Below are 72,089 nucleotides of genomic sequence, written 5' to 3'. Positions count from 1 at the left end.
AGGACAGCGAGCCCCAAGCACCCCCCCTTGACCCAACACCCACAGAGCCAGCAGCCCACCAGCGCAGCCACCCCGGGATCCAGCCCCGGGGCAGCCGCCTCCCCCCGCCCGCCCCCAGCCATACACAGGGGGAACAGGAGTGTAAGAGGTCCCCAATACCCTCTCCCTCCCCACTCCTGACTGTTTATGTAGTGTGTGTTGTGTGCAATTAAAATTGAGGGGCAGTGACCGCAATGAGCCGGGAGCCGGGCTGTGACGAAGCCGTCTCGTCACTGACAGCTGTCCCTACTGAGTCCATAAACGCGCACACAGACACACACACACACACACACATACATACTCACCTGTTCAGTTCCCCGGGGACAAACTCCCGCCAAAGTCCGACAGTCGTATTACAGCAGTAAACCACACAGGAATACAGTCTGCCTCACGTAGCGACTTATTAAGGGTGCACACTTAATATTTTGCTAGGCTTATTGATTATATGGCGTTTGCTGGTCACTTACCGTCCTCTTCCTGTCACTGCTGTGGCTTTGGTCAAAACCGAGGTCATATCCAATCCACTGTTAAGTAGCCGACCTGGCCGACATCCGGAAGTGACGTCACGACCATGTGATCACTCCGGTTCGCGCCAAACATTTTTATTTTTAAACCATTTATTACTTTGCTGTTTCTGATACTGTGATTAATAGGTATATTCGAAACGAATGTGTAGAATTTGTGTTATTTTTGTAATTATTTTATTTATGTGGAAACATAACAAGAACTGAACTAAAGTGATTTATTTGTAGAAATTAAGGATTATTGAGAAAAAGGGGAGGGGCTTAGAGTATTTAAAGGGAAGCCTGAGAAGAAGGGGGCACTCATTGAGTTGCATTGCTGGCAACTGGAAGGACTGTTCAGAGACAGAAGGTTGGATTATTTTTGGCTGGCCTAGAGAGAGACAAAAGTCATATGTTTGTTATTTTTCTTTTTTTTCCATTCTTTTGTAAATATGTAAATATAATTGCACTGGAGTTTTTGGACATTTCTCGCACTGCTGAGCACAGTTTGGGAGCCACGGGCACAATAAATCCACCACAAACTGACAAACGACTTGCCTGTTTTATTGGTTGGCGAAGAACCCCACCACACGGGCCATCTAAGTGGCCCCGCCCGACATGCACCCCAGGTGTTGTTTGTGTGTTGTGTTTCTTGTGTTTTGGTGTCTTGGTGCAATTAAAACTGAGAGGCGATTCGCCACGGGGTGCATCCAAGGAGACCACTGAATGGTCTCCTCCATTCCACCCCACATGGCTCCAAACCGCCCAACTCCCTATGTGTGTGTGTGTGAGAGAGAGAGACAGAGAGAGCGGGACGTAAGAGGTGTCCGGGGATGTCCGGGGATGAAGCAAACTTCCCTCTGGATGATGAGCTTCTAGTGGCATTAGGCACCCCCGCTCCCCAGGAGGCCCCCCAGGGCAAGACAGGCCAGGAGAGGCCACCCCCCACAATCGGGCCATTCAGGGACCACAGCCAGTGAGTCGTCACCAACCCTAGAAAGTACCCACCCTCCCACACCCCTAAAGGGGAATGAGAGGATGGGGACAGCGGCAGACCCACGCCCCCCCCTTCCCCCCACAAGTGCACTTAACCCCGCACACACATGCACACACCTATTTCCTTGCACACTCCTGCTCATCCTAACTCATATATGCCCTCTCAGCCCCACCCACACAATATAAACACTCACACAGCATCCAACCCTCCCACTCTCACTCCCCAGACACACCCCCACTCATCCTAACACATGCATACACACGCACACAAATATACCCCCACTCCACACAAAACATCCAAAGTACAGACACACACACACAACATACAAGCATTCCTGTCTCACACCCCAGCACCTCCCCCTATAATCCCCCGAATCCCACACAGCCCTCCTTCAAACCCCTACACCCCCCCTGCCCCCGGGCCATACCCTGGGTCCCTGGGCGTCAACCAGACACCAGGGCATGCACCAACCCACACCACGGCAGCACATCCCGGCAGGCCCAGACCCCTGGCACATACGGACCCCACCACCCCGGAGGGAGGAGGACCACCCCCGGACACCAGAGCCCAGAACCCCCCACCCAGCCCGCCCCGGAATAGCCCGGCCGCCCGGCCCAGGACCGACGCCCACCAACCCAGGCGCCACTAGTGGCCTCACCCCCCGCCACGAGGCGACTTCAACCGCTGGCCCCCACAGCCCCCGACGGGGCCAGACCCAGAGCCACCCCCATCGCAGAGCAGCCCTGTCCCGCACCACGGGCAACCACAAAGAACCCGCAACCACCAGTCACTCCTGGCCATTTCCCAAACCCCCATAGCAACAAGGTCACAGCCCTCCACCTACACTAAGTGATGGAACTAAGCACAGGGGACCAGAGGGAATGAGATTCAGCCAAATAGTTCTTTGAGGAGGCAGACATTGTCTCACTACTGATGTGGTCAACTAAGAGATTCCTAAACTGCTGAATACACAGATTATTTTTGTTTTTCCAGTTCACAAGGATAGTTTTCTTTGCGATGCATAATGCTGTGCGTATCATGTGTGCAGAGTTAATTGCCATATTAATGTCACCCAAGTCACCTAGTAGACATAGTGCGGGGATTGTAGGAATATTACATTTAAACCATGTTGACATGTCCACACATACCTGAAGCCAGAACCTGCGGACAGGTGTGCAGGACCACAAGGCATGGAGATAGTTGTCAGGTGTGTTTTCATTGCAGTGTGTGCAGATGTTTGATTGTGACAGACCCATCCTGAACATCCTTTGTCCTGTATAATGAGTTCTATGCAGAATTTTGAATTGTATTAATTGCATATTTGAATTCTTAGTCATTTTAAAGGTGTTTAAACATATTTGTGACCATTTATCTTTATTAAAGTTACTGGATAAGTCACCCTCCCATTTTGAAGTTGGAAGACAGATTGAATCTTCTAGTTTGGATAATAGTCTATATGTTTTTGATAATAGCTTTGGGGCATTGCGATTCATGAATTCTGCCACCCTAATAGGTAGCTGTAAGTTTAATTGATTAATGGTATATTTTTTACATATAATAGATTTAAGCTGGCGATATTCTAAAAAATGTTTTGCTACTGATTCCATATTGTGAAGTGAGCATATTACAATGACAAGAAATTTCCATTTTCTATTAATGTTCTACTGTTTTATTCCTTTATTTTTCCATTGAGTGAAATTAATCAGCTTTTTTGTTTGCAGGATGTCAGGGTTTGTTCCAGAGGGGTGTAAACTACATGGAAAAGTGAGGATTTGGTTATTTTTAGAAAATCCCACCCACTAAAGAGGAACTGATATTGATGCTTTTAAAACAACTGATGTGTTTTGATGGTTGAGCTGATGAATGGCAGGTCAGAGATAAACAGATCCTCACACAATGCTTTCTCTACATCTAACCATGATTCATCCAGACTGCTAGGTTTAAGCCATTTGGAGATATACTGCAGCTTGTTAGCTAAGAAAACATGATTAAAGTTTGGTAGCTCCAATCCGCCTCTATCTTTAGTCTGTTGTAAAGTTTTTAAGACTGATACGTGATGGCTTATTTTCCATAAAATTTAGATATATGTGAGGTCCAGTGACTTAAACCAGGTGGAGGATGGTTTGGTGGGTATCATTGAAAAACAGGTAGTTTACTTTAGATAGAACCATCATTTTAAACTGTGGCAACCCTCCCCATGAGTGATATGGGTAAGTGCCTCCACCATTAGGGATCATCCTCTATTGCTTTAAGTAGCTGGACATAATTTAGCTTTGTTAGTTCTGATAACCTGGGGGAAATGTTTATGCCTAGATATCGAATGTTTCCAGACTGTATTGTAGTATTGGGTATGTTTTGTAGGTCACAGTTGATGGGCATAATAATAGTCTTAGACCAGTTAATAGAGTAGTCAGATATTGATGAGAATGTGTTAATTTGTGATTGTCTGGGGGAGAGATGTCTGTGAGTTCTGGAGGAAAAGTAATACGTCATCAGCATAAAGACTTATCTTGTGTTCTATATTTTTGGCATGGATTCCTTTAATCTCTTTATTTTGTCTTATGGCAGCAGCTAGGGGTTCAATAAAAATAGCAAAGAGTGATGGAGAAAGCGGGCAGCCCTGTCTGGTGCCTCTCTGCAAACAGAAGCTTGGAGAGGTTTGATCATTGGTCTTCAACACATGCATTTGGGTTGTTATATAATATTTTTATCCAGTCTATGCAAAGATGACCCCAAACCCACATTTTGTTTAACGTTGCAAATAAAAATTTCCAGTTTACTCCGTCAAATGCTTTTTCTGCGTCTAAAGAAATGACTGTGGATTCCAGATTATGTAGAGTAGAATAATCTATGATGTTAATTAATCTACGCATGTTAGTAGAGGAATGTCTACCTTTAATAAAGCCTGTTTGGTCAGGATGTATTATTAGAGGGGTTATTTTTTCTATTCTTTTGGCCAAAGCTTTGCTAATTATTTTGAGATCTACATTTATTAATGAAATTGGACGGTAACTGGATGGAAGTGTCGGGTCTTTACCTGGTTTTAATAGTAGAGTAATATTGGCTAGGTTCATATTTGAAGGTATTTTTTGTTTTTCCCTTATTTCTAATATATTGTATAAAGTGGGTGCCAGCATTGTCCAGAATTCTTTGTAGAATTCTGCTGGGTAACCATCTGGACCTGGAGCTTTATTGTTGGGCATATGCTGGAGAGCTTCTTGGAGTTCGCCGACTGAAAGGGGGGAATCCAAGACCATTTTATTTTCATGTTTTAATTTTGGAAGATTGATGTTACTAAGAAATTTAGCAATATTGTCATCTGTTGTAGTTAGTTGTGATGTATATTCTGTTTGATAGAATTCTTTGAAAGTGTTATTTATCTTGTCAGGGTCGTGGCTGATGTTTCCTTCTGGATCTCTGACAGAGGAGATGGTTGTTTTCTCCTTGTTTGTTTTTAACTGATTAGCCAGGAACCTTCCAGATTTGTTGCCATGCTCAAAATTCTCCAAGCGAAGTCTTTGCACTAAGAATTGCTTCTTTTTAGTAGCTGTTATTGACTCAGTAGCCGTTAATGTCTCAATAGCTATTACTGTCTATGTAGCTATTATTGACTCAGTAGCCGTTACTCAGTAGCTTTTATTGTCCTAGTAGCTATTTTTGGCTTAGCAGTCTTTAATAACTCATTAGCTATTAATGACTCAGTAGCTATTATTGACTCAATAGCTGTTAATGACTCAGTAGCTATTAATCACTCAGTAGTTATTATTGTCTCAGTAGCTATTATAGACTTAGCAGTCATTAATATCTCATTAAAGGCAAAGGCGAATTTATTTGTATAGCACATTTCATATACAAGACCATTCAAAGTGCTTTACATAAATCATTACAACAGGGTGCAGAAAGCAATACAAGTGCATTAAAAATAAATAAATAAATAAATAAAGATTAAAAGAAATGCAATTAATGAATAGAATATAGAATAGAATAGAATAGAATAGAAATACTTTATTAATCCCTTCAGAGAGCCCTCAGGGAAATTTGGGTACCAGTAGCAATACAACACCAACAGTAAAGCAGGACAAGCACAAGACACAATATATACAGGTACAAAGTAAAATAGAGGCAAATAGAATGCAATAAATATAACAATAATAACAATAAGATAAGTTAAATAAAACAATATAAACAAGCACTGCACACAGTAGAGGTGGTACAGATTCCCAGTTCACTATTGCACGTATAAGTTATAGCAACTGTTTGTATGGGTTATTGTGCATGTGTTGTATCAGGCGGACTGCACACCTCCCTCTCCCCCCTCTTTCTCCCCCTCCTGCCTAATGCAGAGTTGTACAGTTTGATGGCTCGGGGGACAAAGGAGTCTCTGATTCGGTTGGTCCTACTCTTGGGGAGGAGCAGCCTGTTACTGGTCAGGCTTCTCTGTGCACTGATGACAGTGTGCAGAGGGTGACTGGCATCATTCACAATAGCCAGTAGTTTTTTTAATGATCTCCTCTCTGCCACTGTCACCAGGGAGTCCAGCTTCATGCCAACCACAGAGCCCGCCCGCCTGATGAGTTTTTCCAGCCTGTTAGCACACCTTTTTGTCATGTTACCCCCCCAGCAGACAACAGCATAAAAAAGCGTACTAGCTACCACAGACTGATAGAACATCCACAGGAGTTTCCTGCAGATATTAAAAGATCTCAGTCTTTGCAGGAAGTACAGACGGCTTTGGCCCTTCTTGTACAGGTGATCTGTACAGCATGTCCAGTCCAGCTTGTTATCCAGCCACAACCCGAGGTACCTGTAGTTGTCTACAATCTCCACTTTATCGTCCCTGATGGTCACTGGACGTGGTTGTGGGCTGGACTTCCTGAAGTCAATAACTAGAAGAGGAGGGGGGCCAGCACCGTCCCCTGGGGTACTCCTGTGCTGCTAATAACAGTGTCAGATGTGATGTCCTTTAGCCTGACGTACTGCAGTCTCTCTGTGAGGTAGTTACCAATCCAGGACACCAAGCAGGGGTCCACCTGCATCTCCCTCAGTTTGTCCAGAAGCATCAGGGGCTGGATTGTGTTGAAGGCACTTGAAAAATCCAAGAAGGGGATCCTTACTGGGGTACTGGGCCTGTTGCACTTGGGGCTTGAGGAGATTGAGGATGAGCCGCTCCATCGTCTTCATCAGCTGGGATGTAAGTGCCACCGGTCTGTAATCGTTCAGCTTACCAGGATGTTTTTTCTTTGGAACTGGAACAATACAGGATGTTTTCCACAGGGTAGGCACTTTCCCCAGCTGTAGACTGTGGTTGAAGACATGCTGGAGTGGTTCCCCCAGTTCAGCAGCACAGGTCCTAACCAGACGAGGAGGCACTTTGTCAGGGCCTGCTGCTTTCCATGGGTGGAGCTACCTCAGTTCTCCCCTCACCTGTTCTGCTGTTATGTGTGGAGGGTGTTGAGATGGGGGGAGGGGTAAAGGTTGGCAGGGGGGCTGCACAGGGAATGAAGTCAGGGAGGATGTGTACTGCAGTGGGGGAGGGGGGACAGTGGGCTGGTCAAAGCGTTTAAAGAAGATGTTCAGCCTGTTTGCTTCTTCCACTGTCCCCCCCCGCTGTTATGGCCTTTGATCTGAAGCCTGTGATGGTGTTGACACCATCCCAGACCTCCTTCATACAGCTCTCACTCAGTTTATCCTCCACCTTCCTTCTGTAGGTGTCCCTCGCCACCTTCAGGCATTGTTTCACCTCCCGCTGTGCTGATTGCATTGCTTCCCTGTCATGGTTCATGAAAGCCACCTTCTTCCTGTTGAGGGCAGCTTTGACATCTTGTGTTATCCAAGGTTTGTTATTTGGATAACAACGGACAGTCTTATTGGGGGAGACTACGTCCAGCGAGAAGTTGATGTAGTCCGTCAGACAGTGAGTCTGCTCCTCTATGTCCTCACCATGTTGTCTCAGCAGTACATCCCAATCAGTGATGTCAAAGCAGTCTCTCAGAGCATCCTCTGCCTCAGGTGACCACTTCCTGATTGAGCGTGTGGTTTTAGACATCCTTTTGACCAGGGGGGTGTACTGTGGCTGAAGGTATACCAGGTTGTGGTCAGACTTTCCAAGTGGGGGGAGGGGGGTGGCTCTGTAGGCATCCTTCACATTGGAGTACAGCAGGTCTGTTGTTCTGTTGTTCCTTGTGGGACAGTCTACAGCCTGGTAGAAGGAGGCCAAGGTAGAGTCCAGGGAAGCATGATTAAAATCCCCAGATATGACCGTAAACACCTCGGGGTGCTTTGTCTGCAGCCTTGCTGTTACTGTGTGTATCTTCTCACAGGCAGCTGATGCATCCGCGCTGGGTGGGATGTAAACACAGAGCACGATCACGTGACTAAGCTCCCTCGGCAAGTAATATGGCCGCAGACTAACGGCTAACAGTTCCAAGTCATGGCAACACAGTTCCTTTTTCACTGAGACATGTCCTGGGCAACACTAACGTTTGTTCACATATATGATGAGCCCCCCACCTCTGCTCTTACCGCAGGCGTTCATGTCTCTGTCAGCTCTCACAGCAGTGAAACCCGGTAGATCCACGTTACCATCCGGTATCGCATCAGTGAGCCATGTCTCTGTGAAGATGTATAAGCTGCACTCGCGATGATTTCGTTGATTGTTCAGTGCCAACAGCTCGTCCATCTTGTTAGGTAGTGAGTTAATGTTCCCCATTAGTACAGAGGGGATCACTGGCTTAAAATGTCGTCGAGCAGCCTTTATCTTAGATCCTGACTTGCATACCTCTGTACTTCCTCCTCAGCTCTGTGGGTACGTTGTGCTGCATTCCGACTCAGTAGCCGTTAATGACTCAGTAGCTATTACTGACTCAATAGCTGTTAATTACTGTGGCTGTTTTTGACTCAATAGCCATTAATCATTCAGTAGTTATCATTGTCTCAGTAGCTATTATTGACTTAGCAGTCATTATTAACTCATTAGCTATTATTGACTCAGTAGCTGTTAATGACTCAGCAGCTTATAGTGACTCAGTAGTAACTTGTGTAACATTTTCTGTTTACTGGCCAAAATCTGCATGTGTTACCACTAGTGTATTATGATTTCCGCTAAGGGGTTAGGTTTAGGGCAGTGCCATGAAACTACAGCTGTTGGCAAGGGACAAGTAGCACCAACTTTGCGTGTTCCCTGTGCACCAGCACACAGTGAGGTAGGAGAAGATAAATGAAAGGATTACTACCTCGGCAAGTTGGGAAATCTGTTAAATTGTTATTCACAAAAATGCAGCAGCACATTTATGGTTTCACCATTCGCCAAAAAAAGCAAAAAAGGGGACTTAAAATAAAGCATGACCACACCTTACAAAAAGTAAAAACATGGGGTTAGTCTTCCCTGGTGGAAGGAGCTCATGAAGGAGAGAGATTTTTAAGAGATCACTGAAGTTGCAGCTTTCTCCTCAACGCTGCTACCTAAATGAGCCAAAAGCTAACTTTTTTCATTCTGTTGTTGGATAGTGTTGCTCATTACCATGGTTACCATGAGCAGTATAACAGTAGTTTCTGCTAAAATACACTAGCCACGTTGGTGCAGAAGTGCATGTTTACGTGGTTTCGGTCGCTTTCACAGTAAATGCCAGCTTTCAGGTGTAGTAAAGCCAAACCAAAAGCCAGTGGGAAGGCTTTATAAGCTGGTTTTACTGTGACAAAAAGCCAGTGGGAAGGCTTTATAAGCTGGTTTTACTGTGACAAAAGCCGGTGCCGTCGAGGCCAGTTTCCCCATTGAGATCTATTCCCTCTGTAAGAACCATTCTTCCTTCTAAACACAGAGGAACCATATCTGGCAATGAATGAACAAGATGTTTTCCTCCTGACTAGAGGGAAATTCTTCCGTTGAGTGTGTTAAGTTTGAAATACAGTACCTGTGTTACTGGTTAATACTTCTGTATTAGTTTCAAGGTGGTTCCACATGTGTATGGTGGCGTGAATAAAGTCAACGTTCAATTTTAGAAGGGAGTTTTTTTGTGTGTAACAGCGTGAACACTTTAAAAACTATTGGATAACATGCTTCCAGAGGTGTTGTCAAGGCTTTTTCAGATGTGGCGGCTTCCGTTGTTGCAATACATGTTTGAGAAAGTGAGAAGCTAGAATTCGCTATACGTTGCAATAAACGATTTCAACGTTAGATGGCAATAATTCTTACACGTCCCTTTAACGTTATCGCAACACAACATGTGATTGTCTTCATGACTTCCAGTCCACAAACACATCAATATCTTTTCTTATTCAACGGTTTAAGGTTTTTTTATTTTAAATCCACCAGCTGTGTTGAAGTCCTGAAAGCTTTGAATTCTTCTGTTCACAAAGAAGCATGAGCCTGAATAACGTTCAAACGGGCTCGTCTGTCGTTGCTGTCTTAGCTGTGCTCAGCCGCAGGATGAAGAGCAGAAAATGAAGGTCAGGCATCTAATTTATGTTTTAATTAACTTATTAACCAAACGACTCTTTGTAATTCCAAGAGAATGACTTTGACGACGGCATCAGAGTGAAAAGCAGCTGTAACACCAGCAGTCCAATGACTCTGTACAGTGTAATGTCATTAAAATATTACAATAGCTATTTCTGGTGTTTTAAAGCAGATATGAACATTTATCTGTCAAATGTCAGAAGATTTTAACATAAAATGGCTACAAGAATTGTGGAATCTGCTGCCTACCAATGTGCAAATAAAAGAAAAAACACATTAATACCAACCATACCAAGTAAAGAATACTACAGAGAAAAAACACCTCCCTGACATTCAGAATGATCAGATGCTCAAATAAGACCTTCACCCACTGGACTTCACTGGCATCCCATCCCCATGACAACCCACATTACTGCAATTTTCTCATGTATAACCCCAAAGGGAAGGGAAGGGGCATCTTTGCTGCCATGCACACAGGAACTGTGTCATCATTCCCACACTTTAGATCAGAACATATTGTTCTGTGGTTTTCTTCCTGTTTGAGGCTCAGAAAGCAGCAGAACCTTACCATATGACATAGAATTCATCCTCCAAACAGATTAATCATTTTAGTCATGAACGAATTTATGGCCGGACCCAAAGGATGGAGATTAGTCCTCTGCTGACTGATCAAGACCTGGGGCCTCATTTATAAAACTGTGCATGGCAAAGCAAACTACGGGTGGCGAATCAACTCTAAAGCGGGTGCAGGTGAGGGAGCGCCTTGCCTCGCCCACATGGTGGCTATAAATGGTCAGGTAAACGCCTGTAATAAATATTCATCACATCTTTTCCATGATGGCTTGGGAGGGGAAAAGAGGGAAGAAGCGGAATTTTTCAGGGTGTGAGACAGAGATCCTGATAAACCACTTTGGAAAAGGTAAAAATGTTTAACTGGTGGACACGGCGTGGACGTTACTGGTGTCAGAAAGACAGAATAGTGGCAGCAGGTGGAGACGCTGTCATCACAGTGTCAAAAGGGAAGAGGCATCAGAACGTCCGGCTGGATATCTCAGTCTAGGTCCACACACTGCAGGACATACAGGGTGTGCAGAATTATTAGGCAAGTTGTATTTTTGAGGATTAATTTTATTATAGAACAACAACTATGTTCGCAATGAACACAAAAGACTCATAAATATCAAAGCTGAATATTTTTGGAAGTTGGAGTGGGGATTTTTTAGTTTTAGTATCTTAGGAGGATATCTGTGTGTGCAGGTGACTATTACTGTGCATAATTATTAGGCAACTTAACAAAAACCAAACATATACCCATTTCACTTATTTATTTTCACCAGGGAAACCAATATAACAACTCAAAATTTACAAATATACATTTCTGGCATTCAAAAACAAAACAAAAACAAATCAGTGACCAATATAACCACCTTTCTTTGCGAGGACACTCAAAAGCCTGCCATCCATAGATTCTGTCAGTGTCTTGATCTGTTCACGATCAACATTGCGTGCAGCAGCAACCACAGCCTCCCAGACCCTGTTCAGAGAGGTGTACTGTTTTCCCTCCCTGTAGATCTCACATTTGATGAGGGACCACAGGTTCTCTATGGGGTTAAGATCAGGTGAACAAGGAGGCCATGTCATTATTTTTTCTTCTTTTAGACCTTTTCTGGCCAGCCACGCAGTGGAGTACTTGGATGCGTGTGATGGAGCATTGTCCTGCATGAAAATCATGTTTTTCTTGAACGATGCTGACTTCTTCCTGTACCACTGCTTGAAGAAGGTGTCTTCCAGAAACTGGCAGTAGGTCTGGGAGTTGAGCTTGACTCCATCCTCAACCCGAAAAGGTCCCACAAGCTCATCTTTGATGATACCAGCCCATACCAGTACCCCACCTCCACCTTGCTGGCGTCTGAGTCGGAGTGGAGCTTTCTGCCCTGTACTGATCCAGCCACGGGCCCATCCATCTGGCCCATCAAGACTCACTCTCATTTCATCAGTCCATAAAACCTTAGAAAAATCAGTCTTATGATCTTTCTTGGCCCAGTCTTGACGTTTTATCTTGTGTGTCTTGTTCAGTGGTGGTCGTTTTTCAGCCTTCCTTACCTTGGCCATGTCCCTGAGTATTGCACACCTTGTGCTTCTTGGCACTCCAGTGATGTTGCAGCTCTGAAATATGGCAAAACTGGTGGCCAATGGCATCTTGGCAGCTTCACGCTTGATTTTCCTCAGTTCATGGGCAGTTGTTTTGCGCCTTGTTTTTTCAACAAGCTTCTTGCGACCCTGTTGACTATTTTGAATGAAACGCTTGATTGTTCGATGATCACGCCTCAAAAGCTTGGCAATTTTAAGAGTGCTGCATCCCTCTGCAAGACATCTCACTATTTTTGACTTTTCAGAGTCCGTCAAATCTCTCTTCTGACCCATTTTGCCAAAGGAATGGAAGTTGCCTAATAATTATGCACACCTGATATAGGGTGTTGATGTCATTAGACCACACCCCTTCTCATTACAGAGATGCACATCACCTGATATGCTTAATTGGTAGTAGGCTTTCAAGCCTGTATGGGTTGGAGTAGAACAACATGCATAAAGAGGATGATGTATCCAAAATACTCATTTGCCTAATAATTCTGCACACACTGTAATGCTCAATTTGGATTTTCTTTGTGAAATCCGTTTGTTTTGTTATTTGTTTTTTTTTTTGTTTGTTTGTTTTTGTTTAGTTTTTTTTTGTTTTGTTTTGTTTTTTGTTTTTTTGAGTCCGTTCACATTTCCAATTAAATGCGACTTGTTTGTGATCTCCTGTATGAACCTCATGCGCACCAAGTGTCCCGCATGCATGGAAGACGTGACAGTGGGTGTGTGTGTGACGTCTTCGTGTTTGCGGAAGTAAACACGGACAGTAACAGCGGAGCGTATGTTGCAATTTTAAAGTTATTGTCCAACCATAGCCAGCACATTTTCAATGGCCTCATTTTAGGGAGGAGATTACAAAAGAGGAGAGCCAGATTTTTGGCCATGGCATTTTGTGGAGCAGTGGCGGCAACGTCTGTACAGAGAAACGTGGGTACGGAGTCACAGCCAGGAGTGGTGGAGAGTGATGCTTGCGCCTTTACAGATAAGAGTTTATAAAAAATGGCATGTATGACGTGTAGGTCGGATTAATGCAACTTTGCCGCTCAGACTGGCTGGGCGGAGACTCCACCCAGCAGCAGCCGTGTCCTCAAAGGAAGTCCTGCAGCTTCAGAGGGAACCGTCACCGCTATTAACCAGGTGGACAAGAAGCTGCAGGAAATGGAGACAGTCTTGACGGAAATTGGGACAACAATTATAAAAGGATTGTGTAAGAATAAGTAAATAAATAAAGGAAATCCACCTCTTGTGTTTTTCATACGTGTTCCATCACTTCTAGACCTCCAGTCTGTCCCACTCTGCTGGATCTCAGAATAAATGACCACAAAGCTTCCTTTTTCTCTTTTACTGACTGGTAAATGTTGACTGCAGACTCTCCACCTCATCATCTCCTGATTTTATTCTGGATCTGGGGGTCGTCACCATTTCTCGCCGTTTTTCCCAGATTTTGTGCACTTGCCAGGGTCAGAGTTGCCGTGGAGGTAGAAACCTTCTCTCCGCCAAGTTGGTTTTTATAAATCCCAAAAGCTGACTATGTCTGGTGAAATGAGGCCCCAGAAAGGCAGCCGAAGCAAGACTACTGTACAAATTGACTTCTGAAAGCTAACTACTATATAAAGCAATGTACACCATGCATGTCAATCATTTCAAAAGTGGATATCACAAACACATGATCCACCATTGCTTTTCAGAACGCTGCCTTTTGACAATCAGATGCCTCCCCAGGAGAAAGTTCTCCCTTATTCAGAAAGAGTCGCTCACAGTTTGGAGTTATAAACTAATTTAGAGGTAAATCTTTAAGAAATTTGTCTTCCTGCAGGTGCTCCTGATGATTGTCTGCTGTGTTTTCCTACAGAAACCATCAATGTTTTCTGGTTCTTTACAGGTAGCAGCTGGTTATCTTCATTTATTTGGTTGTAGTTCTTTTCGTTGATATTGTTTCATAAAACAGTCATTGAAAAGGTTTAAAATATAATAATAGTTAAAGCTGCAAGCAGCAATGAAGGAGCCCCTCACACTTCCGACCTATTGCCCCGCTGCATCACCCAGCAACCTCTCTCCCGCAATGCGCCTGCTCTCAGCCCGCAGCAGTACGCGCACTCATCCAGGGATTTTCTGCTTTAGTGGTCGTCCTCCTCCTCTCAGGATCACACTGGATCTCACTGGGTCCAAGTGATGACATCCAGAAGATTGTTCCCGACCATGTTTTGCTCAAATTGTGTGAAATAAATACAAAGAGAAGCATGATTTCAACACCTGCAGAATATAACGTGACCACTAGGTGGTGCTAAAGTCGTTGTCAATGTACAACCAGGTTCAGATTTTCAACCATGAGTTTATGAAGGATGATATTAATGAGTTTGAATTGGTTTTACAGGTATTAAAGGGTTAAAATGATGGGACTTCCTGTTGCAACATCTGGACATGAAGAGCGTTTTTTTGTTTGTCCTAGAATGTTATATTAATATGCTGAATTTCATCCATGTCAGTCCAAAGCGAGTGGTTGCTAATCATAGGGGGCACATCTACCAGAGCCATATTTCTAGCATAAGTAAATCTGATCAGGAGTACATTGTGTCAGTTACACATACTTCCTGTTTCATGGTGTCGGACACTATTTGCCATGGTTGTTGTAAAGGTGCTAAGCCTATTGCTTAAAGTGCCTGGAGTATTGCTAATAGGAACTTTCCTGACGCGTCGTCGTCGCTGTTGTACTCATGCACAAAATCCAATTCCAAGCCACCTTTTGTTTGTTTTGTTCTTTTATTACTAAAAGTGCTCAATAAGTCCATAAATTGCGGGGCTCACTGCTCTTTCCCAATGCACGAGTGTGGCTTATCCATACAGCAACGTGTTTCATTTTCTGTCCAACATCAGGTGTAAGAATTGAGTGAACAATCAATGAACAGTGAACAGTCAAAAACTGTGTTCACCTTCCCACCAGCAACAACCGTCACCTGCAGAAAGGTTCCCACTTAAATAAGCAGCGCCATAGATTACCCAATGCTGCCACCTAGTGCCCAAACAAATACAAGTGCTTAAAATGGCTCCTACACACCGGCCCCTAATTGTTAATGGGATATAGACATGACAATTCAAAATGAAAAAATAAGGAGCCACATAATCATTAACATGAATACGAGTGATAATCATAATGTCCAAATATCTAGACCACAAATGATTTACTGATTATCAGACTCGTGTAATAAACAGAGCTTAGTGACAGGTCTCTCAACAAGTCTTGTCTTTTGTTTGTAGACGCACTGAGCTGTACCAGCCCGTCTTTGTCAGCATGTGCCTTGATCACTCTTCAAGGGGCCATGATCCCTGAGGTGGCAGATGGGTCCATTATAATCACAATGTCTCCAGGGTTTAGATTGTTTTTTCCTATGACTCCATTTCTGCCTTTCTTGCAGCAATATCCTGTTTGTTCTATCGGGAGTTTTGTAGGCTTTTTTCTGACAAGCCATTCTCGAAAGTAGGCTCTTAATCTTAAGAAACCATGCCACAGCTACTTTTAGCTTCCTCCAGTCGGAGAAGTAGGGGATAAGATGATCTGTGGCATTAGAAGAACTTTCTGTGGTGACCACATTCACCACAACTTCTCTTTTCACCTCCAAGTCATCAGCTTCCAGTGGAGCGTCAGCTATATTGGCTGTCCAGTTCTCCTCTGGCTTATGAATCTTGGACCCTTTATCCACCTGCAGTCGTTATGGAAGCCTGTGGCTCTCATGCCTCTTGATGCATTCGTCAGCAAGGTATCCTTAGGATTGACATATCGCCATTGATGAATACTGGTTGCTTCTTACAGCTGCTATCCTGTTTTGCTACGAACGTGTGGAGACTTTATCCTCATTCTTGATGTACCTTGGTTACTGTTGTGCTGTCAGTCCAAAAGACAGACTCCTGTAGTGCGATCCTCAACTCCCTTTTTAGCATCAGATCGACATGTACTGCCAGGACTGCTGCAGTTAATTCCAGTCGGGGTATGGTCACAGGCTTTAATGGGTGTTACTCTGGCCTTTCCCACCAAGAATGCAACATGGATGTCTCCTTTCTTGTTTTTTAATCTGAGATATGTAGCTGTCCCATATCCCAGCTGGTTAGCGTCTGAGAAGTGATGAAGCTGTGCATACAGAATGTTTCCAAATCCTTGTGGTTTAACACACCTCTCAACTTTGAACTTGGATAAGGAACTCAGTTCCCTTAACCGTCTGATCCATTGTTGACCTAGTAGGCTTTGCTTCGCTATGTAAAAGTTATTAGGCAGTGACACATTGTCCTTCTTAAAGGGTAATTTCGGGCTGTAATAATGATCCTTTAGTATCACAGAACCTCCAATAGATTCCAGAAACCTTTCACCCTCCTGTGACAGCCCCTTTTCTTCGGTCGCCCTTTCTGTGAAGTCATGGTTATACTGCTCGCTTAGCATCCTCTCCAATCTGCATACAGAAATTCTGTTAACTGTAGCTGTGATGCGCTCTTCCTTCAAGCTGCATCCGTCATTCTGTAATGGACCATTAACAACCCATCCAAGCGTCGTCCTAATAGCATATGGTCCTTTTCCATGGCTGTTAATAATCTCCCAGGGTTCCATCAGCTTGTGCGCATTGCTCCCAATTAGCAAGTCCACTGAAGCGGGGGAGTTTTGACCTTTGACAGACATGGCCACTTGTCCAAATTCCTTTTTGTCACAATGTTATCATAATTTACTGGCATCTTCTTCTGAGTAAGTGTTTCTGGAAGTTCATAGAAAGTGTTATGATTTATTGCAGATACTTCCAATCCTTAAACTGTAAATGTCGGTACCACGCTTTCCTGTCCCATGGTTTGCAAAAGAAACTGAGTTTTCCTTCCAGCCAGGTTAAGCTTTCTCATGAGATATTCTGTGCAAAATGTAGCTGAGCTGCCAGGATCTAGGAATGCATATGTCTAAATTACCTCGTCTCCTTTAGATGCCTTAACCTTGACGGGCAGAATTGGCAGTAGGCAGCGGTAGTTTCCGGCACCTGTATGACCACAAGCTGCAGGAGTTGCAGTTAGCTGCGCTGCTCTAGATTCTTTACCACACTCTTCGTCTTGATTTGCAGATGCTTTCTGATCAATGTGAAGTGCAGTTGGATGACTTTTACCACAGATCCTGCAGATCAAGCGCTTCTCACGTTTCCGACTAATATGTCCGGTATACAAACAGCCGAAGCACAAGTTCTTGTTCTTCAGAAAATCCATCTTGTCTCTGTGTTTCTGTTCTGTAAACTGTTGACACTGTTCCAATAAATGATTCTGTGTGCAGAATGAACAAGCTGTCGATTGTGGAGTAGATCTTGAGCTGCTGATGCTTTCTATTGTTTTCGCGGGTGCAATAGTCGTAGCAAAGCTTTTTCCTCCTCTTCCAGGTCCTGAATATGGTTTTGGTTTGGAAGTATTCTTTAGGCTATTTATTCCAGATGAGACGTGTTGAATGTTTCCATATATCGGGTCTGATAAGATTCTGACGTGTCTTTCGATAAATTTCACCAAGTCTTTGAACGAAGCTCTGTTTTGTGTTCGTTTCATGATGTCATATGCTGTAGTTCTCCACTGTTCCCTGAGTTTGTATGGTAATTTTGCCATAATACTCCTTATATTACTTGGCATGTCTAGTTCTTGCATATACTCCAAATCTTCCATAACATTACAGCAGCTGCGTAAGAAGAGTGCATAAGCTTGTAAATTGTGAACATCTTCAGTTTTTATTTCAGACCAAAGCTTTCTCCATATATGCCACAGCAATCCTGTATTTGTTGCCAAAGTTCCTCTGAAGAAGTTGCTTTGCCTTGTCATAGCCGAATTCAGGTGTCATGTGCATACAACTACGCACGAGCTCTCTTGGCTGACCTCGGGTAAATTGTTCCAAGTAGTACAGGCAGTCCTGTTTACTGGTTTTCTCCTCCACTCCCTGTTCAAATGCTTTTAAGAAGGTTAAGTATTGTTGAGGGTCTCCATCGAAGAAAGGAATTTCTCTTGACGGTAATGATGACAATTGATTTTGTTTTACTAATGCAGATGTTATTTCATTTTGAGTGTGCATCACTTTGATGATATCCCTATGTTGATGTTGATCCATCTGGGTCCAAGAAGATTTCATGGCCGCCACTGAAGTCTCCAATTTCCTCTCTTTTAGTCCTGCTGCATTCTGCTGACTATCCTGTGTAGGTGCGCCATATAAGGGTAAGCTATTGGCAGGTAGAGAGAATTGTCTTTGTGTCTTACTCCAACATGCTGAGTCTGGCTCCTTTGCAGTTGAATCCTTCCTCATTCCAGGTGTTTGTTGTGGTATTCCCTTTTCCAGGTACGAATTCATAGCGTTAGATGTTTTAGATGTCCTGGAGAGGCTTTTTGTGTCGAAGGTTTGCAAGACAGCGAGTTTAGCTGCAGACTCCGCTATCAGAGCCTCCACTTCTTGTTGCTCCTTTCTCCTTTTTAATTGTAGTTCCTTCTCCTCCAGGGTGTGTTTCTCCTTTAATGACGCCATGCGAGCAAGCCCTTTCTGCTTCTGCTACAGTTCTAGCAGAGGAAGCAGTACTAACTTTGCTTCCAGTCCTGCTTCTGCACTTGGCAGCAGCGTTTGAAACACTGTCATCTGGGTTAATACCATCATCACATATAGTGTCTTCAACCTCTGTTGCCACATTTTGTTCAACACATGAAACCCATTTTTGTACCTCTGAGATGAACTCATTATGAAACATTGTTTTTGCCTTAAACCATAGATCATGTTTTTCCTGCTGATCAGTTGGCAGCATTTCCATCACAGAATCATGAATATATTTTACCTCAGTACATATTCGCACAAAGTCATTAAAAGCACAAACAACTGTTGTTTTATTTTGTTTGTCCACCATAAGCTCTTGAATATGTTTTTTCAAATTACTCGCCTTTTGTAATTTGAATTTTCTGTCACCCTGTAAGCGTTCAACTCTTTCAGCAAATGCTTTAGCAGTTAGCTTAACCACACGCTTCTGTCGCACTTCGACGCCATCCACAAGGTCATTTGAACTGGCTGACGGGCCACCGCCATCAGTGGACCTGTCAACAGTTTCATGTACCTCCATTTTTCAGTCAAAAGTTTATTATGGATGTTGAAGTACTTTCCAAAAGTCTATCCTGCATCGGTTACCATGCCGTGGAGTTTGTGCTATGTACTTCCAAATCATTGTGAAGTCCTTTTAGTGTGTAGTGTAGCACTACACATACCTGATAAGTGCCTTACGTGTGTTCGGCTTTCCTTGCAATCCTTTAGAAATCCGCAGCTATGCCAAGCTGATGTGCAGATTTCTTAATCCAACCACCGTGCCTCCTGTGATCGACGGACGTCGTCTTTTTATGCTCCTGGAATCCGCACCTCCAATGTAGCATGATCCACCCTCCTGATTCCAAAATGTAATCCAGCTGATGTCGGATCCAAGCCGTAGCTCCTTGTTGGCGGATAATCCATCCCGCAACGTGGTGTTCCTTCGTCGCCGACGCTGCTGCGAGTAATCCAACTTTCGGCGTCCTCGATATCCACACAGTTTTTGACTTAGTGTAAAGGTGCTAAGCCTATTGCTTAAAGTGCCTGGAGTATTGCTAATAGGAACTTTCCTGACGCGTCGTCGTCGCTGTTGTACTCATGCACACAATCCAATTCCAAGCCATCATTTGTTTGTTTTGTTCTTTTATTACTAAAAGTGCTCAATAAGTCCATAAATTGCGGGGCTCACTGCTCTTTCCCAATGCACGAGTGTGGCTTATCCATACAGCAACGTGTTTCATTTTCTGTCCAACATCAGGTGTAAGAATTGAGTGAACAATCAATGAACAGTGAACAGTCAAAAACTGTGTTCACCTTCCCACCAGCAACAACCGTCACCTGCAGAAAGGTTCCCACTTAAATAAGCAGCGCCATAGATTACCCAATGCTGCCACCTAGTGCCCAAACAAATACAAGTGCTTAAAATGGCTCCTACAGTTGTGTTGGTGAAGGGACTTGACTTTTTTTTACTGTAGTATCATGACAGGGTTTGTCCTGATCTGAAGCACTTTAAAGCACTTTTAAAGACACATGCCTTCTGAATGTCCTGAGTCATTTTGGTGGCAGTTCGATGAAATCTCTAGGAAGAGATAGATTTTAAGTAACATCACAAAAAAGCCAAAAGGACGACTTTGACCCAAAATGGCCGACTTCCTGTTGGTTTTAGGCCGTTGGATTTTTTATTTGCCCAAGCATTTAGAATATGTGTAGTGAATTTCATAAAGATTGATGACATGTAGTGGTGGGGCATCATAAATAGGTGGCGTTCTCGTTCAATTTCGACCAAACACTCCAGAGCGCCACAAAATAAGTAAATTTACGCATTCCTTTGGGGGGGTACACAGTTTGGTGAGTTTTCGAGTATGGTCAGGCCCCCAAAAATGTGATAATAATAATAATCAGAAAACAAAAAAAAACGCTACAATTACAACAGGCCTTCGCACTGCCTTCGGTACTCAGGCCTAAAAATACACATCTGGTTGTTTTCATTTGGACTGAAGTTAACTGGAAGATTTAACAAAAAAATAGAATAATATTTTTTTTTATTGTAGTTGTTGGGAGAGGATTTTTGTCTAGTACCTTGAAAGGGTAGTACATTATAAATCTGACCCATAAAAAGGGGGGGGAGACCAATTCATCCATAATCTTTCCACTTATCTGGCGTTGGGTCACGGAGGGGCAGCTGCCTAAGCAGAGAAGCCCAGACCTCCCTCTCCCTGGCCACTTCTTCCAGCTCATCTGGGGGGGATCCTGTGGCCAGCTCAAAGACGTAGTAGCCCCCCATCCCTACTGTACATGGTGTTGATGGAGCACTGCTTCCCTATCCTGAGCTGCTGGATGGTGACCAGAATATCCTCAAAGTCGTCTGTAGGTCGTTCTCTATGGCCTCTCTGAACTCCTCCCATGCACAAGTTTTTCCAAAGCAACCGCCAAAGCTACCATCAGCTGCCTCCAGTCCCACAGGCCAAAACAACCCGATAGGGCTCCTTCTTCAGCTTGACGGCATCCCTCGCTGCCAACACTGTTTATTAATGGGTTTGACTGGTCCATAAAACTCTGCAGAAAATGAGCCAACTTACTCTGGACCAGCCCAATAAAATTTTCAATCAGCACTCATCTGTTAGTGGTAAAATGCTAACAGATAACGGCGAACACTCTGGCACAGCAGATCTAAAACTTTGTTCTTTTTTGTCATCCTGAACTAAATCACCTGCGACCCTGAACTGGACTATCGAAAATGAATAAATGAACTAAATCGTCTTATTGAAAGTTAGAACATTATTTTTTAACCATCACTGTTTTTGGTAAATGGTAAATGGTCCATATTTTATATAGCACCTTTACTGTACCCGGAATGATCCATGAACCACGACCCATCAGGATCGGTTCGGTGAACAGGGACACCTCGACATGCGCTTGACAGCTGGAGGATCGAATTGGCAAGCATCAGGCTACAAGACGACCACTCTACCCACTGAGCCATGCCGCTCCATGTGTTATAGCAGGGAAATGTCTCAAGCCCACAGGACCTGGTTTAAATCCACCAGCAAGCAGGCCAACATGACAGGTTCCCTGTAGCCCTGATCGGTATTCAGATAAACACTTCTTGATGTTTGTTCCTTTGTTATGTTTTGGGTCCCATCCATGACCCATCTTCCAGGCTGTGGCTGAAGCCAGATGGTTCTCAGTGTGGTTAAGTCTTAGCAGAGAAACATCCAAACATGATGAAGCAGTTTTCACACAGATACAATATGTGATGAATCCAACACTGGCATCAGGTATGACTTGCTGTTTCATACCTTACCTTGAGGTGTGACCTTAGAGTTCATGTTGCATTATTGGTTTTCATGAAACATTGCATCACAAATCACACTACATGGTTTTGTTGCATTTTTGTCCTTGAATGTAGATGCTGTGTATCGTTCCTTCCAAGCCTGGGGACTGAATTGGTAGAGGACAACAGTTTTAACTAGGACTCACCCCCAGCCCCACCTCTATCTGGATCTGTCCCAGGGTCAGGCTTTCTATTTCATATAAAAGTCCTGCCACGTGGCCTGCTGACCCTGGATGTTCTGCAGCCTCAGAGATACCAACCCCTGAAATTAAGCAGCCTGCCCTCCTCTCCTCCTCCCTCACTCATCCTCTTCACTCCGGCCTCTTCTTTTATCCATCTCATGTCTTTCTTTCTGCTTCTCTCTCTATCAATTCCTCCACCCCGTTATTCCTTCGCTTGTCCTTATTTGCTTCTTCCTCAGTCCTCCCATCTGTTCCACTGCAGATGATTCATCTAAATAAACATTTTGGTGTTTCATCCCATGCAGAGTAAAATTGAGATCAGGAAATTTAATGGACAATTAACCTGTGGCTGCTGACGGAGGATATCTCATCCTGGAGCAAATGTATTGACACAAGTATGAAGTTGCATCGATTACAGCAGCACTGTGACAACTAATGCATGCAGCAGTGTCTCAACTAGGATGGAGTATACCAATAGCCAATGTCAGGTAGGATAGTCCGCCAGCTTACTGATACGCTAAAACTCATGGTCTCCTCCGGACACTTGTGGGGGGCACAAATACATCATGCAGTTTATCTTTCCTGAGGTCCACATAGTCAACCAACAGCACCCATAATAAAAACTGTTCATATTCTCTAAAACAAAAAGGAAATGACTCGTCTTCCTGTTTGTCTCCTTTAATAAAATGTAAACCAGACTAGATTTTTCCAGGATGATTTCCTTTCATTCTGAACCTCAATAATAAAGTGATAACATACTGTACCCATATAATAGCAGCCACTTTATCAGCTCCACCTGTTCTGCTTCCTCTTTACACTAATAGCCAGCCAGCCAATCACACGGCGCAGGTAGTCATGTAGACTGGTGAAGACGACCTGCTGAAGTTCAACCTGAGCATCAGGATGAGGAGGAAAGGTAATTTAAGAGACTTTGAACGTGGCATGGTTGTTGGTCTCAGTATTTTACTGGGATTTCCACCCACAACCATCTCCAGAGGTTTCCAGAGATGGTCTGAAGAAGAGAAACATCCAGAGCAGCAGTTTGTCTGGACCAGGATGCAGCAGAAGACACACCGGGTGCCTCCTGCCAGCTAAGAACAGGAAACTGAGGCTACAATTCACACACACTCACCACACTGGGCAATAGAAGATTGGGGGGGGTTAGAGTCTGCTTTTTGTTCAGAAACTCTTAACCTTAAAACATAACTGTGGTAAATCAGGTCTAGAGGAACATGGAGCAGTAGGCAGACTTGGACTGCTTGTTTTCTGGGAAATGAGTTACGTGAACAGAAAGCTTTCGCGGCCCGTCCACTCAGAGGACGTTACAGTGACTTAAACTACCAGAATATAGCAGAGACCTGAAGGGAGCAGACACATTCATGAAAAAGATATGGATGAGATCTGCTGGGTCAGTGAACATTGCCAAGTAATAAATTATTAATTACCCTGATTTCCTGCTTTGTTCTGAGGATGGATTGGAATGTTCATTTTGTAGCCAAAAGTTCTGTTTTTTAACCATAACAACCATCTATAACCTGACAGTTATCTTCCCAAACCTATCCCTGCAAACCTTACTCAGCTCAACTTGTCTAACCAGTCTTCTCTCATAATGTCAACATTTATATAATTTGTAATTGATTAAGTCCTGAGCAGGGCAGGTTCCCACAACACAGATGAGCTGGCGGAGATTAAATGCATTTGACTTTATTCAGATCAGACTTTTGGAACAAAACTCTTTATCCTCAACATCTGTTCTGTCTTATGTCACTCTCCCTCTTCATCCTTTCTAGTCCTCTTCATCATTTCTGTCAGTGGCACAGAGACCAAGGTTTAGAGCTTGTCTCTGCAGATTCATTACAGCCATCATCTGAACACCTAAAGTCTAAAATAGTTTACAATATTAATTAAATATTGTCTGACTCAGTCTCAAATGATTTAGACATTAAATGATGCAAGAAGTATTTTGCTGATATGAACACGTCTTTCTGCTTCTTCTCTTGCTGTAGCTATTCATTTTTCTTGAATCTCTCATTCAGCTTTTATCAGTGAGGAGTGTTGCAGTATTGTGAATGTTGTTTATAATATTTGTGCTGATTGCAAATAGTTTTTGTTGTTGTTGTTTTTGTCCTGAAAGCAATCATGTAAACTCTACTTTAATGTAGATATTTTCATTAGCACGTGCTATTGGCTGGAATTCAGTCACATGACTTTGCAAGTTCACTAATTCAGGTGAACGAAGTGGAGGTCAAACAAACCAAAACGGCTGATGTTATACAAAGAAGAAGTGAGACGTCTGAATATTTTCTTTCATGTTAAGATGTGAATTGTGCACTAGATACCTTAAAAGTTGAGCTATGGTATACCATAAGCCCCGTTTCCACCTGCAGGTCAGTACAGAACGGTTTGGTTTGGTAAATCCTGATCTCTGTTATATTCCCACAGCAACCATATCTTTACCTGCTAGGTACCTGCCATTTCATTCGGATAGTGTGATGTCATAGCGGTGCAACGCCTTCCTTGAATTCTACGAAAGAAGACCCAGAACCAAAGGATGAGAATGGTGGACATCCAGCAGCCTGTCTTCTTTCTTCTTGTCATGTGACTTTAAACAACAATTAATCCTCCTTCTGACATCTGGAACCATCTGCTGCTTAGTAGTGTGCAGACTTTCCTGGTCTAAAAAGCTTCACACTATATCAAATGAGTTGCTACTTCGTTTACCACTGACATGGTGTTAACTGAAGTAGCAGCTAATAAACTAAAGACCGTTTCTCTGCCAGTTCTATTGCGTTTCTTCGTATGTGTTAGGCTGCACATGGTAGTGGTGGTGGGATGGGGGGATTTATTTTACTGTTGTCCATAAAAAGGGGCCCTGCAGAAAAGTTTGAGAAGCCAAAAACAAACCTACTGAAATCTCTGGGAAAATGTGAATATTCAAGGAGGCTGAGATGGTGATGGTGTGGATGGGTTTTTGAAGAGGGGGCGGGAAGCCACCAGGCAAGGGAAAGATGCAGATGGACCAGGGCAGAAGAGGATGAATGGACCTGACTGAGCCCCAGCAAAGACTCAACAAAGGAAAACCATCCTGCACAAAAGCGCAGGAAATTTACTCTTTCAAGTTCACCATAATATTTCCTGTTTACTGACAGGAACACAAAGGCTCCCGAGGGCTAAAGCAATGCCAGAAAAAGGAAAAACTCCTATAACTGTTTATCCCACTCTACACTTACAGGAATGACCCTCTATATAGTGTTTCTCAATCCAGGTCCCCAGGACCCACTGTCCTGCATGTCTTAGACATGTTCCTACTCCAATGCACCTGATTCAGATTGAAGAACTTCCTCATCAAGTTCTCCGCAGCCTGATAATGAGCCATTCATTTCATTTTGGTGTGTTAAAGTAAGGTTATCTCTAAAACCTGCAGGGCAGTGGGCCCTGAGGATCTGGATTGAGAAAAAGTATTCCATACTGTTGGGGTGGACCTGAAGAAGCCTCTGTCTGAACACAGCCCATCGTTGTTCCTCTGTGTTTTGTATGTTTAGTAACTTCTGTTTGCTACAGCAGCTCCAGATAGTGGTGACAGGTCAATACCAAAATAACATTTTCTCCAAAACCATCTGGTTATGTTCCAGAATCAATTTTCATATTGAACTATAAATATTACTAATTTGGGATAAATATGTAGTTTATCATTACCAGAAGCACAGGGTAAAGTAACTGTACTGTAAGGATCTCGTCTAAATGATACCCATTTGTTGGAATACTTATTATTCCCCTTGCCATGTCTTGCCCAGTCATGTGAAATATTTTGATGTTCCAAACATTTTAAGCATGAGTATTGGATCATGATTGGAAAAGAGATCAGGTCAGTCCTCAGCACAGAACCAGCCTCCTGGATCAGTTTGTTCAGTTTCTTTAAAGGCCCATTTCTGCCCGCTGTATGTACATAAGCAGCTACATCTGTTTCAAACATCACTGTCTTCATGCTTTCATGTGTCCTCACATTAGCACAGTTGTTAGCCAACACATCCACCAGAGGGCAGTGCAGAGTTCACCTCGAGTTCTAGTTTAGGCTTTAACAAACATGGTAACAGTGGAGCAAATCATGATGATATACATTCTCAGAATGAGGCATAAAAGGTGGTAGTGAAGTAGCCAGTGATGTCATTAAATGCTTCACGATGGCTTCTTCTTCTTTTTTGTTCCTTTCGTGGGTTTCATATCAGCCATAGTTCTCAATACTTAATGTAACTCATGACCACTGTGGGAAGAATATTTTTTCATTTTGAAAATAAAAATAGTCAACAGCAGGAAAACAGCTGTGAATGCAACGCAGCCAATGAAATCTCAGTTTAACTGACTTATTTTCTTGGTATTAACTTGTACTGACAGTAAATTTAATCTATTAAATTATCAAGGAAGGTAATCCATCAACAACAGCGCAGCAGAAGTCATCTCTTCGATGAAAAGCTGTGGAAAACCAGAAATTCACAGGTGAGTCTAACACCTGCATCCTTCTTTAATCACTGTTTACAGCAACTCCTCAGGCACCGTCTATTCCTCTACGTCTCTGATCCAGATCAATCCATTCTCGTCTCCCCTCTCAGTGCACAGATTAATTGATCCAGCTGCCTTCACTCTGCAGCTTGATTAATTGCATTTTCTGCCCATGTTTCAGGTTTGAGATGAGACAGTGAGTGTGGAGGGCAAGCAAGGTGTTTCAATGTAGAGCAGACTGAAAACACAAAGCAAGAGAATGGAGAAAGTTAGGACAGTAAATGGAGTTCAGGAACTCCATTATGACTGTGATTACAGCTCTGTATGATAAAATGTCTCTGAATAGAACTGGCAGAGACGAGCAGCTGTTGATGTCATTAGCAAAAGGAGCAGAGCTGTCAAGAAGCCGTGGACGTGAGGCCCTGACTGCAGGCAGATGAGGCAGGAGGAGCAGGTTAAAGGCTTTAATAACCAAAACTAACTTACAAAAACAAAAGACTATGGTGGCAAGAACTGTGACATAGTGACTAACATTAACAAACATGACATAGATTACATCTAACACAAACAGAAGCAACAACGGACTGGCCAAGGAGGAACTGAAAACCAATGGATTAAATACACCAAAAACACAGAACTAAACTCTGTTTAGAGAAAAGAAGAAGAAAATCAGAGAACTAACATCAAATCCATAAAAAAAAACTTCATTTAATCTTGTTTCTGGTTCATGAATAAACACTTTTACCTGCATTTCTTCTGCCTCCTGCCTCGCCGTCCTGCATTTCCTCGGCTCCCGAACAGGATGATGTGACCAGACGTGGACCCAGCAGACCGCCAACATTACAAGGAGTGCTTACACCTGGCCAAAATGTCCTACCTGGATAGTTTGGCAGGACCTTAGTTTGCTGTTGTCGCAGCCTCCCGGCTGCCTTCCTGAACTTTGTCACCTGAACTGTTTGCTTGGACCTGGTCCCTCCCCTGGACACCCTCCACCCGCCTGGCTTTGGCCTGTGTTGTTTTTTCTTTGCTCTTGGGCTGGTGGGGGGGTTGTTCAGCCTTCAACTTTGAGCTTTTTGTAGCAACTCAATAAAATGAGAATCCAATACAATTACTTTCATCTGTGTCTGGATTAACATTTAGAAACAGGGAAAACATCCACTGGGAATATGGTTTCTTAACAATGAATTTTATTTATGTTCGCTGTTTCACCATTGGTTGTACATCAAAATAATCTCTTAGACATGAGGTTAGTGTCTCAGATGTGAGGAGGAAGGATGCGAGTACATGACTGCAGATCAGAGGACAGATGGATAAACTCAGCTCAATGCTTTCTTCTAAAATGACACGGCAGGTTTAACAAAGAAGAAAGGGCACTGCTGCTTTCTGAGAATATGCATTATCATGATCTCCTTCGCTGTCACCATGTTTCCTTTTTCCTGTATACTGAATTCTGCGCCGCCATCTAGTGGCTGTATTGTCTAACAACCATGACATCAAAAAGCATGTATGACACGGATGCACAGTAACTAACTACAAACGTAAAGTGTGTGAAAATGAGCCCTTAAAAAGTTAACCTCTTCTCAACTACACCCTCCTGTATTAGGCAACATGAGATCTTACAGTCCAGCAGATGTTAGCAGCCAACAGGAAGCAGCGATGCTAACATGTAGCAACATGACAGGAGAAACTCACCTAAAAGGCTCCACCAAGCATCGGCATCCAAACCGAACACAGCTCAAACCCCAAGCAGAAACCATGAGAACAGCTCTGTCCACTTTAGAGTTTCTACTAATTTCTCCACACAAACATGACAGCAGAGACGCTGCTGGTTCCAGAGACGTCCTTCTCATCACGGTGGGACAGAAACTCTGGAGCTAGCAGCCAGAACCAGAGACCAGGTCTTACTGTTGCTGTTTGTGGTGAAAAGTTTGATTCCAGCTCTAAAAACTCTGCTAATGTGTTCTCCTACGACTCTGCCTTTGTTTGACATGAATCATGAAGGTCCTGCTGGTTTCCATGGAGACGAAGGAGGTTTTATAGTGATGGATTCTCTCTTCCTGTCATAGACTATCGTGGGCTTCACTTCTTTCTGGATCCTCGTGGTGTTTCTAAGGTGAATGTGGGGCTCTCCCTGGATCCTCCAGACTCTGACCATTGATAGAGGTGTCCATCATCATCATCTTCTTCATCATCATCATCATCGACCAATGGCTTCCTGAGATATTTACCTCCATGACACCTCTGTAGCGGTCTCGTCTGCACAACAGTGCAGCTTGTTAAGGAGTATTTCCTTCTATGGGAAACGCCATGCTGGTAAGAGCTGAGTGAGTCGTTGCAGGGGTTAATAATGGGTGAAATGAGTAGAACCAGGGATCTGCTTCTCCTGAGCCGAAAGCCAAACAGCACCGTGTGATTGTCCCTTTTCTCTGTGTTACAGATCTCCTATTTGAAATAATTTATTGTGATTTTATTGACATTATTTTTTAACAACACATTTATGTTTATAATAAATACTTTGCATCTGAAGGCAACATCTCCGTTCTTTGTAAGGTGTGATGATGAAACTAGTGAACTTCTTAAATACCTAGAGGTTTCAGTTAGAACTGCAGTGAACCAGTATGCCTCCAGCTACACCACTATTAACCCTTTAATGTATCATATCTGATACGTAGTTTCTGAGACATTTTCATATCATCATCTTTGCTCAAAACCATGTTAAAGACAAACTGATACTTGTCCTCTGCCCCCTGGTGGACACCTTTTGCACTACAATAATGTTGACATCACACTGTATTAACGGTAAATATACTGTTCCAGTAATTAAATTTAATTCTAATGAGAAGTTGGTAAAATCATAAAAATTTCAACTTTTCCAATAATCACTCTATATAGATAGATGTAAATTATCAGAAACACACAAACACCTCACAATATTAATTAAACTCTTTACCACATTTACCATTTGGACATTAAAGCCAGTCAGAAAGTGAAACAATCATGTTTGTCAAGCCTCAAGGACACATAAAAACAGCCTGCATCAGTCACACTGAAAGTAAATAGACATTGTAAGTTTCATCAGGTTCAACAGTTTTGAGTCAACAGTTGTGAAATTTAAATGGTGTGTTTAATTCTCCACCAGCTCTTCTTAGTTTCTGTTGCTCTTCATTTATCTCAGTTTGTGCAACGCCACTACCCGAGCTTAACCTTGAGAGCCTGTACATCACGCTGATAGCACGGTCAAAGTTCAGATACAGGAGTACCGATTCACTGAGCGGATAAATGAAACCTGTCTCTGCAGCTGGAATGCTGAAACTGAACAACATCCAAGTCAGTTATGTAACCAACGAACCAGCTGAGTATAAAAGGAGAAACAGCAGCACATCATCCAGCTCAGGAGAGAAGACACAATGAAAAGTCTGGTGTTTTTGCTGCTGGTGGCTGCGGCCAACGCTCGAGTCTTCGAGCGCTGCGAGTGGGCCAGGGTGCTGAAGAGTTATGGGATGGATGGTTACCGTGGCTACAGCCTGGCTAACTGTGAGTACCGACCTGATAGTCTTTTATTGTTTCCAACATACTCAATCCAGAGCAGAACTGACAACCATTTACTCGTCTTTGTTCACCGTAATTTAAGTTCCACATACTCACCATAACGTTGCATTTAAGGACAAATTCATCAAAGTAAATCAGTCAAAAGTTAGGACAAATTTTACCATTGTACATATATATATTTATATAGATATATATATATACACTATAGAAATGAAACTTTGACATACGGAATACCAAAGTTTAGTTTTTATAGGTTGATGTCCTGAATATCAAGGTTTCTGGTGGAAAAGTTGGCCATGTTAAAAACAAACTTTGACTTTCTTGCCATTATTAGATGAGGAAATTGATCAAATAAAAAGAATGAAAATTCAAGCTTCTGACAGACTTTTTTCCGGGCGAGGTGGGTTCACCTGTTTCCAGAATTTGTTCTCCACAACGAAACATGAATTTAAACAAAGTGAAGATTAAAACCATGAAAATGTCATTTAGAGCCAGAGTTCAAAGTGAGAAGCTAACTGAGGTGAATCTGTTGATCTGTAGGGGTCTGCCTGACCCAGTGGGAGTCGGAGTACACCACCACCAAAATCAACCACAACACCGACGGGTCCACAGACTACGGCATCTTCCAGATCAACAGCCGCTGGTGGTGCAACGACGGCCAAACCAAAACATCTAATGGGTGCAACCTCAGCTGCAGCGGTCAGGCCTTTAACCGCCGCGACTTTAGCCGCATTTTCCTCATGTTTTATTACTTCTGGTGTTTTCATGCAGCTTTCTGACTCTGCTCCATTTGTGACCACATCTGCCTTAAAGAGTTGACATGCTGTCTCCTACCAGGCATGATCAGCTCTGCTAAGCATCGCGATGCTAATCCTAATTTTCTGGCTCTAACGTAACTCTATTCTTCCACACAGCTGGAGGATCACTTTAAAACAGGAAAAATAGCTCTATAATTATATCATTTGAACTTATCTGTGTAAATATAATATATAAATATTACTTTCATTCAGTGTTTAGTTGCTTCTGTTATTATAGTTTTCCAGAAGATGGGGTTAAGCCGTAGTCCTCCACAGCTCCATTTCCATAAGGTTTAGATGTTGGATGGTGTGGTGGCCCAAAGGAGGATCTGCCAGACATGGAAAAAATGACCATCTATTTATTTCTCTGTTTGATCCCAGACCTTCTGACAGATAATGTTGCCATGGCGATCAACTGTGCCAAGCGTGTTGTCCGGGATCCAAAGGGCATCGAAGCCTGGTGAGACTAAATCATGTGACATGCAGTCACTGAGACCAACTCAGTTTTGGTTGTTGCCCCTGCCTCAACATAACCGGTGGCTCATTTACAGGCTTGTAAGGCCACCTGTTATTTGGATCAGGTGTGCTCAAGCACAGAAACTTCTAAAAGAACTGGGGCTGAGATATCCTGTTTTACCTGCACTGTTCTTCAGAAAGGTGTGAAATGAATGACATCAGTGTGTCTGGTTTCAGGGTGGCCTGGCGTGATCGCTGCAAGAACAAGGACTTGAGTCGCTATCTAGCCGGATGTCGTTTGTAATCACCAGACCCAGCTGGGATGTTTCACCCAAGTTCTGCCATTTTCCTCCATAAAGTCAGAATTAAACAAGCTGTAAGCTGAGATTTAACAAAAACATTTAACAACAACCATGAGATATACAATCTACAATCTATTTTGAAAAGCCAAATAAAATTTTGAATTCATTATAAAAATGTCAAATCAATGAGTCTGACCTTGAAAATCTAACGGCAAAGATCTGGTATAACCACCCAAACTGTCTCCATATGGTGCAGTTTGGAAAAGAAATGTTCCAGTTTCACCTTCACAGTTTTCTCTGACCACAAACTAACCCTGGGGACTATGCAGAAAGCAGTCCAGTTCACTATGAAGAAGGTCACAGGTTACTTTAAATATACCAGAAATGTTTTAATATAAAAATAAATCATTTTTATTTAACAAAAATGAACAAATCAAAAACAAAACAGTCCCACGCTAGGTCCAAGAGTAAAGTTAGCAATGAGGCGAAGGAGCAAATCGCATCAGAGCTGGGGTTCACTATACCCAGCATCAATAACCAAAAGGAGGGAAATGGTCCTCACACTAATCACCTGTGTTATCACACTCACACACACACACGCAGCAGCCAAAACAGCAGCAGTCCTCCAAGGAGTGGTGGACGAAAACGGCGAAGACCAGGCGTCTCTGCAGAGAGAGAGGGATTTATTTAACAAGGAGTTAAAACTTTACACTGGGAAATCAGTTCATATGCACCACTTCGTTGGCATGGCCACAGCCGCAGAAAGCCTGCAAAGGAGAGCCTCAAAGGCCGCGGCCCAACTGTGCCGCGATCTACAACACAAGAAGAATCAGCTGGAAGCCGAGTGGAAAGCAAAATTAAAGAAACAGTAAACAACAAACATTTAGCAAACAGAGCAGTCAGTTTTCACAGCCCCAGCAGCCAGCTGCACTGCATGGAGAAGGCTGGCACCTTACCAGCAGCACGCCAAGACAAAAGACTTGGCCAAGCCGAACCACAGGTACCACAGGAGATGGGAAGAAGAGAGGCTGGCTGGCCAAACACGTCCGCTATTAAAAGATGCACGGCGCCGTCCACTAATCAATGTGGTTGGCAAGACCTGCGCAGTGCCACGTAGTGGCCACAAGAGAGATGACCTTTGGCCACACTAACCTTTGCTAAGAGGTTTGGCTATCATGAGCCCTGACATAGCACAGTTTCACTCTCACCAGCATTCCTTTCTTTTTTCAACCTAAAATGAACAAATAATAAACTAACATGCAAACTGTTTCACTATATCATCATCATCATCACCATCATCATCAGGAAGGACTTAGCTCGAGTGGTCACAGGGGATTGTGGGGGGTCCTCTCCCACACCTCCAGTCATTGTACGACAGTCGGGTAGGAGGGCCGGTGTTGTGCCGAAAAAAGCACCCCCTCTCAATGAGCTTTACCAAAAAGCATGCACTAACCTGCTGATAAAAAGGAATATATATATATATATATATATATATATATATATATATATATATATATATATATATATATATATATATATTAGCAGCAGGTTAGTTCAGGGTTTTGATAAGACGAGATGCTGTTACTGCGCTCCTTGAGGGGGGGTTCTTTTCACGGCAGGAGTGCTTTTTTCGGCACGACACCGGCCGTATAGTTGCAGAGCCCAGCCATCCATGACATGAACTGTTTGTGCCCCTTCCCTCAAAGAAGAGGTACAGGAACATCAGGACCCATACCAACAGACTGAAACACAGCTTCTTCCCCAGAGCTGTGAAGTCCGTCACCCCACCCCCCTGTCTATCTGTCCCCTGCCCATCCATGGACTGAGCATCCCCTGCAGGTGGAAAGGTAGACGGGTGGACAGACAGACATCCCCTCTGCACTGAAACTGTGCAATATGTGTAACATATTTATCTGGTCTCTATAAATAGAAAATTTAATTGTGCTTTGCATAAATGCCAATAAAGATTCTTGAATCTTGATCATCATGACTTAGTTTAGCATTTACTAAGACATTCAGCTAGCACTATTCCTCAAATGGCCTCAAACTTGTTGAGTTTTTCTTGTTTAACACAGTTTTACTTGCACCAGTGTTTTCATTTCTTCTTTTTATTGGAGCTCAAACTAAATTAATAAAATAATAAATTACATTAAAGTTCATACAGATTTTTTCACCACATCAGTGATCCATCATCGATCACCGACAGGTCCGGCCCGCGGTGATCCATCATCGATCACCGACAGGTCCGGCCCGCGGTGATCCAGCATCTGTTACTTATAAAAAGGGGAAGAAGAAACAGAAATGTGCATGTTCAAGAAGCTACTGTCTGAAATGTTGGACTTGAGACAATGAACCAGTTCTGTTTTCAGTAGGTGGAAAATGAGCTTCATAATGACAGAGTTGTTATGTGTGGAAAATGGAATTTAAGTTCCATGATGCACAACAAGGTAAGAAAAAGAACAAAAAGTGTTGTAACAATAGTTCCTGTAGCAGAGCGTCCACCCGTGTTCTTGTTGCTGTACGGACCGGGTACATGTAGCACAGGTAGCCTAGACCAGTGTCTAAAGGTAAGTAAATCATGCTGGAACAGGTTATTGTGTGTGAGAGACAGACAGAAACAGAGGGAACATGAGCTGCTGCTCATTTACTTTCCCATTAAGGACTGTTTGGCTGTTTGCTTTGATGGAACCAATCAGATGTGACATCAAGAAATAAGCAGGACAAAATATAATTACACAAACACACACACTCATGGATTCTTTAACCCTTAACCCCACCCTAACGAATTTTCTTTTATTAACACTGGCGAAAGGGGCCATCGTGGTGACAACTGCACAGATAATTATTATGTGCTTTTCATCATACTTTTAAAATGTCTTTCAGCATCTAAGCCTTAACTTGTCTAATGTTAATGTTGACATGTTTGATTCAATGAAAAAAGCACAACAGCTGCAAGGGCAAACACTGACTTGAAGACTAGAAATTAACTGGGAATTTGGAGATGGCTTTAGAAAATGTTTAATCAGGACACTGAAAAATGCTGCTGTACTGCAATGTAGGCTCATTATACAGAGACTCTTACATCAGTCTATAAATAAAGATATTGTTGCTTTTCAGTAAAATAATATGACAAGCCAATTTTGAAAAGAATGGGACTCTGCAAAATGTAAACGAAACAGAATGTAATTGTTTATAATTTTCATCAGGTCATATTTTATCCCCAGTGGAAGATAAACAACTTCTCAGATGAGACATTTCACCGTGTGATGGAAAATATGATCTGATGCAACAACACGGTGTAAAAAGTAGTTCCAGGGTGATGTTCGGCACGGTGTAAAAAGTAGTTCCAGGGTGATGTTCCTCATGGTGTAAAAAGTAGTTCCAGGGTGATGTTCGGCACGGTGTAAAAAGTAGTTCCAGGGTGATGTTCGGCACGGTGTAAAAAGTAGTTCCAGGGAGATGTTCGGCACGGTGTAAAAAGTAGTTCCAGGGTGATGTTCCTCATGGTGTAAAAAGTAGTTCCAGGGTGATGTTCGGCACGGTGTAAAAAAGTAGTTCCAGGGTGATGTTCGGCACGGTGTAAAAAGTAGTTCCAGGGAGATGTTCGGCACGGTGTAAAAAGTAGTTCCAGGGTGATGTTCGGCACGGTGTAAAAAGTAGTTCCAGGGTGATGTTCCTCATGGTGTAAAAAGTAGTTCCAGGGTGATGTTCGGCACGGTGTAAAAAGTAGTTCCAGGGTGATGTTCGGCACGGTGTAAAAAGTAGTTCCAGGGAGATGTTCGGCACAGTGTAAAAAGTAGTTCCAGGGTGATGTTCGGCACGGTGTAAAAAGTAGTTCCAGGGTGATGTTCATCATGGTGTAAAAAGTAGTTCCAGGGTGATGTTCCTCATGGTGTAAAAAGTAGTTCCAGGGTGATGTTTGGCACGGTGTAAAAAGTAGTTCCAGGGAGATGTTCGGCACAGTGTAAAAAGTAGTTCCAGGGTGATGTTCGGCACGGTGTAAAAAGTAGTTCCAGGGTGATGTTCATCATGGTGTAAAAAGTAGTTCCAGGGTGATGTTCATCATGGTGTAAAAAGTAGTTCCAGGGTGATGTTCCTCATGGTGTAAAAAGTAGTTCCAGGGTGATGTTCGGCACGGTGTAAAAAGTAGTTCCAGGGTGATGTTCGGCACGGTATAAAAAGTAGTTCCAGGGAGATGTTCGGCACGGTGTAAAAAGTAGTTCCAGGGTGATGTTCGGCACGGTGTAAAAAGTAGTTCCAGGGTGATGTTCGGCACGGTGTAAAAAGTAGTTCCAGGGTGATGTTCGGCACGGTGTAAAAAGTAGTTCCAGGGTGATGTTCGGCACGGTGTAAAAAGTAGTTCCAGGGTGATGTTCGGCACGGTGTAAAAAGTAGTTCCAGGGTGATGTTCGGCACGGTGTAAAAAGTAGTTCCAGGGTGATGGTCGGCACGGTGTAAAAAGTAGTTCCAGGGTGATGTTCATCATGGTGTAAAAAGTAGTTCCAGGGTGATGTTCATCATGGTGTAAAAAGTAGTTCCAGGGTGATGTTCATCATGGTGTAAAAAGTAGTTCCAGGGTGATGTTCGGCACGGTGTAAAAAGTAGTTCCAGGGTGATGTTCGGCACGGTGTAAAAAGTAGTTCCAGGGTGATGTTCGGCACGGTGTAAAAAGTAGTTCCAGGGTGATGTTCGGCACGGTGTAAAAAGTAGTTCCAGGGTGACGTTTGGCACGGTGTAAAAAGTAGTTCCAGGGTGGTGTTCTGCATGGTGTAAAAAGTAGTTCCAGGGTGATGTTCAGCACGGTGTAAAAAGTAGTTCCAGGGTGATGTTCATCATGGTGTAAAAAGTAGCTCCAGGGTGATGTTCATCATGGTGTAAAAAGTAGTTCCAGGGTGATGTTCGGCACGGTGTAAAAAGTAGTTCCAGGGTGACGTTCGGCACGGTGTAAAAAGTAGTTCCAGGGTGGTGTTCTGCATGGTGTAAAAAGTAGTTCCAGGGTGATGTTCAGCACGGTGGAAAAAGTAGTTCCAGGGTGATGTTCATCATGGTGTAAAAAGTAGTTCCAGGGTGATGTTCGGCATGGTGTAAAAAGTAGTTCCAGGGTGATGTTCGGCACAGTGTAAAAAGTAGTTCCAGCGTGATGTTCGGCACGGTGTAAAAAGTAGTTCCAGGGTGATGTTCATCATGGTGTAAAAAGTAGTTCCAGGGTGATGTTCAGGATGGTGTAAAAAGTAGTTCCAGGGTTTTTTTTCATCACATGGTGAAATATCTCCGTTTCATCCTCTGACATGATGGTGATCTGCTAGTGGGGATCAAAGATGGGTTTGGGGTTATACTACACTGATAAATAGTAATGTTGGATATAGAAAGCACACACAAAATGACAGTATCGCACCAGTTCTGGCTTTTATGTTGGAGTCTTACGCCAGCTGTTTTGTTGATGAGCCGGCAGATCTGCACCCTGACACAGTCCTGTCACGACGGCCTGAACACAATTAACTCCAACAAGACAATTATGTGCTCTTATCTGCACTGAGCTCCAGCTCAGGTCGAGGTGCAAAGGCAGTTCTATGATTGCTGAGAGAAATACCTCTATAAATGGATTATTTCAGGTTTTTAAATATTTAAAAGGATTTATAGAAACCTCATCTACTTCTGCCGTTGTGGAGAATTGTGTATACACTGAAACTGTCTATTGGTCTCGTATATTTTCCTGGGCATAAAAAAAAAAACACCAAAATGTCACTTTTATTATTTATTATTTATCATTTTCTCCCTCTGTCTGGAAACACTGGATAACTTGTGTAATTCCTTCATTTTATCCTGTTTATGTGAATAAGGAGTCGGCAGGAGGTCAGCCAGCGGTGCAGCTGCCACAAGCATTTACAGCATGAATCAAACACCGTCTTCTGTGGTGTGCTGCTCATTTTAAAACAAGTTTGGTCTTCTATATAAGCTGGACAACTTCATATTGAGCCTTCTGTTAACAAATGTCCCTCTGAAGCCTCACACTTTTCCTTATGTATTACACGTTTTATCTACATGTGATGGTTCAACTCAATTAAATAGGAGGAAATCCTGCTTGAATCCTAATAAAGTTTCCTATTAGGCGTCACTCTGTAACCATTTGCCGTTTTGCAGCCAGACATGTGAAACCTGAACAGCAGCCGACTAACAATCCTTGTTGTTTTAGAGCTAAATGTTCAAGGTGAACAGAAAATGTGAGCTTTCTGATGACCAAATGAAGCGTGGCTCTCTGCAGGAGCTTCCAGTTGTATTGTGATGCAGAGCACGAAGAGAGCTGCTGTACCAGGATGGAAACAGAATCCCTGGACGAGAGAGGGAGAAAGAAAGCGAGGAGCATCTGGCACCGAAGCAGGATTTTAAATGTGCGGTTGCAGTGATCAGAAACTGGCATCACTGAGCCATTAGCAGATGCAAATGAGGGCAGAGCTGGCAGGCTGGTCTTTAACATCCAAATACAATCACACATACAGAGGCCAACATCTGGACAAGAAACAACTGCAATCATTTTTCTGACAATAAAGTGAAGACTGAACTCGTCCTAGAAGAGATTAATTAGTTTGGTGCATGAGGAAACGTCAGAAGATCATTAAAAAACTCATTTCATGGAGATTTCATGCAAGTCTGTAGGTACGCAGTCACTGAACACGAACATTAGAGGCCAGGATTTCTAATACAGACGAGCATATTTCCAAATGAGACCTTGTTTATAACACTGTTCTGCAGTAATGTGTGGAAGGCTGAGACTGACTAAATTGGAGATAAATAGAAACAAAAAAAGAAATTATTTATCCCGCTGGAAAACTACAAGGGTTAGGTATCCTAAGGGTAAAAAATATCTCAGTAAATTCATTGATATGCCAATAAATTATACATAAATACATATTTTTTAAAATTTCAACAAGAAATTTATTGTATTTGGTACAATCAAAAGGCAACACAAAATTAAAATAATCATTATTTCTAGTAAGAAATCTGTAAAACAAAAAATCACATTTCTGTTTTGGATTTAACTTTGTATTAATACTCTTATTTATTTACTTTGATTTGTAATTCTCAGTTTTATTTCTTTGAGAGGCTTTTTAAACTTTTCTCTCCTTCTGTAATTCCCTATTGATTTCTTTATTATTTTTTTAAATATTTCCCAAAATGATTTATTCCTGTGTGTTATTTTCAGCTTACATTTATTATTTTTTTTTATTTCTTGACACTTATTCATGCCTAGTCATATTTACTTATTATTATAATTTACTAATTAAATTACAGTTTAAAATAACAATAGAAATATCAGTTTGTGTCACATTTTATTTCATATTCATTCATTCATTCATTCTCTGAACCGCTTTGTTCATTACGGGTTGCAGGGAAGCTGGAGCCCAGCATTTAGCAGGTGAGAGGCAGGTACACCTGGACAGGTACACCTGGACAGGTGGCCAGTCCATCACAGACAAACAGTCACTCACGCCTCGGGGGAATTTAGAGAGACCAGTTAACCTAGCATCATGTCTTTGGACGGTGGGAGGAATCCGGAGAACCCGGAGAGAACCCACGCATACACGGAGAACATGCAAACTCCACACAGAAAGGCCACGCCCCCCAGGTTCGACCCCCACCTCCAGCTGGAGCCCAAACCAGCGACCTGCTGTGGTGCTAACCACCACACCACCAGATATATCCATATTTACAGTATGTATATACAGCCCTCTTGATGCATCTGATGTAAACAACATGAGACATTTTCTAGCTGATGAAAGAAAGAAAAAGAAGAGCAAAAAGAGCAAGACAGTGGTACGCAGTGCAGATTAGCCAGAAGCTAATTTAGCTCAGTCTGTCCTCCTGGTGAGTTCCTGGGTGCTGAAAATTTAAAAAACACTTTTTTTTAGTTACCAAATTAAAGCTGAGTCCAGTTCAGCTAAACAGTCAAGCTAAGAATGAAAGTTTAGAGAAATTATATCCAGAAACCTGGATAATGAAGCAGTGAAGGTGCATGGATGGAAGTTATTGTGCATATTGTGAATATTTCTCTCTCCTCACCATCTAGAAGCTGTGAGATTCTCATCCTGCTTTCTGTCTGTTCACCTGATGCTGATATTCATCACATGTTGTTCCTTCTGTGTTTAGAAGGAAGCAGCTTCACAGCTTTAAATTCATCCTGCTGACTTTTTACCTTTTAGTTAGTAAATCCTGAACATTTCATCCTTGACGATTTGATTTTATTACATTAATATTTAAGATGAGATTTACCAGAAACATTTGAACTGTTTGTATAATTTATTGGCATTCTTTGTTTATTTTATTGAAATATTTTTATATTTCTGTGTTTATTTAATTTTGGCAGCTTTGTTCCTCCGTAAAGCTCATCTAAGGCTCATTAAGTTCCCTGTTTTGCAGAACTGGAGGCTGTTCTTGAAGTTGTGTTTGGATATGAGTTTTAACTCCAGTAGATGTGTGCAGATTTGACAGGCAGAGCATTTATAGAAGACTGACTGAGTCCCGCTTTTTCCTCATTTTCCTCGAGACGCCCTCGATCTGCTTCATGTCTGGATGTTTTGAAAGAAACAAAGTGATGGGAGAAAGCACTCTCAATGATTTCCCCAAAGACAAAGTTGTGCTGAAAAGAGGGTTATAAACAGAAAGAGGCAAAGTGCTGAAAAGAAGAGTGAATAAAAACTGTGCACTCCTTCATCTGAAGCGCTGTTTGAGAGGCGCTCCAGCGTTTGGTCACCTACTGACCTCGGTGCTGCTGTCAAGTCAAAAGACTTGTTTCAATAACTCGTGTTTTTCCAGCTTCGCTTGTAAAGGAAATCATTCATTCAGATTTGCATTAATCGTGTCAGGAAACAACCCGGAGATGCACTGGTGGCCTGTCCAGGCTCCACAGTCTCCCCGGCTGGATGGATGGACGGATGAAAAAGCTGGGAAGCTGCTCCTGGGAAGACTGGCAGCGTTTTCATACTGATGGACTCCAGGCTGAAATCTCTTCCTAGGTTGAAGGGTAGCAACGGTATCTTCTCCCAAATCATTGCTGATGTCTTTCCTCCTTGGCATAATAATTCATTGATTCTGTCCATTAAGCTGCTACTTGCCCTCTAATGATAGTTTTCACCAACTTATTCTTATAATTTGCCAAATAAATAAAAACATGCTGTAATTCTCATCCACCAGCCCAAAAGAAACCACAACCGATCGTCAATAAAATCATTTATTTACTTCAGTTCAAGAAATGTACAAGAAAGTTTTCTGAAGGTATAAAATTTGTTTTAAATAAGCAATTGTTCTATTTCCTTTTCATGTACATTCTAATTATTTCATTAAAACCCCTGAAGACTTAAAACCGATGACACCTGACTCCACAAATACGATCAAAGCGCACAATGAAAGTTAGTCGTTAGCAAAAGCCGTCCAGCAGTTTGTTCTTCAGCTAAATATTAAAAATAGACTAAGAAGTGATTTCTGTTTTCAGAAGCTGAGAGAAGATAGACGCTGGTACAGTTTACACAGCTGATAAAGCACAGAGAGGGTTAAAGGCTTTGGTTGCTTCCAGCTGGTGATCTGGTCCAGACTGAACTCATTATTGCTGTGGTTGCTCTGAGGACGTCACCGGTAGACGTCCAGGGTCAAGTCAGTGTAAAAATAGTTTCCTGAAGAAGAAAGCTGAGGCAACGGATCAGTGCAGGTGATGTTCAAGTCTGTGGGCGCTCTGTTTTGGCTTGTTTTCTGGATTAAGATGAAGAAACCGAGAACCCTGAGGATGGTGAAGAGAGGATCTCTGGAGAGAAAGAGAGCGAGACAAAGAGAGGTAAAATTAGTATGTCTGATGATGCAAGTTCAAGTTCTTTTTATTTCCTGAATGGGAAACTTTGTTAACAGACAGGTCTTCAGGACACCACAAACTCACACACGTGACTGTTCAATCAAATCACCAATAAAAACCACAAAAGAAATAAAATCCATTTAACTACAATAAAAATGAAAACAATACCCAAAACAATCCTTCAATAATTAATACCCAAAATAAAAACTCTTAAAATGAATAAAAACACTGCACAAATTAGGATTATTTAATAAAAAACAGAAATAAGATCACTTGCAGCTGTTTAAAAGCAAAGCAGATTTTTAGTCTAATGGTTCTGTATCTGCGTTTAAAGTCTTTATACACAGCGTTCACATCGGATTCTGTGTTTCAGTTGTGCTGAATTAAAATCAAATGAAAAGATGAAAAAATATGAATAAATAGCAAGATGATGAACATTAACATTTTCTACAAGTTTGTTTATGGACTTCTTGTGATTCATTTGGCTCATTGAATTATTAAATAATTAACTGAGTGCTAGCCTCTTAACTCCCTGTGAGAGGATGTTATAGCTGCAGCTTCACTGGGCCATTTTCAGAGGGACGGCGCTCATTAGGAGGAACAGCGTCAACATCCAAGCAGCTTAGTGCAAGATCTAAAAGCAACTGTGGATTTTTACCAAAGAAGAATGTCCTATGGGCTCATTTCTGAGCACTTGTTGAGTTACTAGCTTAAACAGGAGGTGGAGGTTGGGTACAAGAAGCTCATATCTATTATTAAAACCTGCAGGAAGACCAGCTAAGCATCATATCACCACTGGTCTGGACCTGTGATCTAAAAGTAGTTGCAGTCAGATCTGAAACTACAGTTACAGTCTGTACCTATGTGCTTCAAAATAATTCTGATCCTGGACCAGAAAATTTAGACCAGGGATTTTTTTATATCAGATCAGATTATTAAAATGATCTGATTACTCCCAGTTATCACACTGGTCATGTAAACGAGTATCAGTCACTCTCTTTCATCCAGTCTGCAGATGGTTCACAACTCAGCAGCCAGACTTCTGGGTCCAGAACAACCACTTTTTCCTTTTCTCTCCGCTGGCTCACATTTATTTAAAAAACTGTGTTTTTGAAGCTTTACATGAAAATAATAATTCATGCAGTCCTCTACTGGGCAAGACAAGGAGATTAATAAACACAAACAAACAAACAAATAAATAAATAAACAAACAAACAAACAAACAAACAAATAAATAAATAAACAAACAAACAAATAAATAAATAACTAAACAAATAAATAAATAAATAAACAAACAAATAAATAAATAAATAACTCTTCTACCAGGAAGTTATTTGTGTTTTTCCCTCTTTGGCTTTTATGAACTTTCATCTTCTCTGTTATTGTGAGCAGGTCTTGTTTTGATAAACCAGCTGGATGAAGCTTCTCTGGCTTCCTCTCCTGCACACAAACATTTATCAGAAACAACCAGAAAGACAAAAATTCATATTAATGTAAGGAGCTTCTCCATTAACCCTTCGACGCCTCCCCCCTGCTGCCACAGTAACGGGGGGTGATTAGGACAACTTATCCCCGGAGAGCTTTCGCCTGCATAGAAAACATTTTAATTCTTCATGAAGCCAGACTAATACGTGAACGTAGCAGGAGAGATGCAAGTCTGCTTCCTCTTCCCACGCAAGATCTTTATTAAACATTTCTGTTAAACCTTCCTTCTGCAGCCAGTTCATATCTTCAGTCTTTCCTTTAGTCTTCTTCATGAGGTACCACTGAAAACACTCCAAACATCTCTGGAGGAACACAAGCGGAGCTAAATCTGGACAGAAGAATGAACTTGGAGTTTCTTTTGTTAAACTGCTGCAGAGTATTAATGTGCCTTTATGTTAATTTTTTCATGTTTTAGACGGAGAATACTCGACTTGGTCTTAATTACTCTCTTAATAATTAGAAAATCCTGATAATCTGCGGCTTAATCGAGGCAGTTCAGCTGACTGACAGCGGCATGCTTGTGTGCCAACACACACACTTGGCGAGCGCAGTTATCAGCCTATTGAATGACTTTGAAGCAGATAATTCTGTGTTTCAACATTCACTAATTACCAGCAGCTGAAAAATGCTGCAGGGGTCTGAATCAGCTCCTCTGGAAATGAATAATAATCACACACACACACACACACACACACACACACACACACACACAGAGGCTATTGTCTCTGTCAAATGGTTTCAGCCTTTTTTTCTCAGTCAGCAACACGAATCTTTTCGTCTCGATCAGATAATAAAACCCCGTCTGCACATTTAAAGGAGCAGTTCCACATTTGGCTCCTCCCTTCAGTCAGGTCAGAAGCTGCTCGTCAGTTTGGTCTCTGTGAGGCGTTTCCTCATAAAACTTAACTTTTTTTCTTTTGCGTTTGCAGAGTTAAAAGAAAACAGGATGTAGCAGTGACCAAGTTTTGATAATTATAATAAGACTCACTTTTTTAAATCAGGTGTCTGATTGGCATCACCTGTGAGAATGAACCCTGCTACTGCGCTCAGTTGGTGCCATGTTTGACTGGTCTGGATAGGGCCTGGCCAGAGCTGGAGCCACATCCAGCTGGAATGAGCACTGGTACCATCTCCAAATTCAAGACCAATTTCCAGATAACCGGGGTGTCAGAGACAAGCTGTAAATTGGGTGTCCAAACCCTGTCAGCGCTGAGGAACGTCTGCAGCATCCTGAGGTTGAAAAACCAAACTTCACTGGCTCTTCCAGTCCATCACTGCTAGAAACTGGATATCAACAGGAGGGGCCATTTTAAATGCACACCATGGTTCATTCAGCAAGGAAACCTAAGAGGACATTATCAGAGGAAGTCTCCATCCTTCAAACGCTGCTATAGACATGCCAGTATTTTTATGAGAAGTCATGATCGACGGCAATGTTGCATTTAATTTTCAAAAGGTCGTCGTCTGTCTTTCTGTCTTGATTACTTACATACTTGATACAGAGTGAATGGTGGACAACATTATAAAAACGAATTAGGATAGATTTACTTGTTTATACACATTTATGATCAGAGTGAACGGTGGATAATATTTCTATAAATAAAACCATGTAGGAAACGATCTGTGGACTTTGACTGTTTGAAACAAAATGTTGTATCATCCTTTGGACACACACCAGCTGTAAGAGCTGCACCCGCCCTCTGAAATGTGTGTGTCATGTAACATAACTGCGACCGACCGTGTCAGAGTTGGTTACCTTGGCAACGCGTCACAACAAAATAGTCCACTCAGCTGCTTCTTATGAAAAACTTATGATTTTATCGGAAAAAAACAATATTAATGCATTAATAATTTATTTAATCATTTTTTCTTTTGTGACCATGATATAAGCGGGATAATGCCAGACGAGGCGTCCATTATTATCGACGACATGGAGGCATGACCCGTCCGACACGTCGTCCATTAATTTATGGTAATAAATTAATTAATTACATTAAAATTTAAAATGAACCTTTTTTTTTTTTAAGTTTTTTGTTTTAAAAGCAAAATAATATTTTTATTCTTTTTTATTTTTATCTTCTCAATAATGGTATTTCTTAAAATTATCATAGTAATTATTCTTAATTTTACCATAACAATCATTATTATCAATATTATTATTTTTAATTTATTACTGTTATTTGTTCTACTATTAATGTCATTGCTATTATTTATTATTATTAATATTACTATTCTTACTATCATGATCATAATTATTATTATTATTATTTCTAGTAGTGCTGTTACTGTTATTATTAGTAGTATCATTAATTTTAATATTATTTTATCAGAGTTAACTCTCTGTACTTCTTAAAAATTGTCACTCATATTTTTCCAGTAATGTATAAATCTGCTTGTTTTCCATTAAGTTTGGTTGTTTTTCTCTTTATGTCTGTACACCAGCTCACATCTCGTCTTCTTTTAGACGAGTACACCATAACAAAGGAAAAAGGAATCGTCTCCGCACAGAAATGTCTAAAATTGGACTGCAGTCTTTTTGTGTCCATCATATCTTAGCTGTCCAGCCGGGACTTTGAAAACGTATTTTAAAATAAAAAACATCTTACTGGCTGATAAATACTTCAATACTGTATTCTCATGTGCATATCTCTGATGCAAACGGTGTCTAAACACTGGTTTTGGAGAGTTTCTGCTGCATTTCTCTGCATAAATAAATGAAAAATTGAACTTCTCTCAGTATTTTAAGAGTGTGATGTTCCTACTTTTGTTTTAGTTAAAAGTCCTCGGCCTCATGAACCCGATGCATTTTAACAACAACTACATTAAAGTCAGGCCTGCTTCTCCCATCGTACGGTATGTTACTGCCACCTACTGCGCTCTGTTAACAAGTAAAAACAGAATATAGTCACATAAAAGACAAAGAATGGAAGACACCGACTCGGGGAGAAAATCCTCAGAAATGACTGGGCAGGAAGAAGCAAAGAGAAGAGTCTGAGCTCCAAGAAACAACGCTTCTTTCAGATTTAGGATGGCTGTTTCAGCAGCTACAAAGTCGTCCAGATGACACAATCCCCCCCCTCCTCGGTCCAGCTAGAAAAACCCATTAGTAATCACTCCTCAACTCTTAGTGGCTCTTTTCGCCCAAACGACTTCCATCGAGCCAATCTGCATAAATCTGCATTAATGGATGATTCTCCCTCCACAGAAAACAAATGTGCTTTAAAAAAAGAAAACATCTTATCTGTCGGCTCTTAGAGGCAACTTTAAAGAGCACACACACACACGCAGAGATGCAGCCTCCATCATTTGGGCAGATTTATATAAAATTTTTATGTTCCTGCTCCCGAGAGGATGACCCCCCGTTTCATGTCTGGCCCAATGCCCGTTATTATCACACACTTTAATTAGTGAGAGATGGAGTCCCACCTAAGTTAAGTCATCTCTGAGAGACTCATTATTTAAAAGAAAAAGCTCAGAAGTCGAACTCCATGGTTACATTTGTCTGCCGTCTTGTTGCCAGGGCAACCCTGAAATGGATCTGGGAAATAAAAAGATGGATGAACATGCAAACTTGTGAAAGTAAATATGTTTATGGGTTTGTTTACTGGCTCTGACCAAGCAATGACCAGACAGCACACACACACACACACACGCTAGCCTACTGCGTTTCTATTTGACGCTGGGAATCCCATCAGCTGAGAGGCACCAGCATCTGATCTGGTTCTAGCGCTGCATCACCGTCCTGATGGCCACCAGTGGAGCAACGTGATCGCTACAAAACGATCAGCTGTGGTGGGATGGTCATGTGACGTGCTGCAAGGACCAGGTGGAGACGAATAGCTGGTGGTCAAAAATAACGGGGTATCTCTTTAAATTACACGGGGGCTTTTGGGGAGGCTTATGTTCAGTGGACTATTTTCCCCTTAGTGTCTCAGTTTTCGGGGGAGCTGAGCTCCCCAGTAACTGGAACTCAGGGCTTCAAGCTAACAGACGTTGACTAGAAAGAAGATTAAAGTTACTGCATTATGTGGTGATACGACGAACCTCTATCAGCTCCTCAGTGAGAAAGTAGAAAGTCTGATGGATGCATGGCGGCGGAAGCAAAGAGACGGCGGAACAGGACAAGACCCTGACCCTGCCATCCCCGGATAAATACAGCTAAATACAGCAGAGGCAGAACTAAAACCCATCCCTGTTGTTCTGGTTGGTCTCCAGGACCACCGTCTGATGTAAGCAGCTCTGGACCACCTGAGATTTTGTGCAAGCATAAACCAGTTTTTCCATTTTCCTGGGGCTGTTCTGATGAGGATCATCATCAAAGGTCACATTTCTCCAGTTTTAGCTTCTCTTCATCAGCTCCCTGTTAGATCCAGAATAGAATTTCCAGATTCTTCCATCAGAGCTTCACCCTAAGACTGCAGGTTTACTGGTGGTTCCTAGTGGTTCTGAAAGTAAAACAGGAGGCAGAACCTCCAGTCATCAGACCCCTCTTTGTGGAACCAGTTCCCAGTTTGGCTTCAGGCATGTACCTTTAGATCAGACTTAAATGCTTCCTTTGTGATAAATCCTGTAGTTAGAGGTTATGCTGCCAGGAAGATGGCCGTCCTACTTGATACTGGTTCTGAGAGGTTTACCTTCCTGGTTCCGGTTCTGATAGAGGTTTTCCTTCATGGTTCTGGTCCTGATGGAGGGTTTATTGTTATGAACTGGTTTATATGAACACAGGTATTAGAAACTGGACTGATGTGGATCATATGGTGGATTTGTTTTATTTGGATTATAACTGGACTACATTGAACTGGATTGAACTGGACTGTGTCTGTAAAAGTGACCTGCGATTCAATGTCATGAATTGAGTCTATATAAATAAAGTTGAGTTGAACTGTTGTGATTGATTATCACCACATGAAATCATTTTTTTCCAGTTTAACATGTTTGGAGCATCCCTTAGATTTGCAGCTCTTCTCTTCCTGCTTTTTCCTCTCTTCTTCTCAAGCACATCTCTGACTTGTGTGCCTCATCTGCAACTCAGTTTCCATGACAACCGGCTAATGTCAGTTGTCATCTCTCAAACCCAATCTGCAGCTCATCTGCACGTTGGAAACGTTGAAAGCAGCATAATGGCGGCTTCCTCCACATCTCACCTGTCAGTCTTCAGGCCGTCTTTCCTTCCAGCAGCTCTCGGGTGTTTTCGGCGGCCCGCGCCAAACTGTCGGCCATCAGAGCCTCCTCCAAACTCCTCCTGGCCTGGGACACCTTCACTTCCTGGTCCCTAGAGGTACACATGCAGCTTACATTATTATATCAGGATTATATTCTGTTCAACAGCCCATCCAAACAGCTGTGACCTAAAATCAATGGCTAAATACATCATGGGGAATAAACATCATGTAGACACCATGTAAACATCATGGAAACATCATGTAGAAATCATGTACACATCATGTAAACATCATGTAGAAATCATGTACACATCATGTAAACATCATGTAGAAATCATGTACACATCATATACACATCATGTAAACATCATGTAGACGTCATGTACACATCATGTACACATCATGCAGATATGTAAACATCATGTAGATATATAAAATCATGTAGACATCATGAAGACATAATGTACACATCATGTAAACATCATGTAGAGGTCATGTACACATCATGTACACATCATGTAGATATGTAAACATCATGTAGATATGTTAAAATCGTGTAAACATCATGTAGACATCATGCAGATATTGTGTAAACATCATGTAGACATCATGTAAACATCACGTAGACATCATGTACACATCATGTAAACATCATGTAGACGTCATGTACACATCATGTACACATCATGTACACATCATGTAGAAATCACGTAGACATCATGCACACATCATGTAAACATCATGTAAACATGTAGACGTCACGTACACATCATGTACACATCATGTAAATGTCATGTAGACGTCATGTACACATCATGTACACATCATGTAGACATCATATAAACATCATGTAAACATCATGTAGACATTATGTTAATATGTACAGTACACATCATGTAGACATGTGAACATCATGTAAACATCATGTAAACATCATGTAGACATCATGTAAACATCATGTAGACATTGTGTAGACATGTAAACATTGCGTTATCATGTAGACATGTAAGCATCTTGTAGACACTGTGTAAACATCACATTGACATCATGTAAACATCATGTAAACATTGTGTATGCATCATGTAGATATCGTGTAAACATGACGTAGACATCATGTAAACATTATATTAACATCATGTAAACATGTAAACATCATGTTATCATGTAGACATGTAAACATCATGTAGACATCATGTTATCATGTAGACATTGTGTAAACATCACATTGACATCATGTAAACATCATGTAGACATTATGTAAACATAACACAGACATCATGTAAACATGTAGATATCGTGTAAACATCATGTAGACCTCATGTACACATTGTGGACACATCAAGTAGATATCATGTAAACATCATGTAGATAACATGTAAAAATCATGTAGACATGTATACATCATGTAAACATCGTAGATGTCATGTTAAAATCATGTAGACATTGTGTAGACATCATGTAGACATAAAATAGACATGGAAATGTAGATATCATGTACTTAACATGTAGACATCATGTAGAAATGTAAACATCATGTCAGCCTCATGCAGACATCATGTAAACATCTTGTTGATGTCATGTAGACATGTGAAGATCATGTTAACATCATGTAAACATCGTAGATGTCATGTTGAAATCATGTAGACATTGTGTAGACATCATGTAGACATAATATAGACATGGAAATGTAGATATCATGTACTTAACATGTAGACATCATGTAGAAATGTAAACATCATGTCAGCATCATGCGGACATCATGTAAACATCTTGTTGACGTCATGTAGACATGTGAACATCATGTTAACATCATGTAAACATCATGTAAACATCGTGAGCACATTATGTACACATCATGTAGACATGTGAACATCATGTAAACGTCATTTTAACATGTAGACATGTAAACATCATGTAAACATCATGTTAGCATCATTTAGACATGTAAACATCATGTTAGCATCATGTAGTTATCGTGTAAACATCATGTAGACATGTAAACATCATGTTAGCATCATGTTGACATGTACACATCATGTTAAAATCATGTAAATATTTAAACGTCATGGAGACAACCTGTAGACATGTAAACATCATGTATACATCATGCAGACATGTAAACATCATGTTAACATCATGTAGACATGTAAATGTCATGTTGACATCATGTAGACATCATGTAAACATCATGAAAACATCATATTATCATGCAGATATGTAAACATCAAGCAAACATGTAAACATCATGTACACATCATGTAGACATGTTAACATTATGTAGACATCATGTAGACATGTAGACATCATGTTAGCATCATGTAAACAACATGTAGACATCTTGTAGACATCTTGTAGACATCTAAACACCATGTAAACATCATGTAAACATGTAAACATCGTGTACACATCATGTAGACATGCAAACATCATGTAAACATCATGTAGACACGTAAACATCATGTTAGCATCATGTAGACACATAAACATCATGTTAGCATCATGTAGACATGTAAACATTATGTTAGCATCACGTAGACATCATGGAAACATCATGTAGACATGCAGAAATCATGTTAACATCATGTAGACATGTAAACATCATGTTAGCATCATGTAGACATGTAAACATCATGTAGACATTTTAACATCATGTAGACTTGTAAACATCATGTAGACATGTAAACATCTTGTTAGCATCATGTAGACATGTAAACATCATGTAGACATTTTAACATCATGTAGACTTGTAAACATCATGTAGACATGTAAACATCATGTAGACATGTAAACATCATGTAGACATTTTAACATCATGTAGACTTGTAAACATCATGTAGACATGTAAACATCTTGTTAGCATCATGTAGACATGTAAACATCATGTAGACATGTAAACATCATGTAGACATTTTAACATCATGTAGACATGTAAACATCATGTAGACATTTTAACATCATGTAGACTTGTAAACATCATGTAGACATGTAAACATCATGTAGACATGTAAACATCATGTAGACTTGTAAACATCATGTAGACATTTTAACATCATGTAGACATGTAAACATCATGTAGACTTGTAAACATCATGTAGACATTTTAACATCATGTAGACATGTAAACATCATGTAGACATGTAAACATCATGTAGACTTGTAAACATCATGTAGACTTGTAAACATCATGTAGACATGTAAACATCATGTAGACATTTTAACATCATGTAGACTTGTAAACATCATGTAGACACTTTAACATCATGTAGACATGTAAACATCATGTAGACATTTTAACATCATGTAGACTTGTAAACATCATGTAGACATGTAAACATCTTGTTAGCATCATGTAGACATGTAAACATCATGTAGACATTTTAACATCATGTAGACTTGTAAACATCATGTAGACATGTAAACATCATGTAGACATGTAAACATCTTGTTAGCATCATGTAGACATGTAAACATCATGTAGACATTTTAACATCATGTAGACTTGTAAACATCATGTAGACATGTAAACATCATGTAGACATGTAAACATCTTGTTAGCATCATGTAGACTTGTAAACATCATGTAGACATGTAAACATCATGTAGACATTTTAACATCATGTAGACATGTAAACATCATGTAGACATTTTAACATCATGTAGACATGTAAACATCATGTAGACTTGTAAACATCATGTAGACATGTAAACATCATGTAGACATGTAAACATCATGTAGACTTGTAAACATCATGTAGACATTTTAACATCATGTAGACATGTAAACATCATGTAGACATCACTCGGATCTTAACATTCTGCTGGTCACTGTTTTTTTCTTTTTTTAAATCAATGTTACAACTTGTCCACAGGGAAGGCTTGTTTATGTTTACTGCTCTTTTTTTTACTAATTTCCTCTCTGAGTTTTCCTGGTGGATACACTGAGGAGTGTCTTTGTCGTTTTTAAACATTACTTTCACAGAAACAGCGTTTCTGGTCATCTCACAGGGTCTCCAGCAATAAATTTTTTTTTTCCACATTTTCAGAGAAATAACTTTATATAATAATTTTTTCATTTATTTATTTCTTAAGGTATTTCTCTTTTGCGCTAATTTAATTTTTCCTGATATATCTTATTTTATTTAGTTAGTTATTTTGTGAGTTTGTGTATTTGGTAGATTTAGTTTCTGTTATTCTATTTATTTTATTCTTTTATTTAACTTATTTGTTTATTTGTGTTTCCATTTATTGTTTCTAATTTAACATTTTTTTTTTTTTTTATCTGTTTGTTAATCCATTTATTTGTTTGATTGGGTTTCTTTTTGTTATTTTATTTTAGTTTAATTTAATCTTATTTTATTTATTGGTTAAATTTATTTATTTGTTATTTTATTTATCTTTTAGTGTGTATTTGTTTTTCTTATAATTCTATTATATCTTAGTCTAATCTAATTCATATTATTCGATTAATTTATTCATTCATCTATTTTCTGATTGGTTGGAGTGTAAACAGGCTCCGCCCTGAGGAAGTGAACCAGTTCTGGGTCTGCAGCCTTCTCAGATACAACAATGTAATGTTCAAAACGTTGGGTAACTCAAGACTTTTATTAGTCCTGTACTCAAGAGTTCTTCTTTTCCTGAAAAAAAGATTCTAGAAAAATCCAACAAATACTAAAACCATCTGAGTTCTATTGATCTGCAGTTCCTTCCACCCAGATTAACCCTGTTCATCCCCCATCAAATCATTTAAAACAGAAGTAAAACAGATTTTTCTTTTTGCTACACAGAAGAAAAGACAGAATCTGTCCAAAGAGAATAAAATCTGGCCTTCAACCCTGTTTTTCAAAACTAAAACAAGTGATGTGTAATGTGTTGCGAAGAGGGGGAAGAGGAGGAAAAGGAAGAAGAGGAGAGGAATGAGAGCAGTTTAGGATGACGAGCACATTCAGCTGGAGAGGGAGGAGGGATGAGGAGAAAATGGGAAACAGAGGGAAGAGATAAGGAACAGGAGGAGGAGTGAAGGGGTGGAGGGGGAGAGGTGGGAAGTAGATGATATGAGAGGAGATGAACTGGGGGATAGGGGTGTGGTGGAAATGGAAAAAGAGAGGTGAAGATGAAAAACAAAAGGAAAGAGGGAATAAAATGATACAGCAAAGGATGTGAAGAAAGGTAAAAGTGAGGGGGAGGAGGAGGTGATAAGAAATGAAGAGAGGATTTTATAGAAAGGAGGTAAGGAAATGTGAAAAGGGGGGAAGGAGAGAAGGAGGGATTGTGAGAGGGAAGAAGAGGGTGTGAAGGATCCAGTGGTTCTGCAGTAATGGCTTCTGCCAGCTTTCAACTGGACACAGAAACACACTTGTGTGTCCCCACAGTGCCCCCTGCTGTCCAACCACAGGAAGTGTCCCCGTGGATGACGACAGTGGTCGGCATCAGCAACAGGCCTGCAAAAGACCAGCAGCGGTCGAGTTTCCAACAGAACAAGCTGAACGTGTGAAGCTAAAGAGCCATGAGATACCTTTGACTCCAAGAAATGAGTCCAGTATGCACAAAAACAACAGAGTGCACACAGGCGGACCTTTTCTGCTAAAGTTTTAAGGGGTTATGGTCAGAACGTTATGTAGTGTTGCTTTGTGAAAGCATTTTTCATTTAACTGTTAAAAATATTCACAAGGAAAACTTGATATTTCTCAGAATTCTCATCCATGCTGGAACTAAAAGAACCAAAGCAGCTTCGTTCAAATAGAGGAAAAACACGCTGAAGGTGATGATGTTGTTCAATAAGAGCTGGGAAAGAACTGAACCTTCAGGGCATCATTAGCAGCAACAGCAGTGGAGAAAACAACAACAGGCCTGATGACAATGTGATGAAAAGAACTGCTTGTTATTTTAGTCCAGAGAGACGTATGAAGGTAAGAGGACAAGACTTCAGCTGCAGGAGCCGAATGAGGGCTGCAGTCCTACACCAGGGTTTCTGTTCACATTCCAGATTATTCTTAAACTGATTCATCTTTCTGAAGCGGATGAGGTGCTGGTCTCCAGTCTCTGCCTTCCAGACGGACCCAGTCTGCTCAGACTGATGGTCAAAGATGGAGAATGAAGTGAAACCATGTGCTGGGCAGTTTAGAAGCAGCGTCTCCTGGTATGGTAACAGTTTAGACCTCTTACCTGCACAGAAACACGAAAATCCCCTCAGGAAATAAAACTGTTCCTTTAGGGTTGTGAAGGATTGTCACTGGGGTGGTCGGTCCGGTCCCCTCATTTAACAATACCGCTCTTTACCGAGACAAACCAGAGCTAGCAGGATTTATCTTGTTTTTTAAGAGTTTATCATTTTTGCTAAATGGACTACAGAACTGTAGCCTAGAAAAAGCTGATTAACGAAGGAAGGAACAAAAGCACGAAGAGCTGCACACACACACACACACACACACACACACACACACACACACACACAGAGCGGAAATCACCGTTTCTTCTTCTGCTGCCGTTTCCAGGAAGTCGGTACAATCTGCATGTCATTATGATGCATTCAGTCTGAACATGTGATGCACAAGAACACGATCAGAACATTCAGAGTCCACGTCAACAGAGCAGGTCTGATCAGGATCTAACACGACTGAAGACGTTCTGAACGCGTAAACATGTCGAATGGGATCAGAGTCATGTGATATAAGATGATTTAAAACGTACTAGTATTCATGAATGAGACCCAGGTCTTACCGGATCTGCTCGTCGGTGACGGTGAAGGCCTTGCAGAGCGGCTGGGACGTGTTGAGCCAGATGGCCGGGTTCTTCTCTGCTGCCACGGACGTCTGTCCTGTAATGGGAGTGGAGCTCATGTGCAGAGCGCTGGCGATGGCGGACAGCAGAGTGTCATGGCTGGGGTCCGGACCAACGGCTGCACCGGGGAGAGGAGAGGGAGGGGTTAGACATCGGCCTGAAGAACCGCGTGGGCTCACCATGATGAAGAGGATGATGGACCTACCCTGAAGGCCTTTGGGCAGGTCCATGGTGCGTAGGACTTGCTCCGAGACATCTGATGACCGAAGACTCTTAAGTCGCTTCTCCCAGAACAACTAGGGACACACAGGTCAACATTTCACAACAGTATCTTCATCGTCATGAGCAAAAAAACATCCACACGCCAGAGAAAAAAGCTCCTTTCCCTCTGTTATCTGTTTTTATCGTTCTCCTCCCAACTCTCCTCTGTCATCACGTCATCTTCCACTCCTGTTTTCCAATGATGCCTCAGCACCCGCTACTGGCTCCAGTCGCCATGACAACCGTTGCCAGGATCGCTTATAAGAAGCGTAGATCAGATCTTCTATAAGGCCAAAACTTTTATCACATGCAATATTCTGGGTGATGAAGACAACACAGATGGCTTTTTATTCACATGAGAAAAGTCAGGACGCTTCTACTGTTACAGTAGAAAACCAGTAGAACCATAATGGTGCGTTCCAGTTGGCTCAGACTTCTGAGCAGCCGATCAGCTGATCTGTGAGCTTCGTAATAAAAGTAGAACATCACGAACAGTGTAAACATGTCACCATGACGACAGCAGCCAATTCTGATGATCAATGAACTGCACAGACACGATTGTTCACGAACCCACAAGCGGTAGCTACGTAGTCATCAACTCGTCGCTGGTCGCACCAACAGCCCTCCCTCCACCCTCAGACCGGAATAACAGGCTTCCCTCCACCCTCAGACCTGCATAACGGCCCTCCTTCCACCCTCAGACCTGCATAACGGCCCTCCCTACACCCTCAGACCTGCATAACGGCCCTCCTTCCACCCTCAGACCTGCATAACGGCCCTCCCCCCACCCTCAGACTGGAATAACGGCCCTCCCCCCACCCTCAGACCTGCATAACGGCCCTCCTTCCACCCTCAGACTGGAATAACGGCCTTCCCTCCACCCTCAGACCGGAATAACGGCCTTCCCTCCACCCTTAGAACGGAATAACCGCCCTTCCTCCACCCTCAGACCAGAATGACGGCCCTCCCTCCATCCTCAGACCAGAATAACGACCCTCCCTCCACCCTCAGACATGAATAACGACCCTCTCTCCACCCTCAGACATGAATAACGGTCTTCACTCCACCCTCAGACCAGAATAACAGACCTCACTCCACCCTCAGACCGGAATAACGGCCTTCCCTCCACCCTCAGACCAGAATAACGGACCTCACTCCACCCTCAGACCGGAATAACAGGCTTCCCTCCACCCTCAGACCTGCATAACGGCCCTCCCTCCACCCTCAGACCTGCATAACGGCCCTCCTTCCACCCTCAGACTGGAATAACGGCCTTCCCTCCACCCTCAGACAGGAATAATGGCCTTCCCTCCACCCTTAGAACGGAATAACGGCCCTTCCTCCATCCTCAGACCTGAATAACGACCCTCCCTCCACCCACAGACATGAATAACGACCTTCCCTCCACCCTCAGACATGAATAACGGCCTTCACTCCACCCTCAGACCGGAATAACAGACCTCACTCCACCCTCAGACCGGAATAACGGCCTTCCCTCCACCCTCAGACAGGAATAATGGCCTTCCCTCCACCCTTAGAACGGAATAACGGCCCTTCCTCCATCCTCAGACCTGAATAACGACCCTCCCTCCACCCTCAGACATGAATAACGACCTTCCCTCCACCCTCAGACATGAATAACGGCCTTCACTCCACCCTCAGACCGGAATAACAGACCTCACTCCACCCTCAGACCGGAATAACGGCCTTCCCTCCACCCTCAGACCAGAATAACGGACCTCACTCCATCCTCAGACCGGATTAACGGTCTTCCCTCCACCCTCAGACCAGAATAACGGCCTTCCCTCCACCCTTAGAACGGAATAACGGCCCGTCCTCCACCCTCAAACCAGAATAACGACCCTCCCTCCACCCTCAGACATGAATAACGGCCTTCCCTCCATCCTCAGACCTGAAAACCGGCCTTCCCTCCATCCTCAGACCGGAATAACGGCCTTCCCTCCACCCCTTAGAACGGAATAACGGCCCTTCCTGCACCCTCAGACCAGAATAACGACCCTCCCTCCACCCTCAGACCTGAATAACGGCCTTCCCTCCATCCTCAGACCTGAATAACGGCCTTCCCTCCACCCTCAGACCAGAATAACGGACCTCACTCAATCCTCAGACCTACGTAACAGCCTTCCTTCCACCATCAGCCCTGAATAACGGCCTTCCCTCCATCCTCAGACCAGAATAACGGCCTTCCCTCCACCCTTAGAACGGAATAACGACCCTCCCTCCACCCTCAGACATGAATAACGACCTTCCCTCCACCCTCAGACATGAATAACAGCCTTCACTCCACCCTCAGACCGGAATAACAGACCTCACTCCACCCTCAGACCGGAATAACGGCCTTCCCTCCACCCTCAGACCAGAATAACGGACCTCACTCCACCCTCAGACCAGAATAACGGCCTTCCCTCCACCCTTAGAACGGAATAACGGCCCTTCCTCCACCCTCAGACCAGAATAAACACCCTCCCTGCACCCTCAGACATGAATAACGGCCTTCCCTCCATCCTCAGACCTGAATAACGGCCTTCCCGCCATCCTCAGACCGGAATAACGGCCTTCCCTCCACCCTTAGAACGGAATAACGGCCCTTCCTCCACCCTCAGACCAGAATAACGACCCTCCCTCCACCCTCAGACCTGAATAACGGCCTTCCCTCCATCCTCAGACCTGAATAACGGCCTTCCCTCCACCCTCAGACCAGAATAACGGACCTCACTACATCCTCAGACCTACGTAACAGCCTTCCTTCCACTCTCAGACCTGAATAACGGCCTTCCCTCCATCCTCAGACCGGAATAACGGCCTTCCCTCCACCCTTAGAACGGAATAACGGCCCGTCCTCCACCCTCAGACCAGAATAACGACCATCCCTCCACCCTCAGACATGAATAACAGCCTTCCCTCCACACTCAGACCTGAATAACGGCCTTCCCTCCACCCTCAGACCTGAATAACGGCCTTCCCTCCACCCTCAGACCAGAATAACGGCCCTCCTTCCACCCTCAGACCTGAATAACGGCCTTCCCTCCACCCTCAGACCTGAATACCAGCCTTCCCTCCACCCTCAGACCTGAATAACAGCCTTCCTTCCACACTCAGACCTGAATAACGGCCTTCCCTCCACCTTCAGACCTGAATAACAGCCTTCCCTCCACACTCAGACCTGAATAACGGCTTTCCCTCCACCCTCAGACCTGCATAACGGCCCTCCCCCCACCCTCAGACCTGCATAACGGCCCTCCTTCCACCCTCAGACTGGAATAACGGCCTTCCCTCCACCCTCAGACTGGAATAACGGCCTTCCCTCCACCCTCAGACCGGAATAACGGCCTTCCCTTCACCCTTAGAACGGAATAACGGCCCTTCCTCCACCCTCAGACCTGAATAACGACCCTGCCTCCACCCTCAGACATGAATAAGGGCCTTCACTCCACCCTCAGACCGGAATAACAGACCTCACTCCACCCTCAGACCGGAATAACGGCCTTCCCTCCACCCTCAGACCAGAATAACGGCCTTCCTTCCACCCTCAGACCTGAATAACGGCCTTCCCTCCACACTCAGACCTGAATAACGGCCTTCCCTCCACTCTCAGACCTGAATAACGGCCTTCCCTCCACCCTCAGACCTGAATAACGGCCTTCCCTCCACCCTCAGACCGGAATAACGGCTATCCCTCCACCCTTAGAACGGAATAACGGCCCTTCCTCCACCCTCAGACCTGAATAACGGCCTTCCCTCCATCCTCAGACCTGAATAACGACCCTCCCTCCACCCTCAGACATGAATAACGGCCTTCACTCCACCCTCAGACCGGAATAACAGACCTCACTCCACCCTCAGACCGGAATAACGGCCTTCCCTCCACCCTCAGACCAGAATAACGGCCCTCCCTCCACCCTCAGACCGGAATAACGGCCTTCCCTCCACCCTTAGAACGGAATAACGGCTCTTCCTCCACCCTCAGACCTGAATAACGGCCTTCCCTCCACACTCAGACCTAAATAACGGCCTTCCCTCCACCCTCAGACCAGAATAACGGCCCTCCTTCCACCCTCAGACCTGAATAACGGCCTTCCCTCCACACTCAGACCTGAATAACGGCCTTCCCTCCACTCTCAGACCTGAATAACGGCCTTCCCTCCACCCTCAGACCTGAATAACGGCCTTCCCTCCACCCTCAGACCGGAATAACGGCTATCCCTCCACCCTTAGAACGGAATAACGGCCCTTCCTCCACCCTCAGACCTGAATAACGGCCTTCCCTCCATCCTCAGACCTGAATAACGGCCTTCCCTCCACCCTCAGACCAGAATAACGTACCTCACTCCATCCTCAGACCTACGTAACAGCCTTCCTTCCACCCTCAGACCTGAATAACGGCCTTCCCTCCACACTCAGACCTGAATAACGGCCTTCCCTCCACCCTCAGACCTGAATAACGGCCTTCCCTCCACCCTCAGACCAGAATAACGGCCCTCCTTCCACCCTCAGACCTGAATAACGGCCTTCCCTCCACCCTCAGACCTGAATACCAGCCTTCCCTCCACCCTCAGACCTGAATAACAGCCTTCCCTCCACACTCAGACCGGAATAACGGCCTTCCCTCCACCCTCAGACCTGAATAACAGCCTTCCCTCCACACTCAGACCTGAATAACGGCTTTCCCTCCACCCTCAGACTGGAATAACGGCCTTCCCCCCACCCTCAGACCTGCATAACGGCCCTCCTTCCACCCTCAGACTGGAATAACGGCCTTCCCTCCACCCTCAGACTGGAATAACGGCCTTCCCTCCACCCTCAGACCGGAATAACGGCCTTCCCTCCACCCTTAGAATGGAATAACGGCCCTTCCTCCACCCTCAGACCAGAATAACGGCCCTCCCTCCATCCTCAGACCTGAATAACGACCCTCCCTCCACCCTCAGACATGAATAACGGCCTTCACTCCACCCTCAGACCGGAATAACAGACCTCACTCCACCCTCAGACCGGAATAACGGCCTTCCCTCCACCCTCAGACCAGAATAACGGCCCTCCCTCCACCCTCAGACCGGAATAACGGCCTTCCCTCCACCCTTCGAACGGAATAACGGCTCTTCCTCCACCCTCAGACCTGAATAACGGCCTTCCCTCCACACTCAGACCTAAATAACGGCCTTCCCTCCACCCTCAGACCGGAATAACGGCTATCCCTCCAACCTTAGAACGGAATAACGGCCCTTCCTCCACCCTCAGACCAGAATGACGGCCCTTCCTCCACCCTCAGACCAGAATGACGGCCCTCCCTCAATCCTCAGACCTGAATAATGGCCTTCCCTCCACCCTCAGACCAGAATGACGGCCCTCCCTCCACCCTCAGACCGGAATAACGGCCTTCCATCCACCCTCAGACCTGAATAAAAGTCCTCCATCCACCCTCAGACCTGACCATGGAGACACCAGAGTGTCTGTGCGTCGGTGATTCACCTGTCTGGGCTGCTCGATCGCTCTTTGCAGATCTGCCTTCACCTTGTTGCCGGGGTGGCTGGTAACCTTGGTAACAGGCTGTTTAAAGATGGAGGCTGTCTGTCTGATGGGAAGAGTTGTGTTCAGGTCTGGTTTACCTCCCTGGATGAGACAAAGAAAAAGTGTTGACATGTTTTCTCTTCTTCCCTCCCTCCCAACCGTCTGTCCTTCCTTCCCTTCCTCTTTTCCTCCCTCCTTCCATCTTTCCTGGTCTGGTTTATCTTCCTACATGTAAAACAGAGAATATGAACCTGCCTAAGGGTTAACTCTACACCGAGACAACAACAGGAAATGTGTGTGTGTTCTCAACTAATGATGTGTGAAGAGCAGCAGCAGACCATGTCAACACAGTGCGAACACACACTCACTCATGCCTCCCTGCAGAAGCCTCCCTGATCATGGTGGAACATATTTCACTGTGTGTATTTTCACGTAGGGATCGACTGGCGGTGCAGTCTGCCTGCATTTGAACAGCATCACAGACCTCTGTGGAACATGGTGGGACTCTGTGGGACTTGGGGGGACTCTGCGGGACTCGTGGGGACTCAGTGGGACTTGGTGGGACTCAGTGGGACTCTGCTCTCACCCACCTGGACTCTAAGGAGTCATATGTATGAATGCTGGTCTTAGACTTCAGCTCAGCAACACTATCATCGCACAACCGCTCTTCACCAACCTGGGCCAGCTAGGACTCAACATCTCACTGTGTAGCTATTTGCTGGACTTCCTCGGTGAAAGGCAACTAGCAGTCCGGATCGGCAATAACACCTCGAACATCATCACACTGAGCCAGGAGCGCCGCAGGGACGTGTGCTCAGTCCCCTGCTGACCCATGACTGCATACCAACCACACAGTGACGTTTGCAGATGCGGCTGTGGTGGGTCTCATCTCAAGCAACGATGAGACAAGCCACAGGAAAGAGGTCAGCCATCTGTCCATGTGGTGCAGCAACAACAACCTCCTTTTAAATGTGGACAAGACCAAGGAGCCCAAGTTCCTGGAGATGCACATCTGTTAGGACCTGTCCTGGACAACCACTGGTGGAGACAGGTGGAGAAAGCTCAGCGGCGCCTCTACTCTACTGAAGAGAGGGAGAGCCCCCAACCAGTGGTTCAGCAAGGTAGAGCGGTCGTCTTGTAGCCTGAGGGTTGCCGGTTTGATCCTCAGCCAAGTCGAGTTCATGTGGAGATGTCTTTGGGCAAGGCACCGGTGTGTGAATGTGTGTGTGAATGGGATGTATATGTAAAGCGCTTTGGGTATCATCCCAGGTACAGTAAAACCGCTGTATAAATACAGACCATTTAGCACCTTACCGAGGCAGCGTTGAGAGTATCCTGACCAGCAGCTGAACCCAGCAGCTGAACCCAGATCACTGACCACCTCCCCCTCTCCTGGACATTTATAACACCTCACCCGCAAAGCAGTAGCATTGTGAGGGACTCCAGCCCCCCCTGTTCAGTCTCCTACCGTAGCCTCCAGGCTGCTCTAGCAGACTTCTGGACCAGGTTGTCAGAAAGCTGAACTCTCTCCCCTCCCTGCCACCCCCTCCCTCTCCCAGAAACATTAAACTCTGAACCCCCCTCAAAAACTTACTGGAATGGATAAGATAAAACTTTATTAATCCCGCAGCTGGGAAATGTGTGTTACTACAGTTCAGTTACCAAAAAACAGAGAAAAATGAGAAACAGACTAAAAAATTTAAATACAAACAAGCTTCAACATCAATTTTAGTATCAGCAGCTTTATTCTTCAGTCTGGACCCTCTTGGACCAGCTTTCATTTGGTCTTCAAGAATAGTTTCCCATGTTCTAGAGGGACTTTCCAAAGCTGGGAGGATCCGCCCCTCCATCAGACCTGCTGAGGTCCATGTTCCGGGCAGGATCCGCCCCTCCATCAGATCTGCTGAGGTCCAGGTTCCGCGCAGGATCCGCCCCTCCATCAGACCTGCTGAGGTCCATGTTCCGGGCAGGATCCGCCCCTCCATCAGACCTGCTGAGGTCCATGTTCCGGGCAGGATCCGCCCCTCCATCAGACCTGCTGAGGTCCATGTTCCGGGCAGGATCCGCCCCTCCATCAGACCTGCTGAGGTCCATGTTCCGGGCAGGATCCGCCCCTCCATCAGATCTGCTGAGGTCCAGGTTCCGCGCAGGATCCGCCCCTCCATCAGACCTGCTGAGGTCCAGGCTTCGGGCAGGATCCGCCCCTCCATCAGATCTGCTGAGGTCCAGGTTCCGCGCAGGATCCGCCCCTCCATCAGACCTGCTGAGGTCCAGGCTTCGGGCAGGATCCGCCCCTCCATCAGACCTGCTGAGGTCCAGGCTTCATGCAGGATCCGCCCCTCCATCAGACCTGCTGAGGTCCAGGTTCCGCGCAGGATCCGCCCCTCCATCAGACCTGCTGAGGTCCAGGCTTCGGGCAGGATCCGCCCCTCCATCAGACCTGCTGAGGTCCAGGCTTCGGGCAGGATCCGCCCCTCCATCAGACCTGCTGAGGTCCAGGCTTCGGGCAGGATCCGCCCCTCCATCAGACCTGCTGAGGTCCATGTTCCGGGCAGGATCCAGCCTTTTCTTCCTGTTTCCCTTCAAGCTTCCTGACAGCCACGTTTCCATGGACACATATCTGATGAGGCTTTGGCCACCTGTAATTGGATCAACTGAAGGTCCAGATGCATATCTCAAGTCCTGGTTCAGGTCTTTGCTGGATTTCAGATCCTGTTCATCTGCTGTAGACAGTTTTTAGTCCTGACTCTTCTTCTTTTGTCCTCCACGTGTCCAGTTTTTGTGTCTGTCAGACAGTTTTCAGTCTGCTGGAACAAGTATGTGAATGTTTCATTCAGTCTTTTACCAAACTGTATGTTATACGGAGGCAAAAACACGGTTTAAGCCTTCAGTTAAGTTCCTTTTTTAAGCTCGAATGGTTTATTACTCAGTATTAATGACTTACCAACAGCAAAACACAACACTGACATGGGAACAAGTCAGACCTGAAACCGCGACAGGTCAGAAACTAGACTGAAACTAGTCAGGGTTACAGAAAACCACAGGACAGACCAGAGCGGACTCTGAGCAGAAATTTCCACAGGATCTGACTGAAAACAACACAGAGGCAAGACGAATCCAGGTCACACCATGCAGAGGGCCAACAGACGTCTGGCCAAAACAGCCACAAGACCTGTGACATGAGGGCCAGAAGGGTTCCAGTTTTACACATGAAGCCAGAGATGAGGATCGGGACAGAAACAGCGTTCAGAGCCAGAGCTGGAACGGAAGAAGCAGCTGAAGCCTGGTATCAGGCTTCCCTCAGCTGACCTGCTGAACTGCTGGCCTGCTGCAGGAAGAGCTCACGTTAATCTGATAATCTGAAAACAAGCCACTACCAGGAAGCCCCCCCGTTCCCTTCCATAGCTGCTACCTTGGCCAGACTGAGCGGGTCATGTCGGAATCTCTGTTTCTGCTTCTGCAGCTTTCCGGGCATCATCTTCCCCGTGCGGAAGTCGAAACATGCCAGATCCACCGTGTTTCCAAGGTAACGGGACAACTGGGGCTTGCTCCTGAACTTCTTCCCTGTGGGACTGAAGGAGAGAAAACAGATGATGTGATTAATCATATTAAAATGTTGAATTCGGATATCTTGCAAAACTTCTGTATCGTCTGAACGTGGCAGGGCTGTTGGTCTGAGTATTTACTGGGATTTTTACCCACAACCATCTCCAGGGTTTCCAGAGAATGTTCTGAAGAAGAGAAAACACCCAGCAAGGATCTGTGTGAAATAACACACAGACCAACAGTGACCAAACCTTTTCTCATCTCATCGTTCTCTCAAGTCTTGGCTTTCAGGAGAAAAAATATTGTTATTGAAACAAACACACAACAGAAACTATTTCCATGTTTCCACTTTTTCCTCATTTCCAGTTATTCCTGCTACTATTTACCTGCTATCCTCACTAAACCAACTCCAGCTCAGCTGCTTTGTGGCGCCACCGTGCATCAGAAACGTCTTCTTGGCTTTATTCCAGCCATAGAGGAGCATTATTTTTCTTCTTTTCACACACACATAGAACTTTCTGCTCACTGGTTGATCTTTGGCTGCTCCTGATTGGACGTTACTGTCAATCTAAGCTCTCTGATTGGTGGAAAGGCTGACAGGAAGTGGCTTCATCATCATGTCCAGGTCTAAATAGAGGTCTCTTAGCAACATAGTAGTGATGGTGATGTTTTTATGGTGAAATGTGATAAATAATGCTGTTATCATGGATCATTGTGGATTTACCAGATAGAGTCTCTGAATAAAACTACATTTAGTGGCTGGATTGTAAACCTCCTGGACAGGATAGAAACCTGGAAAACTTCTGTAGATCAGGTACTAGAAGGTGGACCCGATGAAGAGGAAGGTGAATGTATGTAAAAATAGAACTGGTCTTCTCAAAGATAGAAAGCTACATACACACAATCTTTTAGCTTTAACTAACATGTAGGCCAGCAGCAGTGTGTGTGTGTGTGTGTGTGTGTGTGTGTGTATGCTGTGGCTCAGGTCTACAGCGTCTCCACCAGCACTGATGATGCGTCCTGTGGTTGGGAAGAAGTCTGAAAGTACCGAACCAGTTTGTAAAGACCAGGGTGGTGCTGCTCTTCCAGTAAGCTGCCCTGCTGACTGGTTTCCTTACTGGAACTGATGACTCACACTTACAGGCCAAACTGAAAGTAAACCATCACCCCAAAAGCTTCAGGACGAGCTCAGATGTTTCTGCGGCAACGGGGCCACGCCTCTGCCGCCGATCAACAGGAAGTGAGCACAGCCGGCTGCTCTGTGGCGTCACCACAGGCCTGCAGCAGGAGCGGCTTCCTCTCTGATCTGACAGACGCAGCACAAATGCAGCGATAATCAACCTCAGGAGGGCTCGTCCCAGAAGAAGAAAACATCCTAAAAACCCCGCCGCTCAGAAAAAAGCCCAGCTGTAAGAAAGTCCTCCTCTGGACTTTATTCCTCCAAAATACAAAGAAAAGGTCAAGTCATGTGACTTATCAGCACAGATGTGGTGCCATGTCTTCCACTTCTGTATGTTGGAAGCACAAAGTCGGGAAAGAAAAGTTAATTATAATTCCACTGATTAATCTCTTTGCATTAACTCAGTAACTTTAACAAATCCCAAATATATTTGATAAAAACAGACGATATGTTGTTTTCAATGATCTGAGCCCTGAAATTATCTCGAGACCCCCAGACTGGAAAAGCTGGAACCAGCACGCCTGTATACAAGCGGTTGTTGTGTGTTCAGGTGTGATGACGACGCATACGTTGGGTATGCCACCTCAACGTTCCCCGCCCCCTACAGGCCGGGCGTGCACACTGCATGGGAACGCGAACAGGACCTCAGTTCGCTGCGTTTCACGTGGCTTCAGGGTTGTAACCTGTATAAACTGGAGTCTGATGGGGGTCACGTTAAATTCTAACTACATGGAACTCCATCAGATCTTAGCAAAAACGAAAACTCAGCATTAAAACCTGGTTTGTGGATGTAGCTTTAGTTATAACACATGATACACACACAACAAGCACTTCTGATCACTGAATCGGAGGATCATTGGGCTGAAAACATGCTTACTTTTCATGTTGTGCATGCGTGTCCGTCATGGCCACGGCGCATATTTTGTGTCCGTTTGAAGCCTCGTTTGTGTTCGTTGCCAGAAATCTACCTTATGTGTTTGCAGGCTGCAAAATACAAGCAACCACTAGGGGCAGCGTAGGGACGTTTTTCACCAGACACAAGGTTGGAGCACCCACGTTAAAAACGACAGAAAGTTTTGGAAACTAGCTTGTTGACATAATGACCCACATCTGTTTGATTTATCGTGGTCACAACAGCTGGAGAGACATCAGAAGTTAGCAAAACAAGCTAATTTAAGCTACACACTTACTGGACACAAACTATAAATGTGTTTACATTCACATTAATGTCCTGGTTTAGATCAAATATCAAGTTTCTGGTCGTGTGTGTGCAGGAAATGTTAAAAACACAGTGGTCCTTACAGTGTGTTTGCTTTGGGGGTCGTACAGACCATCTATGATACTGCTGGGGTCTTCTTCTGCAGTGATCTCAAAACGAAGCAAACACTAACCTCCTCTACGTCGCCATCCTCCTTGTTTTGTTTAAACACAACAAATTAGGCAACTCTATCCATTCTGGTTTCTCTTGCACCCCCAAGTGGAATCCTCCGGTAACAAGCAGGGTGTACAACAGCTACGTTAGAGTCTAAACAAATTAACACTACACGCCCCCAAGCTGCAATATACAGGTAACCAGTAGGGGCAGTGTCCTCTATCATGCAACGCATCAGCAACGCATCGGCAACGCATCGGCAACGCGTCTGCAACGCGTTTCTGAGGTAGGCTGCGGGTGACAGTGGCATGCTGGACCCAAGGTTGGGAACAATGCTCCAGACAACACAGTGAAGAAACAACAGTGTTCAGACAGAGGCTTCTTCAGGTCCAATGCAAGACAGAAAGATACCGGAGGCCATTCCGGCCGGCAGCCTCCAGAACAAGTCGTTATTTTATTTTAATTTTATTCTAAAAAATAATCACTACTACTTATCTGGGATAAATAAAGTTTTTTTTTATTTCTACTGTAGTAAATGGACCGGTTTCCTGTGGCCCCGTTTCCAAGGCATCCGGCTCATAACACAGGCAAAAACTGGGATCCAACCCGTCCTACTTTTGAGACCCTTCCGCTGGGGTTCCAATCTTGCTGATCCGACCCTAAAGTTGACACACTTCTCTGTCCTCTGATTGGTGGAAAGAATCATCACTTCCTGTGTGACTCATCAATAAGAACAAAGCAGGAGCAGCTCCATGTTTGTTGTTGTTTACATCCACATGACAAGATGGAAGACAACCTGCTGCAGCTCTACCACCCTCCTCCTCTGGTTCTGGGCCTTCTTCTTCTTCCTGAGAATTCCAGGAAGGCGTCGTACCGCTATGACATCATACTATTATGCAGCTGACATCTATGCTATCCAGCTGAAACCCCACCTACCAGGTAAGGGTACGAAACAACCGCGATCAGATTAAGAACCAAGGTGTCCCAGACTGGACCACTTGGTGGAAACAGGGTTTTATGTTGCTTCAGGATGCTGGTATTTGGGCCTGGTGCTGAAACAACACAGTAATATTTTCATTTCATTTTCATTCACAAGAACTTTTCTTTTCCTGAAAGTAAAGAGAAAAACATCCATTTAGTCAGTTTAAGAACTGGTTTTGGTTGAGTGGGACTGGACCAGGCCCCGCAGGACAGTTTCATCCTGTCAGGGAGCTAAAACTACTAAATAAACACTGTCAGTAGAACTGGAGTCTACTGACTTAAAGACCTCTGAACCAGCGACCTGCCCTCTCTGACTGGATGATGCTGTACCAGCTGAGGACGGTGTGTTTATGGTGTGATCGCACCGATCGATGGCTGATCGATCAGGGTGGATGTACCTGTAATAGTAGACGTCGCTCTTCCCAGCGCTCAGTCCGGACTTCCTGATCACCTCTTCCTTCTTCCAGCCGGGCGGCAGAGCCGGACAGTCCGTCCTCTTCCTCTCCATCATCCACACTTATCGATCACACAGTCCAGTCCCTGTCTGATCAGTCGATCACTCAGTCAGAGGAACGGCGTGCTGAGTCCAGAGGAGCGGCGGCAGCCCTGGCGGGCCTACGTCACGGGCGTTACGTTAACGGCGTCCCTCCGCCTCGGCTGGGTTTAATAAAAACTAAAGTGTCCCGGTTCGGTCCGGACTTCCGGCGAAAGATGTCCCGGTTTAAATAGACCTGGGTCCGGATGCGGTTAGAGAGAACCGACTGATCATCTGAGCCGAACTGATCCAAACTGAAGCGGGCCAACGGCAGACAGTGACGTCTGAGATATCACGAAACACACGCACACAAACGCTCAGCCTTCCGTAGATCGTGTATTGGTGAAGATGATTCACTCCGTAGTGATGTCCGCGTCTTCTCAAAGATTCGGCTCCTGTAGAAGAGCCGGCTCTTTTCACTCCCAAATGGCTCTCATTTAGAATCACTCAGAGCTTCTTATTTAACCTATATTAGCACCTATGAAGGATTTTTATGTTGGCAAACACATTTTAGTTCATGTTTTCACAAAATGCCATAAAATGCTATTTTAAATAAATTTTCATTTATATATTTATTTCAGACTAAAATTTCAAACAAAACAAGGTGGACATTTAACACACAAAAGCAAAACTTTCAAGCTTCAAAAAGGGTTTTGGATGAGGTCTTACACTAATCTTGTCTTAACCCCGTTGTCCATCATAACTTAAATATAGAAACTTTCACAGCATTTCATCAGGATAATTAGCACATGCCAAACCACGATATACAAGCCTATTACCACCCAACCACAACAACTCATAATACACAATATACAGGTTTTCACTAAGCCTCCTTGATTGTTCTGGTTTCATTGCTTGTTTAAATCTACCTATTATAATTAAATCTTTAACCCATTAAGGCCCGACCCATGAAAAAATGGTAAGAAAAGCCCAATTTTTTAAATATGAGGTCTTTATTTGGCCCTTTAAAGAAATGTAACAAAAAAATTAACGTTTTTTTTTGGGGGGGGGGGGGGGGGGGGGGTATCTACCATTTATTACCATGTGATAGTTTAAAAATATTATAATGTGCTTTTCTGCTTCTGGGTATCTATTAGGAGACAGAAGACGAGTATCAGATTGTGTTCAACAGGATTGTGAGCAAAGTTTTTACCATAAATTGAAGCAAAATGAAACTGTATGTAACATAAATGTCACGTCGGGCTCTTATAGGTTAAATAAAAAAACTTAAAAACCACAATGAACAAATCTAATAAATAAAGACAGAAGATTTGAACATTATGACTCTTTAGATTTCTCCACTTTTTTCTGGCATGCTTGTATTTAATTCTGTCTTGCTGAATGTGTCTGTTGCTCTGCACACCGGCCCGTACACTCTGTCTTCTAAAAGCTGGTTCACACACAAGGATTTAATCTGAAGAGATGTTTTATCTGCTAGACACCCCACACATGAAGATAAAAACTCAGGCATTTAATGGTGTTGATGGTGCTGTGTGAGGTGGCTCCAATAATCTCAGCACAGAACAACACACACACACACACAATGAGCCGATCTCGAATTCAGTCCTCACAGCCAGAAATCCCACATAATCAAACGTGATCCAAGAAAAATAAAGAAGAACCATGGCAACAACCGGAAAACTCAACACCCAGCATGGAGGAGGACATACACGATGAAGGAATGATGGTGGTCTTGCCACTATTATTAACAGAAAAGCCAGAAATGAAAAAATACCAGACTGGAGTCGGCATAAACACTGACTTTATAAAGTTCCTGCCAGCTTGCTCTCTGATTGGCTACGTTCCGTTCCATGTCCGGATCCACGCTGTCACGACTCAGGAGTCGTCGGCGTTCCTCACACATCAAGATTTCTGGTCGTAAATCCTGAACATGTTCAATGCTCCTCAGACCACAGGATCATTTTATAGGAAAATCTTATGAGATGTAAGACAACCGGGCGTTTGCCGTCCTGGTCGGGAAGGGCAACAGCCGATCATCTTTATGTGTACCCAGCGTAAGAGTTTTCTCTTGTCCTTCTTTCAGATAATGGAATGATTTTTGTCTGTCCTGGCATCTGATTGGTTGCATAGTGTGCCAGTCAAAATAAACCCCACCCCTTCTGAAGACCTTGCCCTCCTCTTCTCTTTTAAGAATCAGCTCGATTGGTAGCATGTTTGTGGATAACTGAGTATCAAATATGAAATAAAAATTCCAGATATTGATTAAAATTATTTTAAATGTATGAAATTAATGTTGGCTTGTAAGATATATTTACAGATATGACATAAATCCATTTTCTACCTTTTATCCGACGTCACAGGAACAGCTGTTCAAGCTCAGAAGACCATGCTTCCCATTCTCCGGACACTTCTTCCAGCTCATCCTAGAGCATCCCGAGGTGTGCTCAGGCCAGTCGGGAGACCGTCTCTCCAGCATGTCCTGGGTCTTCCCTGGGCGAGTCGTCCCAGTGTGCCATGTCCAGAAAACCTCACCAGGGAGGCAACCAGGAGCCATCGTGACCATATACCCCATCATTTACAGATATGAACTATTAATAATATGAATAAGCCTTGAGATGAACCTGAGGTCCCACAAACGGAAGAAGCTGAGAAGAGATGGTGCCGTGTCGGCCATGTTGGAGACCTGACCGGTCTGAACTAAAACCTTTTTCATTTAGCTCAACTTCGCTTTATCAGAGATGACCTGAGAAATTGTGCAGTGGTCTGATAGAGATTTACAGCCACAGCTGCAAATTCAAAGAAATACTCATTTATATTTATTTTTTCAGGCAAGCCTGAAACATTTTTCCTTTGTGCTTTGTGCCGTCTTCATTTCTTCCTCATCAGTAACATATACTGATACGCATCTTAACAAATATCCCTTTAGTAATATTCCTGTAGACGTTGTGGTTACAGAGATTTATTCTTTTCATTATGGGATATAATCTTAGAGCAGAAGCCTCTAAAATATGTGCAGGGCCTGAAGGTGACACGATCGGGGACTGCGGTACAAAGAAGTGGACCCAAATGCAGAACACTCAGTGAGGCGAGGGAGATGCAAACAATGTTTATTTATAGTGAATGTTAATGGCTTGGTCCAGGTCCGGGAAGCACGTCCTATGAGAGGGCAGAGCGTTAATGTGGGTCTGAGAGGGTGCTGGGTTTTGTCTGCAATGGCAGCGGCTTACTGTAGTCCAGAGGAAGACTGACGGTGGAGGAGTAAGCCAGGAGATGGTTTCTGGTGGAGGTGGAATGAGTTTGGTTGCAGGCAGGGCGAGCAGGCAGGCAGTCGGCTTGGCATGGGGACGGTCCTTATCCAAGGTGCTGTGGTGATCCAAGGAAACACGGTCTAAGGCTGAGGAATAAAGACGACAAGATAAGCTTTACTGAGAACAAGGCACAAGGTAAAACTTAGAATGAGGCCTGGTTACCACGCAGTAACGTGTGACAATCTGGCGATGGCTGGAGCTCCTGCTTGCCCTTAAATAGCAGGGAAAAGAGCCAGATAACGAGCCTGCTGATGAGCTGCAGGTGGCAGCAATTGTGGCTCCAGACACCGCCCTCAGTCCCCATGGTAACCTGCTCACCCTGACCTGCAAACTCAGACACACAAAAACATGACAGAA

General features: G+C 43.5%; 2 protein-coding genes and 1 long non-coding RNA gene across 4 annotated transcripts; 1 reads left to right on the top strand and 2 right to left on the bottom strand.

The window, feature by feature from the left end:
- Positions 1-29,961: 29,961 nt before the first annotated feature.
- On the top strand, positions 29,962-31,972 carry LOC121629736 (lysozyme C-like). Its single transcript, XM_041969482.1, has 4 exons — positions 29,962-30,227; positions 30,783-30,941; positions 31,421-31,499; positions 31,733-31,972. The coding sequence occupies exons 1-4, from the start codon at positions 30,101-30,103 to the stop codon at positions 31,797-31,799; spliced, it is 432 nt and encodes a 143-aa protein (XP_041825416.1). The 5' UTR covers positions 29,962-30,100; the 3' UTR covers positions 31,800-31,972.
- A 9,037-nt stretch (positions 31,973-41,009) lies between these two features.
- mbd2 (methyl-CpG binding domain protein 2) lies at positions 41,010-68,788 on the bottom strand. Of its 2 annotated transcripts, XM_041969480.1 has the most exons (7): positions 68,327-68,786; positions 64,262-64,421; positions 60,811-60,951; positions 55,265-55,355; positions 55,000-55,177; positions 48,265-48,392; positions 41,010-41,590 (listed from the first exon to the last, which is right to left on the bottom strand). In XM_041969480.1, the coding sequence occupies exons 1-6, from the start codon at positions 68,437-68,439 to the stop codon at positions 48,275-48,277; spliced, it is 801 nt and encodes a 266-aa protein (XP_041825414.1). In that variant the 5' UTR covers positions 68,440-68,786; the 3' UTR covers positions 41,010-41,590; positions 48,265-48,274. The 2 variants fall into 2 exon arrangements, with proteins under 2 accessions (XP_041825414.1, XP_041825415.1); XM_041969481.1 differs by lacking the exon at positions 60,811-60,951 and having other exon boundaries at positions 68,327-68,788.
- LOC121629737 lies at positions 57,873-58,173 on the bottom strand. Its single transcript, XR_006008429.1, has 2 exons — positions 58,133-58,173; positions 57,873-57,977 (listed from the first exon to the last, which is right to left on the bottom strand). It is a non-coding gene; the product is annotated as an uncharacterized LOC121629737 (long non-coding RNA).
- Positions 68,789-72,089: the final 3,301 nt, after the last annotated feature.

The sequence above is a fragment of the Melanotaenia boesemani genome, chromosome 19 (assembly GCF_017639745.1).
Source record: "Melanotaenia boesemani isolate fMelBoe1 chromosome 19, fMelBoe1.pri, whole genome shotgun sequence".
Lineage (NCBI taxonomy): Eukaryota > Metazoa > Chordata > Actinopteri > Atheriniformes > Melanotaeniidae > Melanotaenia > Melanotaenia boesemani.
This window is presented reverse-complemented; position numbering and strand designations above follow the sequence as displayed.

Excerpts from the sequence above, each read along its gene's own strand:
- mbd2 (XM_041969480.1), bottom strand. The coding sequence starts at position 68,439 with ATGATGGAGAGGAAGAGGACGGACTGTCCGGCTCTGCCGCCCGGCTGG. Across the intron at positions 60,952-64,261 it reads ACCCGCTCAGTCTGGCCAAG|GGAGGTAAACCAGACCTGAA; the intron begins GTAGCAGCTATG and ends TGTCTCATCCAG. Across the intron at positions 55,356-60,810 it reads CGATCGAGCAGCCCAGACAG|TTGTTCTGGGAGAAGCGACT; the intron begins GTGAATCACCGA and ends GTGTGTCCCTAG.
- LOC121629736 (XM_041969482.1), top strand. The coding sequence starts at position 30,101 with ATGAAAAGTCTGGTGTTTTTGCTGCTGGTGGCTGCGGCCAACGCTCGA. Across the intron at positions 30,942-31,420 it reads GTGCAACCTCAGCTGCAGCG|ACCTTCTGACAGATAATGTT; the intron begins GTCAGGCCTTTA and ends GTTTGATCCCAG. Across the intron at positions 31,500-31,732 it reads CCAAAGGGCATCGAAGCCTG|GGTGGCCTGGCGTGATCGCT; the intron begins GTGAGACTAAAT and ends GTCTGGTTTCAG.